The following is a 72,089-nucleotide window of genomic DNA, read 5'->3' as shown; positions in this document are numbered from 1 at the left end:
AGGGATTGGTATTCCTTCCCGATATAACTGATGGGGGCGACCGTGTCCTTGATGCTCTTTCTAATTCCTCCGTAGTAAGCCTCTCCTCCTCTTCTTTCTCTTTGGGAGAAGTTACACTTAGTTGTTCCTTTATCTCTTCCAGATATACATTTCCATCTTCTACTAAAGTTTTTACTCTGCCTCTCTCAGATGTTAGACATTCCTTAATGAGCTGCCACATGGGAAAAGTACCTCTAGGTAACGGGGATTGTTTTTCTGCTTTAATAAGATCCTCTTTATGATGTTCCCATTGTGGAATATTTAGGATTCCCTCTTCCAAAAACCAAGGACTAACATTGGCCAGTGTAGTTACATATGCTGTTACAGTAGATCGTTTTACAGCAGTTCCATTAGCCTTAAGTACATCTTGTATGATTCCTATCATATGATTTCTAGACAATTGTGACCCCATCCTGGAGCTATGAGACCTCCCTTATGGGGCTATGTAGACTCCCTTCACTGGGGTTATGTGGTCTCCCTTTACCGGGGTTATGCTGCAGTTTTCCTATAGCTTACCTAAAGTTACTTAGTTTTCCTATAGCTTACCTAAAGTTACTTAGTTTTCCTATAGCTTACCTTAAGTTACTTACATGGGAGGACGCAGAAAGAGGAAGAAGTTCCCCGTCCGGGCCACCACTTGTTCCATCCAGCGGAACCGGCGCGGAGAAAGGAGACACCACCAATCTTTAGTTGACCAGATTTATTGCATCCTCCCTGTTTCTCTGCCTCCCTTGTTCTGCTACTATCTCCCTTCTTCTTCCCTCTCCCTCTCTCCTCCCCCAGGCTCCTAGCTTATCAACCAATTATAGCAAAGCTTTCTCTCATGCAGGAGAGCATGCAGAGAAATGTCAGCATAGCACTATATGAATCATGAGCTGTCCACGCGCGGCATGATATTAGATAGCCAATCCTTGAGCATGGCGTCAACACGTCATAAGTCTCCAAGGAACTAGTAGGCAAGCAACCTTTATGGGTACTTCCTTATTTTGGTACCCAGTGCCCTTTGGCTCATTGCCAGTCGCCATCTTGTCCAAGACGGCCCTCAACAGGAATGCACTCCCTGCAATGAATTTTCCTCTTAGTACTGCTTTCATAGTGTCCCAGAGATTTTGATATGTTGTATCATCATTCTCATTGACCTCTAAGAATTTTTTTTCTCCTCCCTGATGTTTTTTGTTATCCATGTTTCATTCAATAGCATATTATTTAGTCTCCAGGTGTTGGAGTAATTTCTGTTTTTTATTTTGTCATTGCTTTCTACTCTGAGTCCATTATGATCAAAAAGAACACAAGGCAGTATCTTTATTTTTTGCTTTTCCTAAGGACTGCTTTGTGGCATAACATATGGTCTATTTTTGAGAAAGTTCCATGTGCTGCTGAGAAGAAAGTGAATTCGCTAGTTGATGGATGGAATATTGTATATATGTCTATTAAGTCTAGGTTATTGATTGTGTTGTTGAGTTCTATGGTTTCTTTTTTTGGTTTTTGTTTGGAAGATTCATGTAGTGGTGACAGCTGCGTGTTAAAGTCACCCAGAATTTTTGTGTTGTGGTCTATTTGATTACTGAAATTGAGAAGGATTGGTTTTATGTACAGGGATGCACTGTTGTTTGGGGCATAAATATTTACTATCATTATGTCTTCCTGATTTATGGTTCCCTTAAGCAGTATGAAATGTCCTTCTTCATCCCTTCTGACTAAATTTAGCTTGAAGTCCACTTTATCTGATATAAGGATGGAAACCCCCACTTTTTAACTGAGTCGATGTGCATGGTAAGTTTTTTCCCATACTTTCACCTTTAGTCTATGGATGTCTTTTTCTATGTGATGAGTCTCTTGCAGGCAGCATATTGTTGGGTCTTTCTTTTTAATCCAGTCTGCCAGTCTATGTCTTTTGATTGATGAGTTTATGCCATTATTGTTCAGGGTTATTATTGAGATATGATTTGTATTCCCAGTCATTTGGCTTATTTTTGGTTTTTAAGTTGGCTTGGTTTCTTCTTTGAGTGGTTTTTCTCTAATGTACTTCCTCCCTTTGCTGATCTCCATAGTTGTTTTTCATTTCCTCCTCATTGAATATTTTGTTGAGAACATTCTGTAGTGCAGGCTTTCCATTTGTAAATTGTTTTAACTTTTGTTTATCATGGAAGGATTTTATTTCATCCTCAAATCTGAAGGTTAGTTTTGCTGGGTATAGGATTCTTGGTTGGCAACCATGTTCTTTCAGAGCTTGAAATATGTTTTTCCATGCCCTTATTGCTTTTATGTCTGGGTTGAGAAGTCAGCTGCCATCCATATTGGTCTCCCCCTATATGTAATCTGATGCTTTTCTCTCACGGCGTTCAAAATCCTCTTTATTTTGAATGTTAGGCATTTTCATTATAATGTGTCTTATTGTGGATCTGCTGTGATTTTTACATTTGGTGTTCTGTAAGCCCCTTGTGTTTGATTTTCCATTTCATTCTTCAGGTTTGGGAAATTTTCTGATAATATTTCATTGAATAGATTGTTCATTCCTTTGGTTTGTATCTATGTGCCTTCCTCAATCCCAATAATTCTTAAATTTGTTCTTTTCATGATGTCCCATAGTTCTTGGTGATTCTGTTCATGATTTCTTACCCATCTTCTCTGTTTCAGTGAATTTATTTTCAAGATTAAATATTTTGTCTTCATTGTCTGAGTTTCTGTCTTCCAAGTGGTCTAGTCTTTTGGTGATGCTTTCCATTGTTGTTGTTGTTGTTTTTTGAGAATCTCTATCTCTTTGTTGAAATGATCTTTTGCTTCCTGCAGATGCTCTTTCATCTTATTGGTATTATCATTCATTGCCTGCATTTTCTCTCTTTTCTCATCCTTTGTTTCATGAATCATCTTAATCATGTATAATCTGAAGTCCTTTTCTGACATTTTTTTAAAATACTGTCATTGGATTCTATTAATATAGAATCTAGATTTGTTTGGATCATTTTCTTCCCATGTTTTTTTATGTTGTTCATGTGTCCTCCCCTCTAGCCGTGCAGATCTGAGGTATTGCAGATTTCCCCCTATAGGCTTATAGTGGACCTATATGTTTCCAAAACCCTTTCTTTATGGGGAGATCAATATTAGCAGTGCCCAATTCAGACACTATGCAATCCTAGACCAAATAGCCCCTATGAGGACAATAACAAAATTCTCATAATAAACAGAATGAGTTCAATTATGATCTTCAGTAAAACAAACAGATTTACAATAAGATCTGCAGTTTCAAATGGAGGACAAAGAGGATGCAGAGGGATGTAGAATGTGGCTGTTAATGGGATAAGAAAAGAATATACAGAAGTTCTAGATAATAGAAAGGGTGAGAGTATAATCAAAAGAAATTGGATGTTACCATGCAAAAAGGGAGAAAGAGACTCTAAGGGAACAGGTAAACAAAAGACAAAGAGAACAAGAAAAGTAAAGAAATAAAAACTTATTTTTTTTCAATAAGAAGAAAAAAGAAAATCTACAGTATAACTGTCATATAGTAATGAAACCTCCCAGAGTTCAGTAGCCTGATGCATGAGAGGTACCTGACAATGAGCTTCAAGCCTCCAGCAGGCATCTCACGATGGGTTTTGCCCCACCTAAAGATCAGAGCTATGGCTTCAAGGATTATCCAAGATGGCTGCTCTGGTTTTAAAATGTATTGTCAAATGGGGAACTGCAGCTCAGGGTGTGGCTGTGGTCAGCAGGAGGTCCAGGAGGTGGGATGCGGTTGGTCAGGCAGGGGTCCTGGAGGTCTGGTGTGTTTGGTGTGGTTGTGGAATCCTGGAGGCCCATTGCAATTAGTCGGTCTGGGGTCCTGGTGATAGAGCACAGTCATTTGGTCTAGGGGTCCTGGTGACAGGGAGCAGTCAGTCAATGTGAGGGCACCAGAGGCAGGGAGTGATCATTGGCTGAGGCATTCTGGAGATGGGGCTCAGTCAGTCCAGTCAGGGGTTCTACTGGGCCTGGCTGTTGTCTCAAAATGGCGACAGCCACGTGAAATCAAACCTGCAGGTCCTGTTACAGTGAACTTTCAGGCAACAGCAGGCAGCTGGTGCTCCACTGGGGGTGGGCGATCAGTTTCCTGACTGTTGTTGGATGATCAGGGGGTGAACCTCGTGTGTTGGGTGATGGATATGTGTAAGGCAGGTGATGGACAGGCAAGAGGCAGGCAAATGGTGGATGACAGGCACCTGACAGTGAGCATCGATATGCTGGCAGACTGCAGGTGATCACAGCAGACAAATGGTGTAAACAGAAGGGGATCGATAAGCAGAAAAAACTGCCTTACCAAGAAACAGATGTTTTCTGCTTGAAACCGGAGTTTCAGAGTGACAAGGAATGCAGCCTCCCTCTAGTCTGCCATTTTGGATCTGACAAAATATCTTTATTTTTTTATTTTTTGTGGTGCTGAGGATTGAACCCAGTGCCTCATACATGCAATTCAAGAGCTCTACCACTGAGATACAGCTCCAGGACCCATATTTTTTCTTTATTTCTGTTTATAACAAGCTTTACAACTTGATAAGCTTTATAACTGATTTGTTATTATTATGCATTTTTTCTACTTCACTATTTTATTATTTTTTCTACAATTCAATTTGATGTTTCTTTGCATTCTTTCATGTTTGATATAACTTGTATTGAATTACTGCTTTACTCCACTATTGAATCTGACATAAGATGTGATCATTTAAACCAATTCTACATTTTAATTTGTATTTGACCCATAGTCATTTAATCATTAAAAACATATCCAACTGCAAAAAATATGTTGTTTTTCAAATCAATTTCTAATATTACTGCACAGTGAATAGAGCAAGTTTCCATGAATGCTGTCTTGGAATTTATTGAAGTTTTATTTGTGCCTTAATATGTGGTCAGTTTTTATAAATGTTCTATGTGTGCATGAAAAGATGGCCTCTATTATTAGAGTATAAATCCCGGGGCCATAGCCATAAGATGTTGAGGGCTTTCATATAATTTAATTACTTTCTAAGCTTAGAGTGGTGTGGTAAAAAGGTACTAATATGTTACTATTTCTTCTTGCATTCCATTTAACTTCTGCTTTTATAAGTTTGCTGCTGAATTCTTTGGCACACAGATACTCAAATATTATATCTTCATTGAGAATAATAGATTTTGCATTTAAGTCACTTTATTTTACATTTAACCTATTTGTTCACATAAAATAACAGCAGTTATTCTACTGGTTACTTATGGTAGTATCCTATTCATGAAACAGGTACTTTTATAAAACAAAGTTGTTGTACTTTTTCAATAGATGCAATGGTACTTGAGATAATTAGTAATGATTGCATAAAAAATTTTGCCAGGCCTAGAAAAACTTCTATTCCTTGAATGAATGTGAAAACATTTGATTTTATTTCTCACATTTAAATTTTTAGTCTGATTTTTCATACCCTTGTTTAACAGTTGTCTTTCTAACAGGTAAGTGGGGTTTTTCATAAAATTCACACTTTTAATTTGCGGGACTAAAATGCTTTTCTTAAAATACGTATTTTACCTATCCCACTGTGTGCATGTGTGTGTGTGTGTGTGTGTGTGTGTGTGTGTGTGTGTGTTTATAAAATAAAGCAAACTTAAATATGTTCATCAATCATAACAGGTCTGCATAAATTTTGTCTAATAATAACAATAAGTAACAATAAGGTAAGATTATGGGTTATGTGTGGGTGGGTGTGCATGTGTATGTGTGTTTTTTTCTCTTCCTAGGTTGATTTGTCAGTTGTGTGTAAAATTAAGGAGCAGAAAGCTAAAAGCAGAGACAGGTAGAAGGCAGTTGAATAACTGCTTCGTCCTGTTTCAAGGTTGATGGTGGTTGAAGATCACCCCACAGATCCAGGTAAATGCAGTTCAGGGCACCCATGCAAAATTAAATCATGAGTGCTCCCCCATAAAAGATGAGCCCTGTGGATGTATAGTGTTCTATCCTGGCTGCGGTGTGTGAAGGAGTGATGAAAACAATGCTGCCCTGGCTTTGGTCCAAAAATGACAGCCCATTCGGTGTTTCCCTGTGTGGTTGGAAGTTGTTTGGGGAGTTTGACCCCCTTCCCAAGCAGTCAATGCAATTGCTCTGGGTTTGATTTTGCTGCTGCTCAGTGCTGATGTGAGCTGCTGGTGATGGTGAACTGTTGTCACACATGGCTTGGGTGACAGGTGGTGTCTGAGGGTAATGATGGTCACTTGCTATTCATATATACCTCACCAGATGGGTGCCCCTTAGTGGAGATCACACTGGTACTGATGGGCATATTGGATGTGCTAGGTGGTAGGGAAAGGAGGTCTGATACTGGACATACTGGACATGGTACCCATGCACCTTGACCTGCATTAGATCATTTGTGTACCCCACATAATGGCCAGGAAGAGTTATGGGTGGTAGAGAACTGGCAAATGTGAATGGGTATAACCAGGGCCCAGGGTGGTGGGCCTGGGCAGGGCTTTTCAATTCTGCCAAACAAGGACTCTAGGAAGAAGGATGATTAGACATGATTTAGAGTGATTAACATGGATACTCATCTATTGATGTAGCTCTCCATCACATGCAAGAATTTGTAATGATGTATTCCCCCAAATAAAAGTCATAAAAATCAAAATTTCAAACACTAGCCAGGTGTGGTGGTGAGTTTCTATAATACCAGTGACTTGGGAGACTGAGGATTCCAAGTTTGAGGTCAGCCTGCACAACTTAGTTAGGCCACCTCATAGAAATGAGGTGCTTATGTGTGTATCTCAGTGGTTATATGCCCTTCCTTGGGTGCAATCCCCCCTACTGAAAAGTAAGAAATATTTTAATGAATATACATCATAAGAAATTTTATGCAAACTTTCACCCAATATTTATCTCCATTCACAGGTGGAGAATGTGGAGCAGGGTAATCTCGACTCAGGTTCTCACCTTTTCTCATGCCACCATGTAGGACAGGTGGGGGATTTGGACATTGGTAAAAGTGAGGTTGGGAGCAGGAAGGAGATGCCCTCATTTCTGTGCAGCAGTTTCAGCCCATGTGACATTTCTGCTGTAATTCTAATGAGCATGTTTTCCTGCAGCCTCCCTGAGGTCTGAGGTCTCAATGATTGAGTGGAAGTATCTTGGACTTCCACTGTGTGTAAGAGAGGGGTGGAGGAGAACGGATGTACCTGCAGAAGAAAAAAAGGTACTGCTTCAGTTTTGAACTAAACACTCCTTGGGAACTCTCCATTCAGCTGAGGGCAAGAAAATACACACAAAGAAAAAAGTGAAAGTTAAGGTTAAGATGTAGACAGTACTGGACAGAAGTCTGGAGGACAAATGATGTCTCATGAAACCCACTGGCTCTTCTTGTCTTTCCAGATGCTCCTCCTCTCACAGCTAACTAAGCAGTTTCATGCCATTCTCAGACATAACCATCCAAACTCCACACCAGACTGATGGCGATGACAGAGTCTGGAAGTCAAGAGTAGAGAAAAATATCCAACAGGGAGAGCACAGGATGAGTGAGTATGAATTCCAGCACATTCCTGCTGAAGAGCAGTGGCAGCCCGAGCTGTAAATAACCATATTTAGGAATCACAGGGACAGGTGTTAGTTGGAAAAAAAAAAAACCAGAAAATACAGAACCACTGCCCTCTGCTGGATAAAAAGAGACACTGCAAGGCATGAATACTTGCAAGCTGAGAAGTTGGTGCAACTGAGACTGGCACAGGTAGGGAGGGCTGCACTTGTGTGTGTGCAGGCGAACAAGGAAAAGGAAAAATGGGATGAGAACAGAAAAATGACAGGGATTGGGGGAGCTGATATAGGATAGCCAACTCGGCAGAAGTGCTTTCTACTTAGTATTCCATGACTTTCTACTGATTCTGCTCAGTGGTAGTGTTCTCATATCCCTTCCCAGAATATGCAACACCAGAAATGAGTCACAGACACCAGGTTTGGGTGCTTCTTGTCTGTTACTGCTGCAGCTGCCACACTGAAGAGCAGGTGCTAGTGTCAAGTCTGACTGTTTCTTTATGCCAAGAATGAGGGGTGGAAAGCAGGGCTCAGAACAAGAGCTGGCAACAGTGCAATGGCCAGTTAGTGGGATTTTTGATAAAGTAAAAACAAAAGTATTTAAGCCAGACTAAACTGCATACCTCTTCCCTTACACCTGTAGTCTGTGAAGATAGCCATGAATCTGAGGAATGAATATAAAGGATCCTGATGTCCCAAGCTCCTGCATTCTCATCCCTGATTTGGTGTTCAGACTGGTTATAACTGAAAACTGACAGGGAGAGGGTAGTAGTAACTTATTTGTAACTATCACAAAATGCTCTGTCATAATCACAATTTGCACAGAGACCACCACAACTTTATACAAAAAGTGCTTCTACAAGGATCTGCTGAACCATTTTCTGGGCAGTCTCAGATTGATGTCACTATTGATTTTAATGATGGTGGCCAAAGTTTAGTCTTTAAATAGCTATTGTAATCCTCATTATTTTGCCTTTAAATTTCTGTTCTTGCCTCAACCTCTTTGCCCACAGTTTACAACAAGAGGCATATTCCCACTACAGCACTCAGGTACTATTATTTTTGGGATGCCAGTTGGGGCTCAAGTCCTTGATGTCCTAAAAAAAAGAACAAAGCAAGATGTATAGAAGTAATAGGCAAAGTACAGAATTAATGAAGGTGAAGGTGCAGGCAGCACTCCTTAGGGTGGAGTGGAGTGGGTTGAGTGAGAGAGTGGTACAAGGTCCACAAATATAGAAAGTCTAGAAATCAGTGTCATATGCCTACCTGCAAAGCATTTGTTTCCCTATTTAGAACTGATTGCTACCATTGATTTCCTCCGATTGGTTATCTTGTAATAATTGATTAAAATAGTGTCTAAATTTTCACCTGTTGTTTACCTAATTAGACTACTAAACCTCATTAGACTACTGTTCACTTCAGTCCCACTGGTTGTTTAAGAATGCTATACCTGAGGCAGGAGTTGCCATGGTGATGTCTTTAGTGGCGGAAGTTGTCATGGCAATGGAATTTACAGAGATGTGATAGCTCAATTCCCTCTCCTATACTGCATTGGCATTTTTCTTGTAACCTGCCTCTGCCATCTTGGAGTACCTGAACTCCTACCTAAAAATACCATCATTCCCAAATAATTTTCTGCCATTCCCAAATAATTATCATTATTCTTTAGATAATTTTTTTCTTTTTCTTGAGACCAATAATTCCTATTGCGTATTCCTCCCAGTCCTATCCCTTCTCAGTTTTCTGAGTGGCTTCTCTTGTACTTATTTTTTAACTTGGTGTATTCTGATCACAGAAAGATGTCAAGTATATTTGCTAGTTGGGGTGTGCAGTTGGGTTCCAGGTTTTTGGTTTTGAAGGTGAAGGTAAAAGCAGCACTCTGTGGGGTACAGTGGAGTGGGTCACGAAAGAGAAGCTAAAGACTCCCCAGTCTGCAAATGTGTCTTACTAATTTACTTACTTGTGAGGCATTAACTTCCTTACACAGATCTGATTGAAGGTGTCACCCCCTCTGCTCTTGTTAGTTATCTAGTAACTGATTAGAATAGTGTCCAATATTCTCCCATTGGTTATTTAGAATGCCAAATTTGAATACTGTGCAGTTCTTCCTCCTAGCTCATTTTATATTGCCAAACCTGAGGCAGGAGTTGCCATGGCGATAAGTCCTTAGTGGCGGGAGTTGTCATGGCAAAGGAACTTATGCTAAATCAGGATGACATGACTCATTTACCTGGTTTGTCATCCAGTGGCATTGTGCTGGTAACCTGCCTCTCCCTCCTGGAGTACCTGAACTCTAACATCTGTGAACTAGGAAGCAAAACAAAGTGATTCCCATAATTACATTTACATATTACATTTTTAAAAATGGAATATTCCTCATACTGTGAGTTCTTTACAAAACCCACAAGGGATGAAAAAGAAAACAAAAAAAATAATGACAATGGGGGCCCCTTGGCCATGCTCTGATTGTTTGGGACCTGAGATGGGCTGAGTTTTACCCACATACTGCTGGTATTTCACAGAACCACCCTCCCGCCTGCCTATGCTGTCCTGGGCCCAGCAGGCACAGCGAAGCCCTGCCCCGCTACCCCGAGAATGCCTCCTACCTCTGGGGAGGCAGGGTGCACACACGCATTGTGCTGGGGCAGTGGTGCGAGCAGGGGGTGCTCCTGGCAACCGTCCACATAGCAACCCTTGGGTGGTGATGGCGCCTTCTATGACCTGTGGATTCCGCTTGAGTAGCAGCAGACTTTCAGCTTTCACGTGGACAGAGCCATTGTGTTGCTTTTCAGCATGAGAGACCTGCTGCAGGGCAGCCAAACGTGCGCCAAGAGCTCATCCTGGACAGGATGAAGAAGGTACTATAAAATCCAGGCCAGTTTTGCTCTCTGTGACCTTTTGCCCACAGGCCATGCTGGGGTCGAGCTTTGTCACTGTTCCAAGACCTTCTGGACAATCACACCTAAGTGGGCTGGGACAGTTAAACTCTACATTCCCCCATCTCCACTGAGCCTGATGAATGAAAACTACACTATCCCAGGGGAGGAGCACTGGGAAACATGGTTTATACAGTGTTGCAACCATTTCTTATCAGGTGAACTTGGAAAAGCACAGGGATGGTGATTGTAAGCTCATGGCCCACAGATGATGGACACAGGAGATGGGGCGCTAACATCAATCAGCAAACTTTCCTTTATTTTGCAGCAAGGTCAATGGATCAGGCACTGTTAGGACCCATTTTCTGGGTATGGAGATGACCTGCGGGTTACAGAAGGAATCTGGGTTTTATACTTTCTTTGTAGACTATGGACATGTAGTTTGCACAGTCAGGGACTCAATTGTGCAGGTTAAAATTTTATTTTAGGAAGGTAGCTGTAAAAAGATTGAAACTCATTGTTATCTGGGGAGATAGGAGCCCACTACCAAAGAATGAGTCCTCAACACATCTTCTCCATTATTTTTTTTTTCACTGAGATCTACTGTTTCCCAGAGTTTTACTATTTGCTGTGCCTCCATTTTGGACTTTTTCAATGGGGGAAAGTCAAGCCCAGAACCCAGCATTCAGTATCTGCCCCTTTCCTTATTATTTCCATTGTTATTAGGAATGGATTTACTGAGAGGTTAATGCTTTGCTAGTTTCCACTCCCTTTTCCAAGCTGAACATCTCTCTGCTTTTCTTCAGGGGCTGTCTTGTAGGAATATTATTTTCCATAACCCTACACTCACAAAGCTAAAGAAAATGTTACCTGCCTATTATGGGTGAAAAATGGAGGTACTGAGAAATTGAGTGATTTGCCAATGGCATTGCAATTAGTTTGTATGTTTGTGTTTGTTTGTTTTTTGGTAACAGGGATTGAACTGGGAGGTGCTTAACAACTAAGACACATCCCCAGCCCATTTTTATATTTTATTGAGATAGGGTGTCACTGAGTTGCTTAAGCCTTCACTAAGTTGATGAGAGTGGCTTTGAGTTCTTAATTCTCCTGTCTTAGCCTCCCAATCTGCTGGGATTACAGGTGTGTGCCACCATGCCTGGCAGCCTTGCAATTAGTATGTAGCAAATCAAGGGTAAAACTCAGGCTTATGTAGTCATGGACCCCTTTATGAGACAATCCTCATCATTTTTTATGGATAGGAAGCTGATCCAAATCAAGAATAAACCTGTTTGGGAAAGGAGATGGATGTGGGAAGTCAAGTCTTTTACCTAATTCCTGTAGCTAAAGCACCCTGTGAGATTTGCTTTCCAATTTTTTCAGTGGGTCTTGTCCTTCTTTTATTCCCCTTTCACTTATTTGCTGTGATGGAACTTTTTGCTTAAAATGTCATTTTTGTAATTGTTCATTATTTTTTCTAATTTCCAGAACATAGCAAAGATGAGCTTAATGAAATGAATTCATCTGTGAGACCCAGGGAAAATTTGTTCACTGAAGAGAGTTTGCATGGTTCAGTTTGCCATTGTGGATTCTCATTGTAAGTGTGAATGCATTGATATTTATATTAGAAATAGCATATAGAGGAAGGCAGCCCTTTTCATTGTTGGTAATGGAGTAGAATTAATTTCTACTCATAACATTTCCCTTTAGGGGTCATACCAATTGCTATATATTTAAAGATATGTTGTTCAGTATTCTCCCTGGTTCCATGGCAAAGGAAAATATTTAAACAATCCCAAACTGTTGTAGAACAATATTCATAAAAACACAATGAAAATAAATACACAGAAAAATGGGACAAAAACATCAAAGACACAATGCAAATAATATGTTGGTTTGTGGCACTGTAAGATGCTGTACAAGTTTCTAAAGGTTAAGTCTCAATATATTTATTGAGCTTTTTATGACCCAGACATGTTCTATATAGCCACACCTGCAGTCAACATGTGGAAGGACATCCCTCCAGAATATGGAGACCCTCCCATAGGGTGTCTGACCAGACCTTAACAGGGGAGTTTTTCCTTCCAAAGTGCCTGCCTGAGTGGTTTTGATGGTAAATTAATAGCTATTCCCCAACACTGAAAATTCAAAAAGCTTCATTTAATCTATCAATATTTGTCCTTTTGGGAATTAAAACTGGAATTTAAAAAACACTACATTCACTTAAAATACTGTGAACATATTACATGTTAGCACACATAGTATTTTTAGTAAAATATATATTGATCAACAAAAAATCAGTGGAAATAGTGGCATTGTAAAGTTTTACAAATCTTACCATTTGGCTAATTAGAATACAGCTGGATTCTCCTCTTTCTATATTTTATGTTTGACTTGTATCATGTTACCTGTGGTAAATTCAATTATATTCTCTTGGGTGTACTAGAACAAAAAGCAAATATAATTTGGTGCAATAAAACAACTTTGAACCTGTGGTATCCTAGAAACAACTCTGGTGTTCCACGATCTGCCTTGACAATACTGCTCTACATTATTACATTTTGACATGTTTTATTGCTCACAGTGACTTGTTTTTATATAAACATCTTTTGTTATTTAGAAATATATTTTGTTCTTGTGGTTATCTTCCTATGCATGCCTTTAGTTTCTTGGTCCCCTTTTTATAAATTTAAATTTGTAATATATAACTTGTTGAGTTTTTCAAAATACTTTACTGAGGTATAATTGATTTATAATAAATTTCATGCATTTAGGTTGTGCCCTAAGGAAACTTCAGCCCTCCCAGGATGATAATTGTATCCACTTCCCCCAGAGGTTTCTTGCTCCTCCTTTTTTAACTCCTTGTTTGCAAGAAACTGCTACTGTGTTCTTTTCTCACTATAAAATTTTAATACATTATATAATCATACATTTTTCATATTCTTGTCTATCTTCTGGCATAATTTTGACTTTCACATCTTGTGTGTATTAATTTCTTTCTTTTTAGTATTGATTATTTTATTGTGCATATTTAAATCTGTTCATCCATTCACTTATTCACCTCTGCTATACATGCAGAATATACATGCAGAACTGTACTTGAATTTCTCTTGGTTGATGCCGAGGAGTGGAATATGTTGACCATGATGTAGGTGTACACTTTAAGAATCTGCCAAGCTCTTTGCTAAAGAGATGACAACATAAATATTCTCACCAGTGTGTACAAAGTGACAGCTGTTCCACATTGTCACCAGTCCATGTGTATAGTTAATCCTTTCATTTATTGTTAATGTCTTTTTCTTGAAGAGAGAATTGAGCCCAGGACCTTAAGTGTGATAGGCAAGTGCTGTACCACTGAGGTACATCCAGTCCTCTTTTTCTTTCATAACTCATGCTGTTTGTATTTTATATAGAAGTCAGTCAAAGCCAAGGTCATTATTTTTATCTCTTGTTTTAGAAGAGTTTTAACACATATTTAGATCAATGGTCATTCCCACTTAATTGAGCATAATATGTGAGGCAAAACTTGAGACCAAATGTTTTTTCATATGATTACAAAGTTTTTCCTACACCATTTGTGTGATTCTCCTTTTCCCATTGACATAAATGTTTGTCAAAATTGCTTGACTACTTAGGTGTGAGTCTGCTTGTGTCCTCTGCTACTTCACTTGGTCTCATTGTATTACACACTGTGATGTTTTCTGAGCTTTGCAATAAGCTTGGAACTGGATAGTGCTGTTCCTCCAAATTCTTTTCTGCTGTTTTAATTCTTCTATTCTCTTCCTTCTTTTACTCCATTCTAGATTCAGCTTTTCAGAAGGCTTGCTGGGGTTATGTTTACAGTTACAATAAATTTAGAACAATATTAAATCTTTTCATCTATGACCATGACATATCTTTCATTTATTTAGGCCTTTAAATTTCTCTTAGCATTGTTTTATGTGCATAGTTTTCAGGTTATAGGTCTTGAATAAATTTTTAATAACTTTGTTTTATTTGTGCTGTATAGTTTATATTCCATCAATATGTAAGTGATTCAATTTATCTGCCTTGTCACCAGAATTTTTCTTTATTTCACTGATTTTATTTCACTCTGATGGATGTGGATGAGTTTCTCTCTGAGATTTTTATTCCTTTTCTTGAAGTGGCTAATGAACACTTTTAATGTCTTTACTTTCCCTCCTGCTTTCTTGAATAAATACAGTTGATCTTCCTTTAGATCTTGTATTCCATGATTACATAAAAGTGATTTATTTCTTGTAGGATCTTTTTAGGAGAATATTCTACATAGAGAGTTGTGTTGATTCTGGACAAAGCTTTCTTTTTCTTCAGAATCTCATTTTATTTAATTTATTGAACTTGATAAATCTTCCAGAAATTTTCTTTTAATTTCAGAGTGATGAGTTTTCATCATGAGTGGTATCAAACTGTCCAATGCTTTGTTTTGCATCTACTAGATGCAAAATGATAAATGATTATCTATCTTTATGATTACATATCAACAAATTAGAAGAAGAAAATTATTTATTTTAAAAGGCTGACTGAACCTAATATCCCTAGGATAATTCTCACTTTGTCATGATGTATTGTACATATTTATATTGCCATAATAAGTTCATTAAAATTTTAGAGTTTTTGCACATGTCTTCTTGAAATATGTTGGTCTATAATTTAGTACAACTGGGCATATTTGGCACATCAATAATCTCAGGTACTCTGGAGGCTAAGAATAAGAGAATTGAAAGTTCAAGGCCAGACTCAGCAATTTAGTGAGAACTCTCAAAGTAAAAAACCACTAGGGATGAAGTTACTTGACTTCATTTTAGGATGCAGTATTTGACTACCCTGTGTCATGCACTGGGTTTAATTTGCACTACAATAAAAAAAAAAGTTTGTTAAGTTCACCAGTAAACCCACTTAAGCCTAGATTTAATGAAATATTTCAGCCAATTCACAGATACAGATACAGGTCTGTTCAGGTTATGTTCTCATGTAAGCTTTATATTCTTGTCTTTTAGGAATTGTATCCATTTCATCAAAGTTGATGAATTTGTAGGCCTAAAGTTGCTTGTAATCTTTTCTTATTTCTGTATTTTTTAAAGTTCATAGGATCTCTAGTGACATTCTTGTTGCACTTTCTAATGTATTCTCTGTAATTAGAGAATATAGTTTGTATAATTAGAATCCTCTTAATTTTTTTGAGATTTTTTGTGGTTTAGACAAAGGTTTTGTTGTGAAAGTTGTTCTTCCTTATATCCTGGAAACCAATAATTGTCCTGCTGTTTTGGTGGAATGTTCCAAAAATTAAATTAGGACAAGTTTGTAAATGTTAAAATTTGTATCCTTAAAAATGTTCTGGGGCTGGGAATATAGCTCAGTTGGTAGAGTGCTTGCCTTGCAAGCACAAGGCACTGGGTTCAATCCCCAGCACTACAAAAAAAAAAAAAAAAAAAAAAAAAAAAGAATCCTGCTTACTTTTTAATTGAGAGGAATCAAAAAACAATTGCATATTTTTTCTTTCCTTTTTTTTTTTTTTGCACTGGGATTTGAACTGGGCCACATCCGTAGCCTAATTTTGTATTTTGTTTAGAGATGGGATCTCACTGAGTTTCTTAGCACCTTGCCATTGCTGAGAATGGCTTTGAACTCACAAGGCTGGCTTTGAACTCATGATCCTACTGCCTCAGCATCCCAAGCTACTGAGATTACAGGTTTTCTCTTTATTTTTTATCATGTTTTCCTTCATTTATTTGGCAGTCTTTAGGAGAGCAATGTTTAAGATCCTTTGGTGCTCATATGAATTGAAACCTTTTTTCCTAAATGACCTTCTTTATTCTTGATATAATGGTATATACCTAGAAGTCTACTTTGCCTCATAATAAGGTATCAAGAGTAGCATCCCTAGTAATAGGACTGAGGGTTATTGTTATATAACTCCTGACATAACACATGAGAAGGTACCTATTAAATAGGCACTTAGTGCATGGGACAGCTCTGTTCTTTAGCACCTTCTCTATACTTAGGGATGGTTCAGTACCCTCATATCTTCACATCCTATCTTCTAGACCACTCTGCCAGTGGTGGTGTTTCCCAGTTTATAGATGATGAAATATTCAGGTGGGACATATCTTGCCCAGGGGAGGACCCCTGATGGAGATCCCAGAGTCTGACTTCAAAGATCTGTTGGGCACATTGATCTGTTCATAGTTTACTGCCTGAGGTGGTGAGCTATGGGCTCATGATGTCTTTCCTTGGCTGAAATAAATATTTTATTCAGAAGGGGAAGTCTCACAACCATGTCTTATGGTTGCTTCTCAACTGAAATTAATCTGTGTAAATCTTGTTGGGATTCATTTGGTCAGAAGTGAGGAGCAGAGACCAATTAATTGCCTCAAATAGTGGTCTGCTTGATCTTTGCATTCAGGAGCCAGCCAACTGTGCCCTTCTGCATAAACACCATCTGCAGTGTCCTTGGAGTTTTCCCATGTTTGCTAGATAAGGCACTGTTTCTGTGGAGTGGCTGAGCTACCTTTCTTCCTATCAAGTCAACGATACACCTTGTCAATGCTCTATCATGACTTCTCTGTCACCGTAGGCTTACACAGTGGTTTATAAAATTGCCAGCACCTATAATGTCAGTTTTAATGGTTCACAGCACCATTCAAACATGTGGGCTGGGTGGCATGTCCCCATGCATAGATGAGGGACTGAGCATCAGTGGGTGTGTATCCAGTCCAAGATCACTCAGCTAGGAATAACAGGACCAGAGTAGGACCCAGGCATTCTGAGTCCACATCCATTACTTGGACCATGATCACTTCTGCTTCACTTGGGATCATAGAATAGTCATCCTTCCCTGGATGCCCTGCATCAATCCTTTTGGAGGACCTGCTGACTCCTAAGCATCTTCTATGTTTATTTTATTTTTTATCAAATAGTCTTAAAAATTCATGAAAACATGGTGAGATACATTTCCATGTACCTGGTCCCTGCTATAGTAGAAATCACTACTTCTGGATTGCATGTTTGAGACTTTCAACATGTAGTTTTAAAGTATACCAATGCTTTTTTTAGTAATGCTCACTGGGGATTGCAGGTTGGCTGGATGGACAGAAAGGGAGCAAAAGGAGCATTTCACCTACTATGGTACTTTTCTGTTTAACCAGTTGCTTGAATTAAAATCCAGATAAATGCTACACATTGTAGCTTGTTGAGCAGTATCTTTGTTCATCCTTCTTCCCTTCTTATTTATTTACTGATGCCAGGGATTGACCTTAGGGGTGCTTAACCACTGAGCCACACCTGCAGCATGTTTTATTTTTTGAAACTTGTCTTTCTAATTTTCTCAGGGCCTTACTAAGTTTCTATCACTCACTTTCTTTCTTATTAATATTTTAAAGAAAAAATACTGGGTGTTATCATCCTTACCATTCTTCTAAAACTACTGATACTGTTCTGAACTCCTCCTGGAGATCTGTCTCAACTTTTTGGACACAGAGAGGTGCAACAGAAGCTTCCTAATAGTAGTAGCATTAACAGTATTGACAACTAACATTTATTGGCACAAGATTGTTCTAGGGTGTGCATAAACAGCTATTTGTCATGGATACAAAGTTCTTGGGATAAATCTGACTTTGAAATTGCAATTAATAAAAAAGAAGAAATTGTAATCTTCCTGCCTCAGCCTTCTATGTTGAGCTACTGAGATTACACCTGTTTTTAAATTTATTTTTAAATAAATTATATAAATACAAACTGTGTGTATATAATTTACAGTATATATGTGGTTTTGAGATGTGTATACATACATACATATACATGCATGTAATCTTCTGAAATGATTCTTTCTGGAAGAATCTCTTTTCTGGTAGCAGAGCCTGAGCCAAGAGTACCACTGGGAAACTTTTCCACCCCCTACCCTTGCCCTGACCACATGTCTTTTAGGACATCTTGTGGATTGAGGATTCTTCTGTTCATGCAGTCTTGCCCACTGAGAAATCAAGGACTTTTCTTGTCTGGCCTGTAGTTTGATGGAGGTTTGGTGCTTGATGGTCAATAATGGAGCTGAGAGTATCTTCAAAGATACTCTATTTTCTATACTCATCTATACTCAAAGATGCTTTATTTTCTCAAGTATGTATTAGCAACAGAGGACCAGAAAGTATATTTACTCTCTTTACAAAGAATGAGGTTGCTGATTCTGACAACTTGATAAAAGAAAAAAATCACAGCATTCAAGATAGAACAGAACTTGAAGGAGTTACTTCATGGAAACCCAAAGATATATTGAATATTCAATAGTAAGTTGTGTGTGTGTGTGTGTGTGTGTGCACATGCAACTGAGTCTGAGGGAGAGAAGCAAACCAACATTTCACCACACCCAAATAATAAGACATGTGACTTAAATACTGTGGGCTTCAATTATGCATTTAGCAACATCAGATTAAGGCGGCCACAAAAGTCTTCCATGGTGAAATGAGCTCCTTGAAACTAACTCATACATTCAGCAGATATCAGTTTCATACCTCCTTGTGTATTCAGTTTTGTTGATTTAAGGGGGAATGAGGAGAGTGGAGTTCAGCCTTCATGTGAGGTTACAGTCATAGAAGCCATAAAGAGCAGAAAATTTGGTGTTCTGGATAAACATGATATGGCAGGCCAGATCACCTTTCTTCTTGGAATCTTTCTCCTTTGGCTCCATTTCTGCCCATCCACTAAACCTATCATCCTCTGAGCATGCAGCTCTCTTGAGACTGCATTCTTCTAAGTTGTCTTTGCCTGTCCAGTGCTGCTATGGGGTCCTCAGTGATTTTTCTCATGTGTCTGTCAGTTCTGGTCTCAGACTCTTCATCTGAATTCTTCCCCCCTCATCTGCATTCCACTCTGTCATCTCCAGTCATTTTCATCTTTGGGGACCTTGTGTTTTGAATGATACTTGCCATAGTGCTTGGGCTATGAGTTGAGGGGTTCCTAAGCTCTATCCTGAGCCCCACCACTTGGGAGTTGTACAAGCTAATTTCCTTTTCTTGCTGTATTTTTGTCAATAAGAGGAAATAGGTGATGATGGGACCTGCCTTGTGGAGGTTATGTGTTGGCAGCATACCGTATGGAGATGCACAGTGTGTGCAAAAGCTTGACAACACTGCTCTCTGCTGTAACCATGACAGCTAAGTTCACTATTTATTGGGAACCCAGCATGCTAGCATTAGTGGTAACAGATCTGAGGCCTTGGGTTAGTGAAGAGTGTGACATGTGGAAGGAGAGAGCCATGTGGGCAGTGACCCCCTCTACAGGGGCTTATTGTATACCAAAGTCTGGTAAGTGGTGTCCACTAGCATTTACAGGGACCCCATATGAGGGCAGAAGGGACAAGCTGAAGGTCAGAGGTAAAGGTAAAACTTAGCCACATGCAATAGTCTCCGGCAGAAGGGCCTTGTCCTACTCCCATGTACTATAAGATTTTTCTTTCCAGTTGATCACAAAAGACCATTTTTTTAATTATTGTTTTTATAAATCAAGGGGGGAAATACCTCTCTTCACAAGATCAATAGCTTCAATAGGTATACTTCATAGGGACAGAAGTGGAATATAATGAGTATCAGTATCAAATACTGTTACTGCCTATCACAATATAAACACCTTTGAAAGAAGAATCACTCACTTCTTTTCAAAGTTTTTCAATTTTTTTCATGTATTGTTTTAGATGTTGATGGAGTACTGGGGAGATAGCTCAGTTGGTAGAGTGCTTGCCTCTCAAGCACAAGGCCCTGGGTTCAATCCCCAGCACCACCAAAAAAAGAAAAAATGATGTAGATGGTAATAATACTTTTATTTATGTGGTGCTGAGAATTGAACACAGTTAGGCGAGCTCTTTTACCACTGAGCCACCACCCCAGCCCTGAAACATTCACTTTATTTGAAGGAGCTGCATTTTCTTCTTTATACCCAACCCCCATCTGCCTTGAAACACTGATCCAAAAATCAAACCACAAATTCAGCTTATCCAAGAATCAGACCTTCAATTCAATTAGTCCAAGCACTGAGGCAGGTAGGAATGGTAGTCACATAGCACTACTAAACTCACCCTAATGTCAAAGAGCTAGTTAGACTGTTTCAGACTATTGAAACATTCTGATTAAAAATCTTTCTTGACACTAATTATTCTAGAATTCTCCTCCCTACAACTTCTGTCCATTTGTCTCATCTCTGCCCTCTGAAGGAAGAATCAATGAACTCTGTTCTTGTATACAACTTGGGAACTACTCTTATCTGTGGGCCAAGAAAATGTTGAAGTACATGTCAAAAACCAACAAAATCTATCATTAAACATCAAGTGGAAATAGTGCCTATGTGTTTCATAATCCTATGAAACACAACCTTTACTTAAATTTGCTGTGCATGAATCAGAACACTGTCTCTCCATTACAAAGGGGAGAAAGGCAATTTTACCAGATGTTACACCAATTACACTGTCAGACACATTGGAACCTCAGTGTCATCACACATGCTTCCCAAACATTCCATAAAACATAGTCACTTCAGTACTCATTCTTCACAGAACACCATAAATTACAAAATAACTCCAAAAATGCTATGTCTCCTGATGTCAGAAAATTGGTGCAGCACAAAACCTTATGTATGACAGAGACCAAATATACTAGAAGTAATGGTTTATATACTCGAGTGCACTAGATATATTTTCTAACTATTCAGGTAACTATAAAAAGAATAGAAAGTAATGAAAAAAGCATGAAAAGTTTTAAAGGCAGAGATAAATTTTATACTTTATAATATAGCTAAAATTAAAATAACTACTAATAACTTAAGATTTCTTCATATTATACCAGAACAAGAATTTTTTTTTGACTTGAAGTTTCTCAGAAAAGTAAGGATATATTGCTACCAAAGCTCTCCTAAAGAACTTATAAACTTCTAAGTTGTACATACAATAATTAATGAACATGTTTTCTACTATTAATTACAGTAATGAGTTAACTTATTTCCTCTTCAGTCTGTACCTAAATAATTATATAATTTATATTGATAGCACATGTTGATATCTGCCACAATACTATCAAAGTGGCAGTATTCTGATTTGACTTGTATTAATCATCTTCCACTGGAAATACATTTTCAGTGGTCATATTTTCTGATGAAAAGTCATGTTTCCTGATATACATATTCACTCCTAACCCTAACCCTAACACAACTACAAATCTAATTCTAACATGAAATTTGCTCCTATACCTAATCTTCAACTTACATAAGTGCATATATTGAAATAAGAATAGTTACGTGTGTTTTGACTTATACCTTCAATTAACAAAGATATATTTGCATACATATAATTAGTATATTCACAAATATATTATACATGCATTCCCAAGGCTAAAACATATCTATTTATTTCTCACATTAAATGATTCCTTAATTCAAAACATATATACATTTTATACTTATTTTCAATGGAAATGTTATGAATATTCATGTTTCATTATATATATATCTATATATATATATATATATATATATATATATATATATTTAGTCAATCCCTAACCATATGCAAAAAACAATAAAAAATGTAATACTGGGCTGGGGAGATATTTCAGTTGGTAGAATGCTTGGCTTGCAAGCATAAAGCCCTGTATTCAATCCCCAGCACCACAAAAAAAAAAAAAAAACACATTATTTCAGTTCATGTGTATTTTTCTTGTTTCTTGCATATATGATATTATGCCTTCAATTATATCCATGTAGACTCAACTGAAAAAAGTGTGTGTAATTCTTATGATTGTTTGTTTCCTCATATACATAATCATTCCCTAACTCTAATCCTACCCCAACTCAACAATTAATATTAATCTTTTTATCCCTATAACTAAACAATTTTATATGTGTCTTTTGATATATATTCAATTATCAGAATTATATTTGCAAATGTGCCCATTCTATATTCATATGATATTTTTCATGCATCCCATAATAAAAAATGTGGAAATGCATGGCTCATCTTATTCTCTTTCCTTTTTCATAACATATGTTTATATGTGTATTGTTTCTACTTTTTATTCAAACTTTCTCATGACTATTCCTATTTCTGATATACATATTCATTCTCTAAACCTAATTTTTAACCCAACTTAAAATTTAATGCTACACTGAACATTATCCCTATAGCAAGACCTAATTTTACAAATAGCATATATAGTCATATGCTTATTTATCTAAATTTTAACATATACTCAATTATTCATGGTACATTTGCATATATATGTATATATTTATTAATATGATATATCCATGTATCCACAAAGAAAGTAAAAGTATGTTCATATGACTCACAATATACCCTTCCCTGTCCAGAATCTATAGTTTGTAAGTTTCATACCTTTGTTCTCAGGTATATCCTTATGAAAAATTTTATTTCCTGATATAAATATTCAGTCCCTCACCCTAACCTTAAAACAACCCAGTACATAATACTAAACTTAAATTTAACCTGATACCTAAGCCTGATTTTACATACAAGCATATGTTGTGATATATGTACTGGTCTGTATTTTGATTTATATATTGAATTGTCAATGGTGTGTTTGCATATATATTAGGACATATTCATTGATATGCTCTATCCATGCATCCAAAGTTAAAAAATATGTGCTTATTTTATATCATACCCTTCCCCTTTTTCAGATTATATGTATGGTCATACATTTTCATACATATTTTCATGCCCACATTCTTATGAATATTCATGTTTCCAAATACTCATATTAATAAATTAACCCTAACTCTAACCCTGACTATAAGTAACTCTAAACTTACTCCATAGCTAACTATAATTTACACAAAATCTTGTCGGTTAGTATGCATATTTATGTGTACTTTGCCTTATATTTTTAATTATCAATGGTATATTTGCATATATAACAGTATATATTCATTTATTCAATATATCCACACATTTCAATTTTAAAATAGTGTCTACATGACTCACATTATACTCTTTCCTATTTCAGAACATATTTTTATGTTTTCATTCATATTTTCACAGGATTTTATCTACAATAATATTACTCTTTATTTACATTTAAATCTCATCACACTTTACTTTACTTATCACACATTTATTTACACATTTTACACAAATGAGTACAACTTTTGTTTCTCTAGTTGTATATGAAGTAGTCACATTTGCATAATCATACATGTACATAGGGTAATGATGTTTGCTTCATTCTATTCATTTTTTTCTTTCCCCCACCTGTTTCTCACCTTTCATTTTCCTCTATACTATCCATCCTTCCTTTTTTCTTGCCTCCCCTCCATACTGCATTATGTATCACCATTCACTTATCAGAGAAATCATTCAGGGTTTGGTTTTTGGGGATTGGCTTTTTTCCCTTAGCATGATATTCTTCAACCCCATCCATTTACCTGCAAATGCCATAATTTTATTTGTCTTTATGCCTGAATGATATTCCCTTGTGTATATATACCATAGATTTTTATCCATTCATTTATTGAAGAACATCTAGGTTGGTTCCACAATCTAGCTATTATGAATTGAGCTTCTATAAACATTGATGTAGCTACATGACTGTAGTTTGCTTATTTTAAGTTCTTTGGGTATAGACCAAGGAGTGGGATAGCTGGGTAAAATGGTGGTTCTATTCCAAGTTTTCTAAGAAATCTCCATACTGTTTTCCAAAGTGTGCACCAATTTGCAACCCCATCAGCAATGTATGAGTGTACCTTTTTCCCCGCATCCTTGCCAACACCTGTTGTTGCTTGTATTCTTGATAATAGTCATTCTAATTGGGGTGAGGTGGAATCATAGAATAGTTTTGATTTGCATTTCTCTTATTACTAGAGATGTTGAACTTTTTTTTATATAAATCTTTTGATTGCTTGAAGATCCTCTTCTGTGAAGTGTCTGCTCATTTCATTAGTCCATTTATTGATTGGTTTATTTGTATTCTTGGTGTAAAGTTTTTTGAGTTCTTTGTAGATTCTGGAGATTAGTACTTTATCTAAAATGTGTGTACCAAACATTTTCTCCCACTCTGTAGGCTTTCTTGACATTGTTGACTGTTTCCTTTGCTGAGAAAAAAAATTTAGTTTGAATCTATTCCAATTATTTATTCCTGTTTTTATTTCTTGTGCTTTGGGAGTCATGTTAAGGAAGTCTGGTACTAAATTGACATGAAGATTGGACCTACTTTTCTTCTAGTAGGTGTAGGGTCTCTGGTCTAATTTCTAGGTCTTTGATTCATTTTGAGTTGAGTTTTGTGCAGGGTGAGAGAGAGAGAGACGGGTTTAGTCTTATTTTGCTGCATATGGATTTCCAATTTTCCCAGCAGGATTTGTTGAAGAGGCTTTTTTTTCTCCACTGTATGTTTTTGGCACTTTTATCTAGTATGGGATAACTGTATTTATGTGAGCTTTTCTCTGTGTCCTCTATTCTGAACCATTGGTCTGCCTATCTATTTTTTTTTTTTTTTGCCAATGCCATTTTTGTTACTATTGTTCTTTACTGTAGTTCAAGGTTTGGTATTTTGATACCACCTGCTTCGCAATTCCTGTTAAGGATTGCTGTAGCTCTTCTGGGTCTCTTTTTCTTCCAAATAAATTTCATGATGCTTTATCTATTTCTCTGAGGTACATTACTGGGAATTTTAATTGGATGGCATTGAATTTGTATAGCACTTTTGGTAGTATGGCCATTTTGACAATATTAATTCTGCCTATCCAAGAACATGGGAGATCTTTCCCCTTTTAAGATTTTCCTTTAACTTCTTTCTTTAGTGTTCTGTAGTTCTCATTGTAGAGGTCATTCACCTCTTTTGTTAGATTGATTACCAAGTATTTGATTTTTTGAAGCAATTGTAAATTGGGTAGTTTTCCTAATTTCTCTGTCAGAGGATTCATCACTTATGAATAAAAATGCATTACATTTGATATTATATTAGTGTTGATATATCCTGCCACTTACTGAATTGATATATGATATCTAGAAGTTTTCTGGTGGAATTTTTGGGCTCTAAATATAGAATAATGTCGTTGGTGAATGGTGATAGTTTGAGTTCTTCTTTTTCTCTTCATATCCCTTTAATTTATTTTCTCTGTATAATTTTTCTGGCTGGAGTTTCAAGAACAGTGTTGAATAGAAGTTGTGAAAGGGAGTATCCCTTTCTTCTTCCAGTTTTAAGGGGTAATGCTTTCAGTTTTTCTCCATAACTAGGCATACTACACTTGAAAAAAAAGTATATATATATATATATATATATATATATATATATATATATATGACTCTCAGTATACACTTCAGTTTCAGAACATGTAAGTTTATATATTGTTTTACACATATTTTCACCTGTACATTTTTATGAATATTTATTTTACTCTATGTACATATTTATTCTGTATACAACAAAAAATTTAACCCCAATTACTTTTGTTTGCTTTTTTCACACTGTGGATCAAACTCAGGGGCTCTCAACCACCGATCCATATCCCCAGAACTATTTTATATTTTATTTAGAAACAGAGTCTCACTGAGTTGCTTAGTGCATCATTGTTGCTGAAGCTGTCTTTGGATTTCTTGATGATCCTGCCTCAGCCTCTCAAGCTGCTGGGATTACAGATGTGTGCCACTTAACACATCATCAAAAGTTAACACTCACTGTAATGTTAACACTATAAGTAAACCTAATTTTACATAGAAGTGTGTATGCTAATGTGAGTGTTTACAGGTATTTTGACTTAAATGTCAAATTATCGATGCCATATTTGCATATACATTCTTACATTTTCAGTTTCATATTATATTCATGTAGCCCCAACTTAAAAATGTACATTATTATTAAACAATTTGAGATTGTTATATTTCATGTTTTTCAGCACTTTTGCTTTGTGCTAATTCATCCAAATTCAAATCAGACTGTTCTCGCTGACAAGAGAGTGGGAGCATACAGGTTGGAGATGCTTGCTGAAACTGCTCCTGTTAAGCACTTAATAAGTGTTTTTGGTCAGTACATTCAAAAATCATTTCAGGAACAATTTCTCAATGTCTACTCAAAACGCACTGGTGAGACTTTTTCAGAAAACACAATTTAACAGAATAACCAGTTGCCAATATCAAAAAATGATTTGAAATGAAACTATTGCTTCTGCTGTTTGAAAGCACATTTGTTTGTAAAATTTATCCAAATTCAAAGTACAGTGTTCCCATTCCAACCAGAGTGAGGGCATACAGTTTGCAGCTTCTTGCTGAAACTACACTGTTAAGCACACCTATGGTGTTCCAGCACATTCAAAATATAGTGTAGGTAAAATATTCAAGCGGGACTCATAAGAGTGGTCTTGCTTCTATTACAACCAACTTCTTGGAGCAGAGTAAAACTCTGAAGAGGATCAGTTTCTCAAGTCTCAAAGAAATCTATTGGTGAAACACTTTCAGAAAACTCAGTTTAACAACATGTATGTTTTACCAATGCTACAAATGCTTTGAAATAAAATAATTTCTTCTGGTGTTTGAAAGTGCTCTTGCTTTGATCTACCACATTCACTTTTATACCACCATTTTCTCAATGCAAACAAAGTGAGTGCACACAGAATGAAGCTTCTTACTGAAACTTCTCCTCTTAGACACTTCTAAGCTGTAGTGAAACAATGCATTCCAGGATATTTCAGGAGCAAAGTAGGAACAAAGGTAACAAGATATCCCTTGTACCCAGGAGCATTGTCTTCTGAGACCATGGTGGTGCTACAGAGAACATCAATTGTCCAGTTTATTAAAATCCACTTGTGAAACTTTTCTGAACTGTCACTTCATATGCAGTTGCTGCTTCAAATTAAGTGTCTCCTTCAATGTTACAAACAATTTGAAATTGTTATACATTGTGTTTTTGCACACTTTTCCTTTGTGTTATTCATCCAAATTCAAACCACACTGTTCTCACTGACAACAGAGTGGGAGCATACAGGTTGGAGCTGCTTACTGAAACTGCTCCTGTTAAGCACTTATTAAGTGTTTTTGGCCAATACATTCAAAAATCACTTCAAGCGCAAAATACACACTGGGTTCACAAGAGAGCTCTTGCTTCTATTAGGATCGATTTCTTAAAGCAGAGTGCACCTTTGTAAAGGAACAATTTCTAAAAGTCTCATTGAAATCCACAGGTTAAACATTTTTAAAAAACACAATTTAACAGCATATACCAGTGGCAATGGAACAAATGCTATGAAATTAAACCATTAGTTCTGATGCTTGAAAGTGCTCTCCCTTAGTGCTACCTCATCCAAATTCAAACTAGAGTAGTGTTCTCATCCAGATTAGCACACAGGTTGAAGCTTCTTTCTGAAACTTCTCCTGTTTGGAAATACTGTGCTGTTTTCAAACAGCACAAAGCATGTTTCAAACCCAATGTAAGAACAGAGGTAGCAAGCGGTTCCTTGTACCTGGGAGAACCATTTTGAGGGAACATGGTGGGAACTACAGAGAACGTCAATTTCGCAGGGATTCATTGAAGTCCATTTGTGACACTTTTTCAGAAAACTCATTTCAAGTGCCATTCCCCTTCAAATGAACTGCCTGTTTCAATGTTACAAACTCTTTGAATTGAAAGCAGGAAACCTAGTGTTCAAAAGCACATTTGCTTTGTGCTTATTGATCCAAATTCAATTGACAGTGTTCTGAGTGAGAACATACAGGTTGAAGCTGCTTCCTGAAACTATGCTGGTAAGCACATCTGTGGTGTTTTCAGCTAACAAATTCAAAAAAGATTTCTAGCAAAATATACAAATGAGACTCATAAGAGTTCTTCTTCTATTAGAACCAACATCTTGAAGAACAGTGAAACTTTAAAGAGGATCACTTTTTGAAAGTGAAATCCATTGGTAAACATTTCCAGAAAATTCAATCTAACAGCATATACCAGAACCAATGGTACAAATGCTTTGAAATGAAAACATTTTTCTGCTTCTTGAAAGTATTCTTAGATTGTGCTACCAACTCCAAATTCAAACCAAAATGTTCTCATTGCAAACACAGTGACTGCATAGTGAATGAAGCTTCTTGATGAAACTTCTGCTCTTGTGCATTTCTAAACCTGTAATCAAAGAGCACAGTCCATGATAATTTAGGCCCAATGTAGACAAAAGTAAGAAGATATTCCTGTACTCAGGAGCAAAATTTTCTGGAACCATGGTTTGAGTTAAGAGAACAGTGGTAACCTAATATAAGTCAAAAGTTTACTGAGATCTGTCTCTGTTCCAAATTCTGAGGGACACAAGTAAAAAAGAATTCAATATTGTGTCCTCATCTGGACTGTTCATGACATCATTGGCCAAGAGCTTTGTATTTCACTGGCTTAGAGTAATACAAATTCCTGGCTTCTGATTTCTTCCATAAAATGTTCCATAAAAGTTATTGTGAGCCACTATATGCAAACCTGTACAACTCTAGGCATCAGAAAAAGAACAGATTCTAAGACTGTTGTTAGTCAGGTGGAGCTATTTTATTAAAAACTTACAGCATGCTTCCACAACCTGTGAAAGCTAAAGAAGGCAAGATGCAGATTACAGAAATTCAGTATTCTTTTTGATTCAGTGTGGCCTGTATATGCATATTGAATCAAGGACAAAAATGAGTTTGATTCTACACCTTCCATTTTTATTTCTTTTTTTCTGGCTTATGACATCATTAGTAAGCATGACAGCAAAATAATCTGAGAGACAAGAGAGCATCAATCTTTGTGATCAGCAGCAACTAAAATTATATCACATAACCTTTTAATGTCTTGAATAAGTTCCCATTTTTAAATGTTTGCTCATCCTGATTAAGGGCTTGAAGAAAATCCTGTGATAAACATGGTTCCATTGAATGACAGAATGATAATGTATGACTAATACTAGAAATCTGTGACTGTCTCTAGAGGCAGCCTGGGGTCATGGTGTGATCAGCTTGTCAAGACTGAGGAGGAGGGCAAGAGGGATAGAGGAATTCTCAGTCCCTCACACACTCCTGGGCTGTTCCCAGCATCTTAACCTGAAACCCTGGGCCAAAAGTCACAGTCTTGTAGAATATGTAAGTAAACTGAGAATAACACCTCCAATACAGTATAATTAGTACTCCATCAGGTATTGGGGCAGTGCTAGAGAGCACAGCCCAGAAGCAGTTAACTATTGAGAAGTGTGAAGGAAGAAAAGGAGTTGAAAATCTCAGTTTGATCACAAGGAATGTATTTCCTATCTTCATGCACAAAAAAATTGATAACAGAACTCCCTATTACACATTCCTAAGCACTATCTCCTTTATAAGAGAGTAGGAAAGAAAGGTCCATTAATTTAAAAGCAGCACTCCAGCTCTTTAAAAGTTTATTAATCACAACATCATTTCCTTGACTGATTGCTTAGTTTTATTCTATAGCAACTTTTCTACTACCCAGTGGTCTTGGGACACATCTTTATCAACATAATATTGTACAGTTATTGAAGACACCAGAAGCCAAAATCATGCAGCAATGTACTACATCCACTTTTTTAATGGTGTAAATCATTCAGAGGGAGAAAGCATTAAATTCTATACATTGTGGTTTATTAATCAATGTTTTGTGTAATTTAGGCAGTGAAAAATTGATTTTAAAAAGATAAAATTATGATATGCTTACAAATAATGTTAAACTTGAAAGATGATAAAAACATATTACTTAAATCATTAATTAATAAAAGAACAAGTATGATGTTATAAACAGTTCAATGATCTCCAAAGTTCCAAAACTTACAAAAGTTGGATTGGAAATGCTGAAATGAATTCAGAGAGAGATATAAATCTGGCCTTTCCTACTAGGGTAGAAATGCAGATTGATCTACCAGACACAATTTAGATCTATGGACAGGTATTAGGTATATGTTATCTTTTACCTTCAGCTTATAAACTTGAAAAACAGCTCAAAGGTTAGAGTCCTTTTACAATGAGATAAGCATGAAGCATAACAAAATGCTTACTTCTCTGTGGGGGTCCTCTCTGCCACATCCCATGTGGATGAGAGAAGTGTGAACTGCCAGAGTTGGATGTTGGCTGTACATTACTCAATTACCCCAAAAACTTATCTACTTAATGAACACACAAGAGCCAATATTCTTTTTAAATGAGAGGGGTCATGATGGGTCTAACCATACCAGCTCTTGGCTCTTACAACAACTCACCCAACTCTCCTTTACTTATAATATACAGGTAAAGGGGACAAGGACTGAAGAAGCCTCTGTAATGAACAGAATAGAGTGGAGTTGGGGGAGCCATTCTCTTAAGGGGGAATATTCCAGAAGGAGACAGAACCACCCTATGCAAAACTGCATGCTTCCTGACAGTTCCTAGAAGCCAGGCATCTGTGTCCCATGGCTCAACCTAGCCTGATTCTGCTAAATAGTGATGACTTCTCACATCTCCCCCTTTTTAATATTTTAAAATTCAAATTATGGGCAGTTACGTTGAGGCTCCAGATCTTGATTCTGAGAGTTGCTTTGAGGTCCTGGCTCTTGGTTCTGAGAATTGTTCTGAGGTCCTGACTCTTGTTTCTGAAAGTATGGCAACCTGTTGTCATGATAAAAAAGAATCAATAGCAAACATATCATTTTAATATTAAACCATTTAATTTAGTAAATATCTGATCAACCAGAAATGCAGAGTCCATGAGATCAATTCTTTTGAATATCCTTAATGTAGTGATTTGATTTTACAAAATCCAGGCTATTATTACTGTTATGTCAAATGTCCATTAGATTATATTTAATTATTTCTCAGTCCCATCGGGAAGTATGATATTTAGTTGTAACAACATACGTGCTTACAGTCATTATGAAATTTAAGACTTTGTTTAAATTTGAGAGCAAAAGGCTCATTACTGATATTTGTAATAGTAGCTGCTAAAGCATTTAATTTAATCTCAATCATTTTATTAATACTTAACTTTCAGAGGTCATAGTATTTTAACAGAAAAAATCATACCCCTAGATATAGTGAATATGGGAACAGATAGGAACCTAAAAGATTATATTAAAATATATATGAACGAAATTATCATAAAAGAAATAACTGTTAGAATATAAATGTGAATTATTCATCTTTCTAGTGTAATACCAATGAGTTTGTTGGATTCTAATTTGGTGTAAATTAAATGGTTAACAGCAGTGAAAAGTAATATCCAAATAATAGAGAATAGTCCAAATTACATTGAGTTTCAAAAATCACAATGTTTGTACATTCAATCTTTTTTTATATACTGAAAATATTTTAAAGGGTTCAATTAGTTGCCTAGTTTCTTAGATCTTTTATAGCATTAAAGATTTAGACTAAATATGGTTTTTTGCAAATTCTTTTTAGAATTAAAAGTGACACATTTAGTGGCAATGTTGCCAAGTAAGGCCTTTCTGGCTTTGAATCTTCTAAAGATATTTTGATATAACTGTCTTTCATCAATTTTTGAAGGTCAATCTAAAAACACCCATCACCTTTTAAATATGTAACATTGTCAAGACATTTGTCTATTTTATCCATTTAGCAAAGACAGCAGATTATATTGCAGAACAATTAAGGGAGTAAGATATTGGTGGATATTTCATAAAAATGACTGACTGTATATGAGAAAGTCCCATTCTAATAATTGTTTGAACATAATCCAAAGTTCCAAGGACAAGTGTAATTGGTTGTCCTAGGTACTCCTTATGCTGTCTTTTTCTTATAGGCTACATCTACATAACCAGAGTGTATCATGAAACCAGCATATATTGTTCCATTACAGCCAGTGGAGTCAAATCCATTCACATGGATGGGTGTAATGTAGTTTCTACAAGACCTTCCATCATTTGAATATCATCAGTAAATATTGGGATTGATTCTCCAGTCCACATTGTTGGAGGTATTAAAGATGGATCTGAAAAAATGGGCCCAATATATTTCCCACAAATTTCACTTACCTGAGAGCTCAATAAAGCTAACATATAAATATTGTGGTTAGAGATTTAAAATCTTATTGTAAAATCTGGTGCATTCTATTGCTCCATGTATCACTCAGCAGCAGTGAAATTCCTAATATAATTTTTAGAAAATATTTTCTGAAATTAAGTAGGTTTACATAGTGATCTGTTTCCCCCTTTATATTTTTATTTTTCTTAAATTAAATTGTAGAAAAAAATTACTCTAAACTGGAGTATTACTAACTTTAAATTGTAGACAATGGCCTAGCATTGCACACATAATTAAACTATAAGAAGTTACCTGGGCTGGGGATATAGTTCAATTGGTAGAGCGCCTGCTCTCATGCACAAGGCCCTGGGTTCAATTCCCAGCACCCCCCAAAAAAGAAAAAAAAAGTAGTGAGTTAGTAAATATTTCTATTTGAACAGAAATATTAATAAAGTTACATATTGTTAAAGTCAATGTTGTTAAGTTGAAAAGGGCATTACAAGAAGAGAAGGTCCAGTTTTCACCAAATATAGGAATTGATTTTGTCTGTAATTGTGGACTGAGTTAAAAGTCTATAAATTGTAGTCAGTAGAGACATTGAAAATTAGTCTCATGACCTATTTGTTTTAGAGGTAATGGTCTTATTTTTCTAAATTAACTTCAGGATAGCATTTTAGTACATTATTTAAAAATCTTAAAAATTTATATTGTCCCGGCCCGTGAGTCATCAACGAGGATGGCGAACCTAAGAGAGAAGGAAAGAAGGGACAAGAGACACAGGGAGTGACAGCAAGACAGGAATTCTGATCAAGCTGCAAATTTTTATTGTTCTCACTAGTATTTATGCTGAGGGAATGAGGAGTATGACGAGTTGCAGGCTGGTTGGCTGTGTTCTTCTATTGGGCTCCTGATAGGCTGCAAGTTCGCCCCGACGGGAAGGTGAGGTTCGCGCCGGCGGGAAGGTGAAGTCCCAGAAGAGAAGCAGGCACGGCGCCATAGGCGCCATACTGTCAGAATTATCTGCAGGAGTGGGGGAGGGGTGCTGCTGCTTATTGTAAAGGTCAGAATGGTCTCAGAATGAGAACTTCTTAGTCCCTGACATTTCCCCCTTTCTTACATAAAATTATTGACCATTTTTCAATAGTCATATTTTAAGGGGGTGATAGAGGCTATGTGGTGAGGCGGGGGTGCAGCTTGCCTGAACAGGTACAGAGCTGGAGTGACAATCCCTCGGGAACTGCGCCTGTCTTAGGTTGTCCGTGGCAGAGCAACATCCTTACCCGTCATTGGATAATGAGGCTCTAGCCCTCATTTCCTGTCTTAGGTTGGTATGAGCTCTCATGAATCTTACCCGTCCTTGGCTGTCCAGTTCAGCTCACAGGGGTGATGGTCTTTTAAGATCACCATCATGATCCATCATCTCCAGTCGATGGTAATGAACCTGAATATGTTTCGCCTGTATAGCCTCAATTTCAGCTCTAAGAAAAGCCATGATCTTGTTGAATATCAAAGGACCTATAGATATGATAAGCAGCAAGCAGAGGAGGGGACCTAGGAAGGGAAGGAGATAGGGAAGGAGTCCACTGAATCTAGTCCATAGTGGATTATCAGCCAGTGCTCGTCGGCATTTTTCTAAGTCTTCCTGCAGCTGTTTGATCTTGTCCTTAACAATTCCTGACTTGTTGGCATAGAAACAGCATTTTTCCTGCAAAGCCAGACAAATGCCTCCCTGTTCGGCAGTTAGAAGGTCTAAACCTCTCCTATTTTGTAGGACCACTTCTGCTAAGTAATCCACCTGATCTTGAAGATCTTGTATGGTGATTGAGAGTATCTGTACATCAGAAATCAATTGTCTGGATATGATAGAAGCTACCTGAGTAGGATAGACAGCAATAACTTTAGAGGATGTGGCAGGCAAATGAACCCAAAGCAAGGGGCAACCTTTATTTTTAATATATGGATCCTGCTGCCAGAATGGTCCCTTGGGTGTATGAGGGTTGTGTAATATAACCAAAACCAAAGGAAGGTTATAAGATATTTGTGTAACAAATTGTTGAGCGATGGCTTCTGTGACTTGAATTAATGCTTGCCTGTGCCTCGGGAGTAAGCTCTCGAGGAGAAGAAGGGTCAGAATCTCCCCTTAAAATATCATTAAGAGGCAAAAGCACATAGGTGGGTAGTTTTAAATATGGTCTTAGCCATTGGATATCCCCTAGTAATTTTTGGAAATCGTTAAGAGTGTGGAGATGGTCCACACGCAATTGTATATTAGGGATTTGAATTTGATTAGTTTTAAGTTTGAGGCCCAAGTAGATGTAGGGGTCCTGTGTCTGAACCTTATCAGGGGCTATCTGAAGTCCCAAGGCAGTAAGGGCTTTATAGAGATCCAAATAACAATTGTTAAGATCATAGGTATTAGGTGCAGGGATTAACAAATCATCCATATAATGTAACATATAAACTTGTGGCCACCGCTCTCTCACAGGATCTACTGCTTGAGCAACATATTTTTGGCAAAGACTAGGGCTGTTAGCCATACCCTGGGAAAGGACCTTCCATTGAAATCTTTGCATAGGGCCCTGAAAATTGATGCGGGGAAGGCTGAAAGCAAAATAGGGTCTGTCCTCAGGATGTAAAGGAATAGTAAAAAAGCAATCTTTTAAGTCGATGACCATTTTATAATAGTCCCTAGGAATAGCTACCGGTGTAGGGATGCCTGGCTGTAGTACCCGCATTGGGCGCATAACCTTATTGATAGTGTGCAAATCCTGTAAAAGGCGCCATTTGCCTGATTTCTTCTTAATAACAAAAAGAGGAGTGTTCCAGGGTGAGGTTGAGGGTTCCACATGGCCGGCTGTCAACTGTTCCTGTACTAACATGGAGGCAGCCTCTAATTTTTCTTGGGTAAGGAGCCACTGATCCACCCACACAGGAGTTTGAGTTTCCCAAATAATTTTGTCTGCATGGGGTACAGGAGGGTCAGGGACCGACACTAAAAATCCAATACCCAAGTCCAAATTTGTCTGTTTTTTGTATGGGCTGTACAGGCTCAATCTGTCCTTGTCCTAGCCTCCCAAGGCCTGTACCAGGGATAAAGTCCATACGGAGCATTTGATGAGTGACTAAAGAGTCGGGACTAGCAAGAATAACTTTCATTTGGCTTAGAATGTCTCATCCCCAAAGGTTGACAGGGAGATCAGGAACAACAAAGGGGGTAACAGTTCCTTTATTTCCTGTGTTATCTTTTGTGTCAGTCCAATTAAGCACCCTGGAGCTAACTAAGGGATTTTTTGATTGCCCTGTTCCTTTAAGGTCAGTTAGTGATGAGGTGAGGGGCCATTCTGATGGCCAATATTTTTGAGAAATAACTGTGGCGTCCGCACCAGTATCTAGGATCCCTTGGAATTTCTTTCCTTCAATAAATAAGGTAAGAGTGGGTCTTTTGTGGGAGATAGGTTGGACCCAATACACATCAGAGGAACCTAAAGAGGCTGTGTTTCATGGTGAATTTTGGGTGGCAGGAGTGTTTCCTGAATTGAGGGGAAGGAGTATTAATTGTGCAATTCTTGTTCCTGCAGGGATGGCCGCTACTTCGTTAATAGCTGTGGCCAGTATTTTAATTTCTCCAGTGTAATCATTATCAATGATGCCAGGGAAGACCTGAACACCTTGTAAGGTGGTAGAAGCTCTCCCAAGAATAAGAGCACACATATGAGGTGGAGGGGGGCCTACAACCCCAGTGGGTATTATTTAGGGTCCTTGCATAGAGTCTAATATTTTATCAGTGGAGGCACAGAGGTACAATCCTGCGCTGCCTGGGGTAGCGCGCTGGAGGAAGGTGATTGTGCAGAAGGACAGGGGGCTTGGATTGGGTTGGGAGTCTGAGAGGGAACAAACCTTATTGCCCCTGGGTTTGTTCTGGGGGCGGTTGGGGCCAGGGGCTGGCCCCAAGAGGAGTTTCCTGAGAAGTTAGAGGGAATAAGCTGTCCAAGGGCATTGGTCTTGGATCTACACTCCTTGACCCAGTGGTGACCTTTACCACATTTAGGGCAAAGGGTGAGCGGAGGTGGTTTAGCCCCTGTTTGAGGAGATATGTGTCCTTGACCCAGTGTCCCTGTTGGGCAGTCTCACGCAAAATGGCCAGGTTGTTTGCAAGTAAAGCAAATACGTGGGCCAGGGTTGTGAAAGGCCTTGGTGAAGGCAGCGCCAATGGCGAGACCCATGGCATGGGCCGTCCTACCCTGGCACACAGCCTAATGAAGTCAGAAAGGTCCTCTTTATCTTTGTGGGGCCGAAGAACATCTTGACACATTGGGGTGGAATTTTCAAAGGCAAGATATTTTACAAAGGAGCTCTCATTTTCACTTGGTCCAAGTAAGCGCTCCGCAGCTAGATTAAGCCAGGCAACAAAGTCACTGTAAGGCTCATCAGGACCCTGACGAATTTTTGCTAGGGAAGTGGTGGCCGAGACCTTTTGAGGGAGCCACCTCCAAGCGTGCAAACCAGCAGTTTGAACCTGTGCTAGGAGCCCAGTAGGAAAGCACGCCTGTTTAGGGTTAGTATCAAATGGCACATTACCCACTAGTTTAACATAGGTCCAGGATTTAGAGGAAGCCTTGGTTGAATATTTTTGGGCAGTTTCCTGACAGTATTCCCTAAAGTCTGCATTCCACAACAGAAAGTCACCCGCACTGAGGGTGGCTCAGGCCAAAAATTTCCAATCATTAGGGGTGAGCCATTGTGTACTATGGTTCTCTAGCAAGGCCAGTGTATAAGGTGCAGTGGGGCCATACTGCACACAAGCCTTTTTAAGTCTTTCAAGAAAGCGGAGGCTCAGCCTTTTATAAAAACCAAGGGCTCCAGTCTGTCCAGAGGTGGGCTCCTCCTCATCCCCTGATTCCTGGTCCTCCTCTTGTTCTCTCTCTGGTTCTACCTCTTGATCCTTCCCTGATTCCTCTTCCTGACTTCCTTTTAAATTCTCTGCCTCAGTTTGTGCGGGCTGATCTGCTTGACTGTGAGTGACTGGAAAGGCAAGAACAGGGTGACCACGTGGCTTCACCTTATGAGTATTAAGGAGTTTGGGGCCAGTTTGTGTTAACTCCATGCCCAAGGCCAGTGAGCGAAGCTCGGCATCAAGGGCTTTTAGTTCTTTTAAAAACCGGATAAACCTTAGGAGGATTTTTAGGGGACTCCTTTGGTAAGGTGGGGTCTGGGAGGTTCCCAGGGTCTGGGAGGGTCCCAGGGTCCTGAGAAGACTGAGTAGGGGGCATTTGAATACTAACTGAAGGGCATGCCAAGGGGGGGCGAGAGGTGGATTGCATTGCCTGCTCCCCAATTTTTACAAGTTTTAAAGTACCACTGTCAAAGGGTGAACTTTTAAGAATCTCATTAATTAAATTCCAATAAGAAAAGGCAGTGACGGGCACCTTTTGAGGACCAAAAGTCTCATAATAATCTTTGAGGCAGTCTCCTACTCTGAGCCACCTTTTACCATCAATTGACCCTTCGAGGGGAAACCAAGGACACAAATTCTCTATGTTTGAAAAGAATGATCTTAAATCCTTTTTCTTAACACGCACTCCCCGAGTCTTGAGGGCCTCCTTGAGACCCGTAAGAAACAAATCATGTGACAAAACTGCTTGTCCCATGGTGTGTCACTCACCTTGTGCCGGCCTCACTCTCCTCCTGGATCTGACTCCCGGTCGCATTTACCTAGGCGATCCCGAATCCCGCTTGGCCAAGGCTTCCCCGGAGGGTGGCATTTGCTTCTCAGACAAAGGCTTGAGTCAACCACGTTGGGCGCCAACTGTCCCAGCCCACGGGACATCAACAAGGATGGCGAACCTAAGAGAGAAGGAATGAAGGGACAAGAGACACAGGGAGTGATAGCAAGACAGGAATTCTGATCAAGCTGCAAATTTTTATTATTCTCACGGGTATTTATGCTGAGGGAATGAGGGGTATGACGAGGTGCAGGCTGGTTGACTGTGTTCTTCTATTGGGCTCCTGATAGTCTGCAAGTTTGCACCGGCGGGAAGGTGAAGTCCCAGAAGAGAAGCAGGCAAGGCACCATAGGCGCCATACTGTCAGAATTATCTGCCAGGAGTGGGGGAGGGGCACTGCTGCTTATTGTAAAGGTCAGAATGTTCTCAGAATGAGAACTTCTTGGTCCCTGACATTATATCATTGATCCAGCAATTGTATTTTAAGGGTTCTATGGAAAGATAATCTTTATGTATAAAGACATTGTTGTATGAATATGTTAAATAACCTTGTTTTAAAGTAGTAAAAATAGTCCAAATGTCCAACATAAAGTTTTGCATAAATAAAATACAAGAAAAAAACCTGGAATGAAAAGTATTGCTGTAAAAGCATACTATAGTAGTATGCAATCTAATACAATGTTATAAGCTTTAAAATGAACAATATAATTGTGTATGTGCAAAATATGTATATCTCTGAACTTATTTATAGAAAGCAGTTTAGAAAATTTAATAAATGTTAATAATAATTGCTGGAACCTCCAAAACAATTTTTTATGTGTACTAAATTTTTTCTAAGTGGGTCTCTTGACAAAATATAGGGAAGATACCATAATTCTGAAGCCATCTTTAGCCTCTTTATCTGCTTATTATTTTATTGTATATTAATCTTTGAATTAATGTAAATTAAGTAGCACAATCTAATATCACGTCTGAAACATGAAACAGACATGCCAAGCGCTTCCATCCCCTCTGGGGAATGTAAGGTATAGAGCCACATTTCTCTCCTGTTACAGGAATTTCCCACTTCCCCACCACCTGTCAATCTGCGTTCTGCCCACCTCTTCCACTACAGGAATTTACAGCCTCCCCAACAACTGTCAGTCTGCATTCTGCCCGCCTCTTACATTACAGGAATTTCCAGCTTATGCTGCCGCCATCTTGCTGCCTCCCATGTTACATTCTATCATTTATTGATCCATCAGTCAGTCTGCGAGAATTCTCCTCCACAATTGGTTCCTCCCAGCCCATGAAATTCCAATATCTGGGAGAAGCCATGTGCCATGTTCTTCTTCCTTTTTCTTTTTCCACTCTGAGCAGACCTTATCCGTCCCCATAAAATAAAGTCTTTTGCATGAGTTCTCGTGTCTGCGGAGCATTTTTCTGGGAGCTACCATCAAGCCACAACTAAGCCAGCAACCCCTAACAGGGGAAGGTGTCAAAATACTTCCCATATGGTTAGACTTAAATAAGCCAGTATCTTTTGAACATTCTCTGAAAACATAGTTAAGTTTACTTTCTAATGTAGAGAGTAATACAAAAACTGTAAACATATTTATTTAATTTTAAAATATTAAATGATATAATTCATTTTTTAATTAAATTGCTATTATTATATAAGTTTTTAAGAGACCATTATTGAGAAGATTTTAGTTTGGGGAACATCAGCTTAATAACATATCGCTGTAAATCTAATATTTTAAAAACTTCTTTATCTGGAAAACAAGAATAAAATTAACATAATAAGTCAGTACTAATTACTATGGTTAATTAAAATATAGTCATTGATGTTTTCATATTAATCAAATTTGGCTTTTAAAGAGAAATTTAAAATTTGGAATGGAAGGTTGTATTTTAAAATATGTTACTGTTAAACCAAATTGTATAAACCATAATACATGTGAAATTAACGTTTTTTAAAAATAGTAGAAATTCAATAAGCATAAGAAATTATTTTATTAGGATGAGAAATTAATATTTTAAGCATTTTCTTTTTCTTCTCTCTTTCAGTAAGAAGGTCCAATGAATAGGGGTTTGTGAAAAACTCTTGTCTATATTTGTAACCATCCTTTATAATAGAAACAGTAGAATTTAAAGAATAAAAACTTTCATTCTTTTATTTTTTAGCTGATTGTGTTAATTGTATATAGCCAATTTAATTTTATGTAGCCAATTTAAATATATATAGCCAATTTTATATAGCCATTTTAATTACATATAAATATTTCAAAAATTATTTTGCACAAATGTTGTTTTAATTTATTCAACATGCTATAGTCTTCTATTTTTATCAGGTTAAAAAAAAGTTTTAGGCACTTACATATTATACCTGATACTTTAAGTGCTAGTATGTGGTTCTCAATGAGAAAAGAGAGAATAAAGCAATTTTAGACCTTTTATTAACGAAATTACAAATATGTCTAATGTTCATATATATTTTAGTTAGGAATATCTGATGTTTTTACACTTAGTAGATGATGTTCCAATCAATGATCTTTTAGCATCCCATCCTTGTAAATCGATTAAGTATCTCCTGTAATAAAAGCATAATTAATTTTATTCTCCTCAAATTAAATTTACTTATTCTTAATTGCAAAAGTCAAGATATCAAAAGTGTAAATAATAATATTAGTAATTTATTTCCTGTTTAAATAAAACATTAGAAACAAGGAATATATATCTTAAATATTATAGAATAAAACAATTAATTATTTATTTGACCACCTGGAAAAATGTGAATTAAAAGGTTTTTTACCTGGAAATGTGAGAAAATAAATATAAAGAAGCCTTTTATTTTTATTTTTAGATATTTACCCAATATGAATTAAATTTCATTAATTCACATGAATTAAGGTTTTATAAATCATTTTTATTTTAATTTTAAAGTGTGAGCATGTTCCTTAAACTGTAAGTAAATTTTGAAATCATGTAAATGTAGTCATAGTGTGTACACATTTGTAGATCAGTCAAAAAGAAAATTTTTATAATTAATTTTAAGTGAAGATACATAGCAGTGAACATGCATTAAAGATTGATTTAATTTGTGTAAGAATTTAAGATATAAAAAGAAAATTTTCAAAATAATTCAGATCGCTGACTTTTGTCCTGATAATTGTTATTCATCTTTAAAATCATTCCTAAAAAACAAAAGATTAATCTGCCAAAATCACAATCAGAAGATCTTTTATGAACTTTTGATAATCTTTTGTTTCCCTTTTTAAAATTTTTTTCTTGGACCTGAGTTGTCTCTTAGTGAGTCTGCAGGTTTCTCCATTTACATTTCAACTTAAGTCTTCATTGAGACCAGTAAAGAACTAAAAGAAAGACTATTGGTTCCAGCAAAATTTTGATGAGAAGCGCATTTTAACCCTTTGTTTTTAGGACAGGTTTGGATGACATAATTATGAGACCTTATTTCCTATTACTTTTGAGAATGAAGTTACTATGCTAATAAAGCCAGAATTAAGGACAGGTAGTTAGTGTAGAAATAGGAAATCGGGTCAATTCGAGGAAATGAAGCCATGAAGCCATCTGCCTTTGGAAGTTGGAGACTGCCCCTGGAAGAATGGAATGTCAAGGATCTCCGGAGCCCATTGATTACTAAATTTACCTGCCTTTATCAAGGACTGCAAGCAAGGAGCTGCTAATTAATGCCCCCTGGGCCCTTGTCTGCCTGAATCACCTTGGCCCTCCCCCTGCCCATGGCTTCTCACTTAATGCAAAACCAGGCCTAGTCACATAGGCAGGAAGGAGGAGAGATAAGGTGGGAGAGAACTGGAGAACAAAAGGGACTTTAATCTATAAAAGATGTAGGGTGCATTCACTTCTTGGGACTAAGAACATCAGCCATGGACCCCTTCTTCCTGCTGGGAGAAGTCTGTATTATTACCTTTAAATAAAACCTGCTTCATATGTTTGCCTTGGCATGCTTCTCTAGTGTTCAATCTTCAACATTAGAAGTAGCAGAACTCATTACCGGTAAACAGCGGTATCACTAATCTCCTTACTGAGATATGCCATTGACTATTGGCCTGATTTCTCCATGCCTGTCTATCCAGTACTTTTGAGTGAATGTTTAGGGTTTTTTCTCTCAGTGACAAACAGGTTATATCTTCTTCCTTAGGTAAGCTTAGAACAGGGGCTGGAAGTAAAGCCCCTTTTTGAAATTTTAAAAACCTTCAGTATGTATTCATTCTCCCATCAGGGCAGTTGTTCCTTGGTATAGAGTTTTGTAAAGAGGCTTAGCTAATTTCCTATACCCAGGAATCCAAGGTGTGCAGTAGTATCCAGTTATCCCTAGAAGCTTCTGTAATGGCCTTGATATATGTCTTGTGTGGTAGCACATAAAAAATGTCATCTTCAAATTGGAGAACAATTACAAATGTTTTATCTATGAATTTTGTTAAGTTCTTAGCTAGGGGTTTTTCTACAGGTGAGGACTATCTCCAAATTCTTGTGGCAACACTATCTAGGTTTGTTGTTACAAAGTTTAAATTTTCTTTTCTCTGGCCCCTGCTGAATTTGTCTGGGGTCTAGAGTTTTTCTCTCTGGGCAGGTAATTTTCTCTATGTTCTTTGTGCATATTCACTTATTTGAGCATAAGTTTGTAAATAATAAGTCAATTATTGTCCCAAATCAGCAAATTGTCCTGGTAGGCATGTCCAAGGTAGTCTGAACTCCATTCAATTTATCTTCCCTAGGAGCAAGATGACATGATGGAGCAGGACTTTTCAAATGTAAATTACAGAGGTCACATGCTAACTCATCTTCCTCTACATCTGAATGCCTTCCAGTCCTCTGAATAGAAACTTTGCTCCCACTATCAGGTGTTTACAGAAACATGCATGGGGCTAGTTTCTGAAACTTTTTCTTTTTTATCAACTAACAATTCCCCAGAACACAAAGATGTTTTGGAGGATTAATATTTCTGAATTTTAGATTTAAGTTATTAATAGCCTTTCTAAGACCAGTGATTAAATTCTCCCAAAGTCCATAAATCAACATCTCCATCCAAATAAAAGTAACTTTCTATTACAATCCAAACTAAATTTCCATAGCCTGTCATTGTGCTTCCAATGCCCATGCTATTTTTCCTCTCTTCAAGAGACTTGGTCCTGAGGGACTCTGCCTGAGTAGGGTGCTGCTTGCCACCAACCAGTGGGACAAATGACACGTACACTTCAAAGTTCATGAAGCAGCTTCCACTGTATTTGGATAACACCCTCAATATATAAGCAGTCTCATGCATAAGGCAATTTTAATCATATATGTCCATCCAAACCTATTAAAGGTCAAGTGATCACGAGCTCAAACATACATGTAAGATATACTGTCCACGTGCTAGGCGGCTGAACTAATTATCATACAGCCAATGGTAAATGTTTCCTGTTTTTCTCAAGGTGCATTCAGCACGCCCTTTGGCTCTCTGCCAGTTGCCATCTTGGATGCATGTGGCATAACCCTGGGCCCCAGGTCTCGCCTGCCACAGTAGGGAGCAGCCATTTTCTGTAGGCTTCCATCCTTCCCGCAGACAGCAGAAACCATTCTATTTCTGGAGGGCTGGAAGCCATGGCAGGAACACACATATTTAAACTAGGAAACTCACAGAGTAATTTCTCCTTAAGTCAGAAATTTTTCCCTGAATTTATAATTAGGATCTTTGCTTCTCAGGATTCTAAACTTTTACACCTATTTAAGCCAAGTTAGGTCTCGGTCTCACACAGTCAGAGAGATGCAGGCAGACCTGCCTGATCAAGACTGCCTGATTATTTAAAGCAACCAGGTCTCCATTTACATTTCCAGGACTGTAGGAGTTGCATTCTTTCCACTGAGTTTTCACTTTGACTAAGTATTGGATATAGCTGAATAGATCTACTTTTATTTCTATCTCTGTAGAAAGCTAATTCTCCAGTCTTAACATCATACAATTGATTTCCATTTCCTTTCTTACTACTAAACTTATTCACATGCATGCACTTCCCATGGAAAGGGGTCAACACCTTACTTTTTTTCTTTCTTCTAAAATCCTCTTGAACAGCCCCAGTTCAGGTTTCAAATGTGGGGCCCTCTCTGCAACGTCCCATGTGGATAACAAAAGGATGAACTGCCAGAGGAGGATATTGGCTGTACATCACTCAATTACCCAGAAAACTTATCTACTCAATAAATACACAAGAGCCAATACTCTTTTTAAATGAGAAGGGTCATGACAAGTCTGACCATACCAACTCTTGGCTCTCACAACAACTCGTCCAACTCTCATTTATTTATAATATACAGGTAAAGAGGGCAAGGACTGGGAGGAGATTCTTCTGTGATAGATAGGATAGGGTGGAGTTAGGGGTGCCATTCTCTTAAGGGAAAATATACTAGAAAGAGACAGGGAACCACTCTCATGCAGCACCACATGCTTCCTGGCAGTTCCTAGAAGCCGGGCATCTGTGTCCCATGGCTCAACCTAGTCTGATTCTGCTAAATAAGGATGGCTTCCCAGGCTTTCCTACTGAGTACACCCAATAATCTTTTGTTATTTTTCAGTCTTTTGTGACTTAACCTTGTCAATTATGCTCACTGTGACTCCACTGTACTGAAGGAAGGCCTCTGCTCTTTGTTAAAAAAGCATTGGAATACCTTATTTCTGCAAGCATGACACTTTTAAAAGAGTGAAATCAATAGTTAAGGATATCCGTATATGCACAAATACACACTTTTCACATATCTGTATATTTGATAATTTCTGGATCCTATTAAAATGGCTTTTGATGAATGATCACTTTACAGTTGTTTATCAATTATAAAGTGTGTTAGGTATAAAGCAACCTTCCTTTCCCATTAACCCAGCCTCCCAACCCACCTGTAAATCTGCCGTTAAGCCCGCCTTTCCCGTTACAGGAATTTCTGGCTTATGTCACCGTAACCTTCCTGCCCCCCCACATTACGTTCCAATATGTCATTGGTCCATCAGTCAGTCTGTAATAATTCTCCTCCGCGATTGGTTCCTCCCAGTCTGTGAAATTCCAATACAAGGAACCCTTCACCATTTTTCTTCTTTCCCTTTCCCCTTTCCCCCGAGCGGACACGTTTTGTCTGTTTAGAATAAAAGTTCCTCATGTGAGACCTGTATCTGCGGAGCATTTTTTCTGGGAGTTATCAATGAACCAAAACTGCCTCCCTTACATCTAACTAACAAAGTGGAAACAGCATATAATATAAAACCACCAGCTTGCCATATATGTGAAAGGAGTACCAATGAAACACATTTGGAATGGAATTGACCTGAGAATGTGGTGGGGAGCACAGCACAGCACACTTTCCAGGAACAGATCTGGAAGTCTTAAATACTAAGGTTGGGTTCTCCAAGTGAGAGTCTTTATACTGGAAAATAAAGATGCACTATAATTTTATCAGAAATATTGTTAAGAGACCTGGTTTAGAATATTGTGAAATGCTGCAGAATCCATCTATGCTAAATACATTGTATTTTTTCAGGAAAGAATTTCAGACAACTTATATTTTCTGTATTTTTTTTTTTTAGATTTTCATTGAGTGATGGAGAAAATGAATGAAAAATAATAATTTCCCATGTTGACTTTTACCTGTTTCTGAGTCCTCAATCTGCAAGGTAGCACATGGACTGCAACTCTAGCCTATGTGATCTGTATTCTTAGTTTAACCTCTTTTTTTCATGTTTTCCTATGTACAATGAGGATTACCTGTATTTGAAAATTTGTAATGAACAGTCTTGCTTAAGGAGCACCCCTTTCTTTTCTGAGGCTATTAGAAAAACTGCCAAGAACCAATGTCATTGTTTAAGTCATCTCTTTGGAGTTCTAAAAAATCACAAAATATTCCTCCATCAATAAATTTGCATCTTATAATTTTGCCACGTGTATTTCACCAAGCACATTTTGTCCTAATACATCCTTCAGTTCAGAAATGGAAGTTCAATTTACAGAAAAGGTAATGATGTTTTTCATTTTCATAACCTGAGAAATGGAATATTTTGACACTGCAAATCATGGTATTCTGGAAGACAATGTTTTAGATCAATGTAGTGTAAAATTATACTGAAATTTGAGTCATAACTTTGAGTTTATTAAATAAGATGTGTTCTATCCTATTTGGTAGAATATATGAAAAGGATGTGAAAAAGAAAAATGTCATTAGTTGTTTCAAAACTTTTTTTTTTCCTTTGAGGACACTAACCAGTGTGAGTGCCTCAAACCAAGGAGTGATATAAAGTAATTGTTTAAAATAAATCCTAAGAAATTTGGAGTCAGATAAGACAAAGTTGAATTCCCAAACCTACCTCAGCCTCTATCCAGATGTACAGGATTTGCATTTAAAATTGGAGGTGGAAATGATATGTATTACTTGAATGCACACCCACAACACATTAAGAATATAATTCCCTTTGTGGGTAAAATTTCTCATGTCCCTTGGCCTCAGTTCGTAAGTCAAGAGAATCAGAAGATACCAGTATATTTCATGTAGGCACAAATCTTCCTAATAAACACTTTCCATGACCCAAAAATACTTCCAGTTATTGAAGTGTAATGGAAGTTAATGTATGTATAGACTAGTCAGGACAAACACATTTTCTTTCTAGATGTGTCTTCATAGTACACACAGGACAGTCTTCTCAAATTTATGACACAGTGCACAATGGAGTTCTGCACAGTCATAAAGAAGCATGAAATTTCCTTTTTAGTTTGTAATTGAGTGGAGGTGGAGAACACCATGCTACGTTAAATAAGACTGCCTCAAGATAGAGGTTAAATGTTCTTTCATATTTTGATGTTGGAAAGGAAAGAAAAAATGGTGGTGACCTTCATGAAAATATTAGGGAGATCAATAGAGTAGAGAAAAGGTGTAGAGAGGAACAGATCATGGGATGAAGTGAGGCAGTACTAGGGAATGAAGTCTAAAAAATAATGTTGTGTTCATATGAATGAGATAAATCTTGCTCATATTTATATAACAATTCTTGATAGATAATTTTCTTCAATGTACTGAACAGAAACATTTCACTTAAAATTAGTGACTATTAGAGTTCTTGAAATGATGACAAAATAATGATTACAGTGAGTTAGTAATTTAAAATGCTTACTATCTTCTGGGCATTGTGTAAAGCATGCCATATGCATAATCTCATATTATTATCTCTTTGCTGGTGGTGTCAATCTTGAATAATACAGAATGTTTATAGTGATCTTTGTAATTTAAAGACAAATGTTTCTATGAAATATTGCAATATATTCTAAAGCTAAGTCATAGAATATAGAAAGTTATCATACATCAATATTGCATAGTGCAATATTGATGGAATTTCATGATTTTCTTTTGATCACATTTTTTAAAAAATGAATAAGTGACTATGAAGTATGTCATTAAAATAAAAAATAAATCTACTAATAAAACATTAATATGAAGTATATATGTAAAAGTAGGTTGATAGTAACTACTTACAGAAGTTTCAACCTTCATTACAAGCTCTTATTGAATACCCTGGGACATGTCTTAACTACCTTGATAAATAAATTTTGTGTACTGCTGCTCTAAATGCCTTTTTTTTTCAACCCTAAAAAGGACTGTAATATGTAAATATTTGGAACATTTGTATTACATGCCTTTACCATGTGGAATGGAAGAGTAAGCGTTCATGAAGTGACATTCAGGTTTAAGACTAGAAGATAAATAGAAGATAATTGAATCTGTATACCTAAAAATTGCCAGGATTAAAATACAAAAGGACTGTAAAAGAGGATGCAATTGCTTGAAGAATAAGAGAACAAAAGTCACACCAGGGGAAGATCTCCAGGGCTTAGCATTTCTAGTCTGTAAATTAATTTTTGCACCTATTTGTGTGTTTTCATTCCTCTTCACTCTTCCTTCTGATTATTGCCTGTGGACATAAACTTCAGAGAGGAAGGCATAAATCAAGCATACCAGTCCCAGTGCTCTTGAGTCACTCCTTTTACATAATTAGTAAAACCATAAGATATCTTTTTCATATGAACATGCTAGATAATAGTAAGAGTGATGCAGCATATATATAGTGCTTCTCCCTAATGTGTAAATGATATTAGCTGCTAAGTTCTATGTATTTTCTCTTTACAATTCCTCTTTATAGGTAGGGTAAATTCTTTAAATTATAAGTTGAGTCCAGCAGAGAACAAGGATTTCAAAAAGTTAAAAGAATATTTTTGGCTTTGTGTAAAGTTAGAATACTTTTAAATGTTTCAGATGAAAACTAGAGTCAACTATAAAGCAAATTGATGTGCAAAATAATTCCAAAAAAACCAGATTTGTAAATATTTCTTTATCTTCTCCACTTTCCCAACTACCCACAAAAATATGCTTTATGCAATTGTCTCCAACTGTAAAAGTGAACCTGGGGGTAATTCAGGCATCAAAATATTCTTTACAGTCAAAGTCCCAGGGGAAAACTGCAATCCATTTTATCTTGTAACAAAAATGATCATGCCAATTTGCAGCCTGATATCTATGTATAGTTTTTTCTCTTTTTAGGGCCTGGATATCCCCAGGGAAGAGAAATGAGCCATCTTCAAGGCACTGCACTGTTCACACAGTGATGAAAGGACTGTGCTAAACTTCCAACCTGCTAGACCCTTTTCTCATGGAATATGTATCTCAAAATATGCAGAACAAGATCATCCTGAAACCAAACCACCTTGCTGCGTCCCAGAAAAAAAAAAATGATTAGTTTGCTTTTCCTCTTTCAGGGAACATTCTTTCAGCAAAATTTTCATTTCATGAGCATAAATTTCATACAAACACAAAGATCCAAAGTTCCTGGCAAATGAAGTGTTTTTTTCTTTCAAAGTTTTCAGTAAGTTTTTTTTTTTTTAATTTAGAGTTTTAGTAGAATGTTTTACACATCAGCAATAGGCATGGCTTCTCTATCACCAGCAGCTACTAGCAATACAGTAGCCATACTCTTCCTTCTTGCTTCAGCTCCTACCCCCTTTTACATCTTGTGTAGAGCAGGTCAAAGGCACAGGCAGTGCTGTAGGTTCTTCAGTGCTGTCCTGGTTCCTAATACACTCCACTGTGTGTTCCCTCACATGGATCCATTGGATAAAAGAGGTCAGCTCTGGGTTTCAGAAGGCTGTGATTGCCTGCCTGGATACTGATGCTGATTAGTATGTGAGAGCTAACATAATTTCTACAGATGTCTCTCCTTAGTCCCCTAGTCTGATATAAATGTGTGAAATTGTTCTCTCTTACTCAGCCTATAATGTAGTTTCTGCTGTATTAATACAAATGTTCAATGTAAGGTAACCGTAATTTACCATAATCCATGCTTGAGTTTCAATCTTTGAGTGCAAAAGGAAGATGATAGAAGAAAAACAAATGCAGAAGCATGAGTGTTAAAGCTGAATTTCTATTTCTTCCTTTGTCAGTCTGAACCAACTGTGGGATCCTGTGAAGAATGGCATTGCCTTTAACAAATGAGTAAACTTGGGCCTGAGCACTGAAGAAGAAAGAGAAAGCATAAATCTTCAGGGGTGATGGAGGACACTTCCCTTACATATATCAATGACTGACATTATCTGAATGCCAAAAGAAATTCAAAACTTTATGTGATTGAAAAATAATTCTTGTAACATTAATGAAAATGTATCTCATACTCTATTTAAATTCACTGCATAGCAACCTTACTTTATGGTAAAATTTGATGTATGTATCCAAGGGGAAAAGCTCTCAAATTATTGACACTGATTTTCATTAATGTTTTGCATGATTTTAAGTCTTAGTATCAAAAAATCTTCCTTTAAATAAATCTTTCACAATGCATACATAATTGTGATACTCATATCTTTATTTTCACAGAAAAAAACATTTTTTTCTGAAACAAATGCAATAATGGCAGACAATTTACTAAAGTATTCACCCCATTGATAAGTCTTCTAATTTTATTGGGAAAAGGGTTTTATCTGCCCTCTCTTCTCTATTTCCAGTCATGTTCTATTGAAAAATTCGGTGAAAATCATGGACCTTTTCTCATTAAGTTCTTCTTTGTAGAACCCCAGATTCCTTTAAATATAAAATACTGAGCTCTCACATTCTTTCCATTCTCTAATTTCCTCCAGTCTTTTTTTGCTCCTCCACATTCAACTTGAATTTCATGTTTATCAAGATAAGTTCCCATGTACAGGTGAATTCTGGTTACTTTTTAAAATTTTTATTAGCACATTAAAATTATAAATGCAAATAAAAATAAGATTTATTTTGACATAATTATAGAAGAACCAAATATAACTTTCTCCAATTCAATCCCTGGTTTTCCTTAATTAAATTTTCTCCTGTTCCCTTATTGGCTTTTATCTATTCTCTTGGTCTTTCTTGAATTTATTGATACATGCCATTTATTATTTTATCATTATTTACTTATTCATTCATTTATTGTTTTATTTTTTGCTATGGTAGTAAAATCTACTTTGATATAATTGTACAAGCATGGGATGTATCCTACTTTAATTAGGACCCCACTTTGTGGTTGTAACTGATGAAGCACTTCACTGTGATATTTATATATATACACACACATATTATATATATATAATATATTTATATTATATTCATATATATTATATATGAAACCTTTGGGTGTATACCAAGGAGTGGGAAAACAGAGTCAAATGGTGGATCCACTCTTAGTTTCTTAGGATATCCATACTTATTTTCAGGGCAGTTGCACCAGTTTGCAGTCCCACCAGCAATGCATGAGTGAACCTTTTTCCCCACATGGTCACAAACTTTATTGTTACTTGTATTCTTGAAAATTGCTATTATAAGTGATATGAAGTCTCAGTGTAGTATTAATTTGCATTATTCTGATTGCTAGAGATGTTGAAATTTTTTTTATTCATTTCCAATTTGTATTTTCTCTTCTATAAAGTTTCCTTTCAATTCCTTTGTCCATTTAATGATTTGGTTTCTTTTGGCATTAAGTTTTTACAATTATTATTTATCCTGGAAATTAACACCCTATCTGAGGAGCAGGTAGTAAAGATTTCTTCCCAATGTATAGTTTTTTGTTTTTTTTTTTTTAGGTAATTGTGAATGAGATAGTGTTCTTTATTTCTTTTTCAGTGGGTTTATTACTGATGTATAGAAATGAATTTGATTTCTGAATATTTATTTTATATTCTGCTTCTTTGCTGAATTTATTTAATCCTTCTATAAGATATTGGTAGAATTTTTTGAATCTTCCCAATATAGAATTATATCATTGTCAAAAAGTCATACTTTGAATTATTTTTTACATATATTTATATACATACATATATTCTTTTAATTTCTGTGTAATTGCTCTGGATGGAGTATCAAAGACAATGTTGAATAAAAGTGGTGAAAGAGGTCATCCTTGTCTTTTTTCAGTTTTTAGAGGGAAAGCTTTCAATTTTTCTCCACTTAGAATCATGTTGCTCTTTGTTTTAGCAATATGGCTTTTATGATATTGAGGTATGTTCCTACCATCCCTAGTTTTTCCAGTGTTTTGAACATAAAGGGGTGCTGTATTTTGTCAAATGCTTTTTCTGCATCTATTAAGATGATCCTATGTTTCTTGTTTTTAAGGCTATTGATCAGATAAATTATATTTATTAATTTGCATATATTGTACCAACCCTGCATCCCTGGAATAAACCCCACTTGATTGTGATGCGCTATCCTTTTAACACTTTTTTGTATGCAAGTGGCCAGAATTTTATTGAGAATTTTTGCATATATGTTCATCAGGGATATTGGTATGAAATTTGCTTTCCTTAATGTGTCTTTGTCTAGTTTTGGAATCAAGATGATATTAGTCTCATAGAACGAGTTTAGAAGGGTTACTTCTTCTCTATTTCATGGAGATATTGAGGATTAATGTTGTTAATTCTTCCTTGAAAGTCCTGTAGAACTCAGCTGAGAATCTGGTCTTGGGATTTTCTTAATTGGTAGGCTTTTAATGTTGTTTTCTATTTAATTACTTGAAATTGTTCAGTTTATATGATGTATGACCTCCTGATTCAGTTCAGGTAGGCCATATATCTCTGTAAATTTGTCAAGGTCTTCAATAATTTCTATTTTATTGGAGTATATATTTTTATTATAGTTTCTAGTTATCTTCTGTTTTTCAGTTGTGTCTGTTATGACATTTTGTCCCGACCTGCGGGACATCAACACGGGACCACAAACCTGAGAGAGAAGGAATGAAGGGACAAGAGATGCAGGGAGAGGCAGCAAGACAGGAATTCTGATCAAGCTGCAAATTTTTATTGTTCACACAGGGGTATTTATACTGAGGGAAGGAGGGGTGTGACAAGGTGCAGGCTGGTTGGCTGTGTTCTTCTGCTGGGTTCCTGATAGGGTGCAAATTCGCGCCGGCCGGGAGGTGAGGTTCGCGCCGCCGGGAAGGTGAAGTTTGCGCCGGCGGGAAGGGAGGGGCGCTGCTGCTTATTGTAAAGATCAGAATGTTCTCAGAATAAGAACTTCTTGGTCCCTGACATTTCCCCCTTTCTTATATAAAATTATTGACCATTTTTCGATAGCCATATTTTAAGGGGGTGATAGAGGCTATGCGCTGAGGCGGGGGTGCGGCTTGCCCGAACAGGTACAGAGCTGGAGTGACAATCCCTCGGGAACTGCGCCTGTCTTAGGTTGTCCGTGGCAGAGCAGCATCCTTACCCGTCATTGGATAATGAGGCTCTAGCCCTCATTTCCTGTCTTAGGTTGGTATGAGCTCTCACGAATCTTACCCGTCATTGGCTGTCCAGTTCAGCTCACAGGGGTGATGGTCTTTTAAGATCATCATCACGATCCATCATCTCCAGTCGATGGTAATGAACCTGAATAGGTTTCGCCTGTATAGCCTCAATTTGAGCTTTAAGAAAAGCCATGATCTTGTTGAATATCAAAGGACCTATAGATACAATAAGCAGCAAGCAAAGGAGGGGACCTAAGAAGGGAAGAAGATAGGGAAGGAGTCCACTGAATCCAGTCCATAGTGGATTATCAGCCAGTGCTTGTCGGCGTTTTTCTGAGTCTTCCTGCAGCTGTTTGATCTTGTCCTTAACAATTCCTGACTTGTTGGCATAGAAACAGCATTTTTCCTGCAAAGACAGACAAATGCCTCCCTGTTCGGCAGTTAGAAGGTCTAAACCTCTCCTATTTTGTAGGACCACTTCTGCTAAGGAATCCACCTGATCTTGAAGATCTTGTATGGTGCTTGAGAGTATCTGTACATCAGAAATCAATTGTCTGGATAATTTTGTATATTGAGTAAGAGAGACCCCCAAACCAGCAGTACCTGAGGCCACTGCTGTAGAGGTTGTGCAAGAACAGGGTCTGTCATTCAGGGGATTTTTCGCATAGATTGTTAGCTGCATCTATAAGAGAGGAAGATTCATCCTCAGGGGGAAGGTTTCCGTCCCTGGGTTGTGGTAAATCATTGACCTGTTTGACCAGGCGTTCTGGTAACCATCTTGGGGCTGCTTGTTCTTGATCTAAAATACAAGCTGAGCCTCGTCCCCAAATGAGGACGGGATCTGGGCCTTTCCATTTATTTGTTAAAGGATCGCGCCACATAACAGATGGGCGAGCAGAACTAGAAGAGGGATGCCAATGTCTGTCTGCGGTTGAATGTCCTTCATTGTCTAGGGTAAGAAAGTTAAGAGCAAATAATGCATGATTAAGGCGATCCCTGGGAGTGGTAAATGCAAGGGAAGAGGCCTTAAGGCGGGTAAGCCAGGTTTTTAAGGTGAGGTGTGCACGTTCCACAATGCCTTGACCTTGAGGGTTATATGGAATTCCAGTAGTATGAGAGATTTGAAGAGTGGCACAAAACTGTTTGAACTTGGTACTGGTATATGCAGGGCCATTATCTGTCTTAATATGTGCTGGCTTTCCCATTATGGAAAAGGCTGAGACAAGATGAGAAATGACATCCTTGGTAGCTTCTCCGCAATGCGGTGATGCAAAAATAAAGCCACTAAAGGTATCTATGGAAACATGTATGTACTTTGTTTTCCCAAATTCAGGAAAGTGAGTAACATCCATCTGCCAATCTGATTGGGCAGTAATCCTCGAGGGTTAACACCCAGATGTTGAATAGGAAGGGAGACAACGCAAGCAGGACACGCTTTTACAATTTCCCTTGCTTGTTGCCTGGTAATTTTACAAAGTAGCCGAAGGCTCTGAGAATTTAAGTGGTGAAGTTTGTGTAAATCTGTGGCCTCTCGGATGGATCCAATAAGAACTGGGAAAAGGGACCGAGTGGCTGCATCAGCCTGAGCATTACCCCGTGATAGGGGACCGGGAAGATCAGAATGTGCTCTAATGTGTCCTAAGAAAAATGGATGTTTTCTAGCCTGAATTAGTCGTTGAAGCTGGTTAAACAAAAAGGCTGCGTTGGAGGAAGCCTTAATGGCGGGTGAAATCTCCAATAGGGGCACAGAATGGGCAATGTAAGCACTGTCTGTATAAATATTAATAGGTTTATCAAAAAAATGTCATAAAGACTTGTGTTATAGCAAACAATTCTACAAGCTGTGCTGATGGATAGGCAGTGTCAAAGGTGGTGGGCTGATTATCAACAACAAAGGCTGCACGGCCATTGGTGGAGCCATCTGTAAAAACAGTAAGGGCTTGTGGAATAGGAGCCTTCCGAGTAACCCGAGGAAAAATAAATGGATGTAACTGAGCAAAATGCAAAAGGGGGTCATTGGGAAGGTGGTTATCGATTATTCCCAAAAAGCCTGATAGAGCAATACCCCATTCATCCCTCGTCTGTAGCAAAAATTGGGTTTGATCCTTAGTGTATGGAATCAGAATGCTATCAGGGTCTTTGCCAAAATGTTGTCGAGAAAGCAAGCGACCTTTAATAATGATAGAAGCTACCTGAGCAGGATAGACAGCAATAACTTTAGAGGATGTGGCGGGCAAATGAACCCAAAGCAAGGGGCAACCTTTATTTTTAAAATATGGATCCCGCTGCCAGAATAGTCCTGTGGGTGTATGAGGGGTGTGTAATATAACCAAAACCAAAGGAAGGTTATAAGATATTTGTGTAACAAATTGTTGAGCAATGGCTTCTGTGACTTGAATTAATGCTTGCTGTGCCTCGGGAGTAAGCTCTCGAGGAGAAGAAGGGTCAGAATCTCCCCTTAAAATATCATTAAGAGGCAAAAGCACATAGGTGGGCAGTTTTAAATATGGTCTTAGCCATTGGATATCCCCTAGTAGTTTTTGGAAATCGTTAAGAGTGTGGAGATGGTCCACACGCAATTGTATATTAGGGATTTGAATTTGATTAGTTTGAAGTTTGAGGCCCAAGTAGGTGTAGGGGTCCTGTGTCTGAACCTTATCAGGGGCTATCTGAAGCCCCAAGGCAGTAAGGGCTTTATAGAGATCCAAATAACAATTATTAAGATCATAGGTATTAGGTGCAGCAATTAACAAATCATCCATATAATGTAATATATAAACTTGTGGCCACCGCTCTCTCACAGGGTCTACTGCTTGAGCAACATATTTTTGGCAAAGACTAGGGCTGTTAGCCATACCCTGGGGAAGGACCTTCCATTGAAATCTTTGCATAGGGCCCTGAAAATTGATGCGGGGGAGGCTGAAAGCAAAATAGGGTCTGTCATCAGGATGTAAAGGAATAGTAAAAAAGCAATCTTTTAAGTCGATGACCATTTTATAATAGTCCCTAGGAATAGCTACCGGTGTAGGGATGCCTGGCTGTAGTGCCCCCATCGGGCACATAACCTTATTGATAGCGCGCAAATCCTGTAAAAGGCGCCATTTGCCTGATTTCTTCTTAATAACAAAAATAGGAGTATTCCAGGGTGAGGTTGAGGGTTCCACATGGCCGGCTGTCAACTGTTCCTGTACTAACATGGAGGCAGCCTCTAATTTTTCTTGGGTAAGGGGCCACTGATCCACCCACACAGGAGTTTGAGTTTCCCAAATAATTTTGTCTGCATGGGGTACAGGAGGGTCAGGGACCGACACTAAAAATCCACATACCCAAGTCCAAATTTGTCTGTTTTTTGTATGGGCTGTACAGGCTCAACCTGTCCTTGTCCTAGCCTCCCAAGGCCTGTACCAGGGATAAAGCCCATACGAAGCATTTGATGAGTGACTAAAGAGTTGGGACTAGCAAGAATAACTTTCATTTGGCTTAGAATGTCTCGTCCCCAAAGGTTGACAGGGAGATCAGGAACAACAAAGGGGGTAACGGTTCCTTTATTCCCTGTATTATCTTTTGTGTCAGTCCAATTAAGCACCCTGGAGCTAACTAAGGGGTTTCTTGATTGCCCTATTCCTTTAAGGTCAGTTAGTGATGAGGTGAGGGGCCATTCTGATGGCCAATATTTTTGAGAAATAACTGTGGCATCCGCACCAGTATCTAGGATCCCTCGGAATTTCTTTCCTTCAATAAATAAGGTAAGAGTGGGTCTTTTGTGGGAGATAGGTTGGACCCAATACACATCAGAGGAACCTAAGGAGGCTGTGTTTCCTGGTGAATTTCCTGAATTGAGGGAAGGAGTATTAATTGTGCAATTTTTGTTCCTGCAGGGATGGCAGCTACTCCGTTAACAGCTGTGGCCAGTATTTTAATTTCTCCAGTGTAATCATCATCAATGATGCCAGGGAAGACCTGAACACCTTGTAAGGTGGTAGGAGCTCTCCCAAGAATAAGAGCACACATATGAGGTGGAGGGGGGCCTACAACCCCAGTGGGTATTATTTGAGGTCCTTGCATAGAGTCTAATATTGTATCGGTGGAGGCACAGAGGTCCAATCCTGCGCTGCCTGGGGTAGCACGTTGGAGGGAGGTGATTGTGGAGAAGGACAGGGAGCCTGGATTGGGTTGGGAGTCTGAGAGGGAACAAACCTTATTGCCCCTGGGTTTGTTCTGGGGGTGGTCGGGGCCAGGGGCTGGCCCCGAGAGGAGTTTCCCGAGAAGTTAGAGGGAATAGGCTGTCCAAGGGCATTGGTCTTGGATCTACATTCCTTGGCCCAGTGGCGACCTTTACCACATTTAGGGCAAAGGGTGAGCGGAGGTGGTTTAGCCCCTGTTTGAGGAAATATGGGTCCTTGACCCAGTTTCCCTGTTGGGCAGTCTCGCGCAAAATGGCCAGGTTGTTTGCAAGTAAAGCAAGTACGTGGGCCAGGGTGGTGAAGGGCCTTGGTGAAGGCGGCACCAATGGCAAGACCCATGGCATGGGCTGTTCCTACCCCGGCACACAGCCTAATGAAGTCAGAAAGGTCCCCTTTATCTTTGTGGGGCCGAAGAACATCTTGACATATTGGGTTGGCATTTTCAAAGGCAAGATATTTTACAAAGGAGCTCTCGTTTTCACTTGGTCCAAGTAGGCGCTCCGCAGTTAGATTAAGCCGGGCAACAAAGTCACTATAAGGCTCGTCTGGACCCTGATGAATTTTTGCTAGGGAGGTGGTGGCCAAGCCCTTTTGAGGGAGCCGTCTCCAAGCATGCAAACCAGCAGTTTGAACCTGCGCTAGGAGCCCAGTAGGAAAGCGTGCCTGTTTAGGGTTAGTATCAAATGGCACATTACCCACTAGTTTAACAAAGGTCCAGGATTTAGAGGAAGCCTTGATTGAATTTTTTTGGGCAGTTTCCCGACAGTATTCCCTAAAGTCTGCGTTCCACAACAGGAAGTGACCTGCACTGAGGGTGGCTCGGGACAAAAATTTCCAATCATTAGGGGTGAGCCACTGTGTACTATGGTTCTCTAGCAAGGCCAGTGTATAAGGTGCAGTGGGGCCATACTGTGTACAAGCCTTTTTAAGTCTTTCAAGAAAGCGGAGGCTCAGCCTTTTATAAGAACCAAGGGTTCCACTCTGTCCAGAGGTGGGCTCCTCCTCATCCCCTGATTCCTGGTCCTCCTCTTGTTCCCTCTCTGGTTCTACCTCTTGTTCCTCCCCTGGTTCCTCTTCCTGACTTCCTTCTAAATTCTCTGCTTCAGTTTGGGGGGGCTGATCTGCTTGACTGCGAGTGACTGGAAAGGCAAGAACAGGCTGACCACGTGGCTTCACCTTACGAGTATTAAGGGGTTTTGGGCCAGTTTGTGTTAACTCCGTGCCCAAGGCCAGTGAGCGAAGCTCGGCATCAAGGGCTTTTAGTTCTTTTAAAAGTTGGATTTGTTCCCGCCTATGTTGGAGAGACTCGCGTAAAGGGGTTAGATTAGGCAAGGGAAGCGGGGAAAAAATGTCTGGGGGGGCAGTAGGTCCCTGAGGGGCCGGAGCACGAAAGGCAGGTGGTGTATAAGTGGGAAGTGGATTTGTAAGAGGTGGCAGGTCTGGAAAATGGTGTTGAGCCGCTGCCTCCTCCAGGGTAGCCTCCTCCTCTGGGGTCACGTCATCATAGGGATTTAAAACCGGATAAATCTTAGGGGGATTTTTAGGGGACTCCTTTGGTAAGGTGGGGTCTGGGAGGTTCCCAGGGTCTGGGAGGGTCCCAGGGTCCTGAGAAGCCTGAGCAGGGGGCATTTGAATACTAACCGAAGGGCATGCCGATGGGGGGCGAGAGGTAGATTGCATTGCCTGCTCCCCAATCTTTACAAGTTTTAAAGTACCACTGTCAAAGGGTGAACTTTTAAGAATCTCATTAATTAAATTCCAATAAGAAAAGACAGTGACGGGCACCTTTTGAGGACCAAAAGTCTCATAATAATCTTTGAGGCAGTCTCCTACTCTGAGCCACCTTTTACCATCAATCGATCCCTCGAGGGGAAACCAAGGACACAAATCCTCTATGTATGAAAAGAATAATCTTAAATCCTTTTTCTTAACACGCGCTCCCCGAGTCTTGAGGGCCTCCTCGAGACCCGTCAGAAACAAATCATGTGACGAGACTGCTTGTCCCATGGTACATCACTTACCTTGCGCTGACCTCACTCTCCTCCTGGATCTGACTCCCGGTTGCGTCTACCAGGGCGATCCCGAATCCTGCTTGGCCAAGTCTTCCCCGGAGGGCAGCGTTCCGCTTCTCAAAGTTTCCAATCGACCACGTTGGGCGCCAACTGTCCCGACCCGCGGGACATCAACACGGGACCGCAAACCTGAGAGAGAAGGAATGAAGGGACAAGAGATGCAGGGAGAGGCAGCAAGACAGGAATTCTGATCAAGCTGCAAATTTTTATTGTTCACACAGGGGTATTTATACTGAGGGAAGGAGGGGTGTGACAAGGTGCAGGCTGGTTGGCTGTGTTCTTCTGCTGGGTTCCTGATAGGGTGCAAATTCGCGCCGGCCGGGAGGTGAGGTTCGCGCCGCCGGGAAGGTGAAGTTTGCGCCGGCGGGAAGGGAGGGGCGCTGCTGCTTATTGTAAAGATCAGAATGTTCTCAGAATAAGAACTTCTTGGTCCCTGACAACATTTCCTTTTTCATCATGTATTTTTTAATTTGTGATTTCTCTTTTTCTCTTTGTTAGTGTGTCTAGGGGTTTATCAATTTTTTGATTTTTTTCAAAAACCAACTTTATGTTTTTTAAATTGTTTTTTTGTTTGTTTCAATTTCATTGATTTCAGTTTTATTTTAATTATTTTCTCACTTCTACTCTTTGTTGGTATTGGTGTGTTTTTCTTTCTCTGGGTTTTGAGATGTAATGTGAAGTCATTTATTTGTTGACTTTTTTTTATATTAAATGAACTGAATGCAATAAACTTTTCTCTGCCTTCATAGTGTCCCAGAGATTTTGGTATGTTGTATCAGTATTCTCATTTGACTCTAAGTATCTTTGCATTTCATTCTTGATTTCTTCTACTATTCATTCATCATTCAACAGTGTATTATTTAATAGACATTGTTTAGAGTGGCTTCCATTTTTTATCTTTGATTACCAATTTGAATCCATTATGATCTCATAGAATGCAAGGTATTATCTCCATTTTTTTTTTATTTACTAAGAATTGCTTTGTGGTGTAAGGTATGATCTATTTTAGAGAATTGATGTGCTTCCAAGAAAAAAGTGTATTCACTGATTGATGGATGAAAAATTCTATATATGTAGGTTTTGTCTAAATTATTGATTGTATTATTTAATTCTAAAGTTTCTTTAGTTTTTGTTTAGAACATCTGTCCAGTAGTTGAAAGAAATATGTTAAATTCACCCAGTATAATTGAATTTTGGTCTAGTTGATTTATGAAATTGAGAAGGATTTTGCAATGTATATGGGTGCTCCATTGCTTGGAGCATAAATATTTACAATCATTATGACTTGCTGCTGTGTAATTCCCTTCAGTTGAATGAAATAATCTTCTTTGTCCCTTCTGATTAACTTTGGTTTAAGGTACACTTTATCTGATATGAGGATGGAAACCTCTGGTTGTTTATGTAATCCATGTGAGTGATATTTTTTCCCTGTCCTTTTACTTTTAGTCTGTGGATGTTTTTGCCTATGTGTTGAGTCTTTTGTAGACAGCAAATTGTTGGGTCTTGTATTATAACTTTCAAATCTACATCCATTGACTTATGAGTTTAGTTCAATAATACTCAAGGTTATTAACAAAATTTGACTTGTTTTCCCAGTCATGTTGGTTTATTTCTGGCTTTTAATTTCATTTACTTTCTCCCTTTTTTAGATGAACATCTTACAATTTGTAATATACTCACATTTATACAAAAGTTTCTTTTTATATGAAACTGCTTCATCAGCTACATAAAACAGAGGTAATGCTGTTGTCCCTGCTCCCCATTTTTTATATATGGAAAAAAAATAATAAATGTTGTCCAACCTGGACTTCACTTGTAGAATTTGGTGACTACATGCAACCCAGCACAAGCCCAAATTTCTACAGAGCTGAACTGAGACTCCATTTTTGTTTCATGACAAAGCGGCCCAAAGAAAGTTATCCATTGTTGTCTGAATTTCATTACTGTTAAAGAAGAAACTCCCTGATGTTTCAAAACATGAACTCATGATCTGTGTTTCTGTACTGTTCAACTTAACTTTGCTCTCCAGAGCAGATTGTTTTTTAGCAGAGGACATAACCTCAGTTTGTGTCTCCACGTCTGATGAATCAGTATTCATGGAAAAACTCAAGTGTTTCAGGATGCTGCTGAGGGGCAGATGAGGGCTACTGTCTAAAAATAAGTTTAAATGTGTCTGTGTTAGCATGTCAAACACATGAAGACCAAAGAAAGTGAGAACTTTCCCTGCACCCCTAGCGCTGGACAGATATGTCTGCAAATAAGAAGTCACTTTGGGTCTCTATGTCCAATGATTCCAAGACTGGTAAACTGCAAAAAGAATGGCAATTATCAAGAATGCAAGCAGCACTAATTTTTGGTATGGACAAGGGGGAAAAGATACCCATATACATTACTAGTGGGATTGCAAAATCATGCAACAATTATGGAAAGCAGTGTGGAGATTCTTCAGAACACTTGGAATGGAACCACAATTTGACCTACTTATCTCATTCCTTGGTTTATACCCAAAGGACTTAAAATCAACATACTACAGGGATGCAGCTGTATCAATGTTTATAGCAGCTCAATTCACAATAGATAAACTATGAAACCAACTTAGATGCCCTTCAACCAATGAATGGATAACAAAAATGTGATATATATATATATATATATATATATATATATATACACACACACACACATATATACATACACAATGAACTATTACTTAGCTTTAAAGAAGAAAAATTCTGGCATTTTCTGGTAAATGGATGGAGTTAGAGAATATCATACTAAGCAAAATAAGCCAAACCCCAAAAAACCAAAGGATGAATGTTTCTCTGATATATGGAAGCTAATTCACAATAAAGGGAAGATAGGGAAAATAGTTACTTTATTTTAGGCAGAGGGGAGTGAAGGAGGAGGGGAAAGAATGATAGAGTAAAACAGACATTATTACCTTATGTAAATGTATGATTATGTGACAGATGTGATCATGCAATATGTATAATCAGAAAAATGAGAGATTATACTCTATGTACGATTTATCCATATATATAAATGTATTCCACTGTCATATACAACTAATTAGAAAAAAATTTAAAAAATTAAAAACAATTCTTGTTTGGCATCCATTGTCTTTCCAAGCTTGAATATGAAGTTCCATGACCTCCTAGTTTTGAGGATCAGGATTAAAAAATCAGTTGAGACCTGAATTTGCTTCCCTTATACATAATTTGCTTTCTTCCTCTCATGGACTTTAAGATTTCATTCTTATTCTGTATTTTAGTCATTTTCATTGCAATGTGTTTTGGTGTGGGTCTGCTGTAGTTTTGTATATTTGGGTTCTTGTAAGCCACCTGTATTGATTTCCATTTCATTCTTTAGGATTGGAAAATTATCTGATATCATGTAATTGAAATGATTGTGCATTCATTTGGATTTTATGTCTGCTCCTTCTTTTATCCTGATAACTCTTACATTTGGTCTTTTCATGTTATCCCATAATTCTTGGAAGTTTTCTTCATGGATTCTTATCATGTTCTCTGCATGGTTGACTAGGTTATCACTGTTTCTCATGATACAATGTAGGACAGGTAGAAGATTTGGACACTGAAAAGTGGAGTTGGGAGCAGGAAGGAGTTGCCCCCATTTCTGTGCAGCAGCTTTAGCAAATGTGACATTTCTATTCTAATTCTAATGAACAGGTTTTCTCTGCAGCCTCCATGATGTCTGAGGTCTCAGTGACAGTGTGGAAGTGTCTTTGAGCTGTGTGTAGAGAGGGGTGGAGGAGAAGGGATGTACCTGCAGAAGACACCAAGGTACTGCTGCAGTTTTGACCTAATCACTCCTTGACAGCTCTCTACTCAGCTGAGGACAAGAAAAAGCACACAGAGAAAAAGTAAAGATTAAGATTAAGATATAGACAATACTGGAGAAAAGGCTGAAGAACAAATAATGACTCTTAGAGTTGTCAGGGACCAAGAAGAAGTTCTCATTCTGAGAACATTCTGACCTTTACAATAAGCAGCAGCGCCCCTCCCCACTCCTGGCTGATAGTTCCTACAATATGGCGCCTATGATGCTGTCCCTGCTTCTCTTCCGGGACTTCACCTTCCCGCTGGTGTGTTCGCAGTGACGGCACCATAGGCGCCATATTGTAGGAAATATCAGCCAGGAGTGGAGAGGAGCGCTGCTGCTTATTGTAAAGGTCAGAATGTTCTCAGAATGAGAACTTCTTCTTGGTCCCTGACACTTAGAGTGACTAACTCTTCCTGTCTTTCCTGAGGCTCCTACTCCCATATATAACAAAGCAGTTTCATGCCATCCTGCCTGCAGACATAACCATCAAACTCCACAGAAAATTGATGGGACTGACAAAGCCTGGAAGCCAAGAGTGGAGGAAAACATCCAACAAAGAGAGTATAGATTGAGTGAGTGTGGATTCCAGCAACTTCCTGCCAAGAGCTGTGACAACCAGAGCTGTGACCTGCCCCCCAAGGGTTTAGAAAGTCAGGGATGATTAACCACATTTAGGAATCACAGGGACAGGTGTTAGTTGGAAGGAAAAAAGAACATGCAGAACCACTGCCATCTGCTGGATAGAAAGAGATATTACAAGGCATGAATGAACACTTGCAAACAGAGAAGTTGGTGCACCTGAGACAGGGAGAGGTAGGGAGGGCTGCACTTTTGTGTGTGAAGGAGAACAAAGAAAAAGAAAACAGATGAGAACAGATAAATGCCAGAAATTGGGGAGGCTGATATAGGACAACCCACTGGTCAGAAGTGTTTTCTACTTATTTTCCATGCTTTCTACTGATTCTGGTCAGTGGTAGTGTTCTCATGTCTCTTCCCAGAATATGCTACTTAGAGGTGAGTCACAGGCACCAGGCCCAGGTGATTCCTACCTGTCTGTTGCTGCTGCAGCTGCCACCCTGATGAGCAAGGGCCAGTGTCAAACCCACTACCTCTGTATGCCAGGTGTGAGGTGTGGAAAACAGGGCTCAGTATGAGAGGTGGTAACAGTGCAATGGCCAGTTAGTGAGCTTTATGATAAACAAACAAAAAAAAAGTATTTTTAAACCTGTCTAAACTGCATACCTTTTCTCTTACACCTGCAGTCCGTGAAGATAACCTTGAATCTGAGGAATGAGCATAAAGTGTCCTGATGTCCCAAGCTCTTGCATCCTCACCCCTGATTTTTAGTTCAGACTGGCTATAACTGAATACTGAGAAGACAGTATTTACTTGTTTGTGACTATCAAAATATACTGTTTTATAATCACAATTTGCATAGAGAGAGCACCACAACTTTATATAAAAAGTGCTTCTATAAGTATCTGTCAAACCATTGTCTGGGCACTCTTAGATTGATGTCACTCTTGGTTTTAACCATCATGAGCAAGATTTAGTGCTTAAATACCTAATGCAATCCATATTAGATTTGTCTTTAATTTTCTGTCCTTCTCTCAACCTCTTTGCCCACAGTTTACAACAAGAGGCATATTCTCACTGCAGTGTTAAGTTACCAATATTTTGGAGGTGCCAGTTAGGATTAAAATCCTTGATGTCATAAACAAAGAACTGAGTAAGACACTTAGAGGTAACAGGCAAGTATGGAATTAATGAAGGTGAAGGTGCAGGCAGCACTCCTTAGTTTGGAGTAGAGTGGATTGACTGAAAGACAGGTTCAAGGTCCACAAATCTAGAAAGCCCAGAAATCAGTGTCTTATATGCCTAGCTCTAAAGCATTTATTCTCCTATATAGACTTGATTGCTCCCATTGATTACCTCTCATTGGTTATCTTGTAATACTTGATTAGAATAGTGTCTAAATTTTCCCCATTGTTTAATTTAGAAAACCTAATTAGAATACTGTCCGCTTCATCCCCATTGGTTGCTTGAGAATGCCATACCTGAGGCGGGAGTTGCCATGGTGATAAGTCTTTAGTGGCGGGAGTTGTCATGGCGGTGAGACTTTCAGAGATTCCATCTTCTCCTCCATTGGCATTTTTCTTGTAACCTGTCTCCGCCATCTTGGTGTGCCTAAACTTCTACCTAACAGTATCAACATTGCGAAAGTCTGCCATTCTCAAATAATTATCATTAATCTTTGGAGAATTTTTTTCTTTCTTCTTTAGATCAACATTCCCTATTGAATATCCCATCCAGTCTTATCCCTTCTCAGTTCCCTGAGTGGCTCCTCTTCCACTTGCTTTTTAACATTTTTGTATCCTGACCAAAGAAAAGATGTCAAATACATGTGCTACTTGGGGTGCACACTTGGGAGTCCAGGTCCTTGATTACTGACAATGAAAGTGAAAACATCATTCTGTGGGGTAGAATAGAATGGGCTGAGCAAGAGAAGCTCAAGTCTCCACAGTCAGCAAATTTGTCTTATGTGCTGACTGTGAGGCATTCCCTTCCCTACACAGATCTGATTGGGGTCACTGCATTTGCTCCCATTGGTTTTCTAGTAACACATGGTTAGAATAATGTCCAAAATTCTCTCATTGGTTATTTTAAAATGCAAAATTAGAATACTGCCCACTTTGTCCTCATTGGTCATTTTATAATGCCAAATCTGAGGCGTGAATTGCCATGGCAATAAGTCCTTAGTGGCAGGAGTTGTTCACTGCAGTGGAACTTCTGGTAAATAAGGATGAGATGACTCATCTCCCTGTCTTGTCTTCCAGCGACATTGTACTGGTAACCTACCTCGCCATCATGGAGTACCTGAGTTCTAACACCTACGAGCTAGGAAGCAAAACAAAGTGATTTCCATTGTTACATTTTCCATTTAAAAATGGAACATTCATCTTACTCTGAGCTCCATGAATTTACCCCAACCAACCCCCCCAGCAGAGTTTATTCTATTTTACCAAGACCTTTGACCCCAAGGGACCAAAAAAAAAAAAAAAGTACACTGGGGGCCCCTGGACCACCATTCAATACTTTGGGATCCTGAGATTGGCTGGGTTTTACTCAGACACTGCTGGAATTTCACAAAAGCACACTCCCACCTGGGCTGTCTTGGGTTCAGCAGTCACAACAAGGGCCCCACTTTTGATCCCCAGAGTCCCAGTGATTTCCTGGGAGGCAGGATAGGCATGTGCACTATGCTGGGGCAGTGACTCTACCCGGTGGTGTTGCCAGGGGGCACTGCCAGCATGGGTCTGAGTGGCGCTGGGTGGGTGGTGATGGCTCCTTCTGTGACTTCAGCGCTGCTTGAGTGGATGAAGGCTTTCTGCGTTCACGTGGACAGAGCGATTTTGCTGGGTTTCAGGGCGAGAGGTCTGCTGTAGGGCAGCTGAACTTGCACCAAAGAGCTCTTCCTGGACAGGATCGAGAAGGTACTGTGCACTTCAGGCCACCCTTGCTCTCTGTGATCTTTCGCTCTCAGGCCATGCTGTGGTTGAGATTGTCAATGTCCCCAGACCTTATGGACAAGAAGAACTGAGTGGGGTAGGGCATGCTAAAACTCTATTTTTCTGGATCTACATTGAGCCTGATGAATGAAAGCTACACCAAAGCTTTTACAGGGGAGAAACTCGGAAACGTGGGTTATACTGTGTTGCAGCCATTTCTTATCAAGTGAACTTGTGAAAGCACAGTAATGATAATTATAAGCTCATGGCCCACAAATGACAAACACAAGAGATGGGAGTCAAACCTCGGATCATCAAGCTTTCTCTATTTTTAAGTAAAGTCAATCAATCAGGCACAGGAGGGCCCATTTTCTGGGTATGGAGATGGCCTGCAGGTTGCAGAAGAAATCTGGGTTTTATACTTTTGGAGATTTTGGACATGAAGATTGCACAGTTGAGGAATTAATTTTGCTGGTTAAACTTTTAACTTAGGAAGGTAGTTGTAAAAAGGTTAAAATTCATTGTTATCTGGGGAGATAGGAGTTCAGATCCTGAGGGAAGAGTACTCAAATCTTGCCCATTGCTTTTCTTTCTCTGAGATCCATTGCTTCCCAGAGTTTTGATAATTTTCTTTGCCTCCATTTTGGACTATTTTGCACTGGGGGAAGGTCAAAGTGCAGAGCACTGCATTCAGTATCCGCCCCTTTCCTTCAGGGTGCATTGTTATTAAGAAAAGATTTACTGGGAGGTTAGTGCTTCACTAGTTTTCCATAGCTTCTACAAGGTGCAAGTCTCTGTGATTTTCTTTGGGAGCTATCTTGTAGAAGTATGATTTTTCATCACACTTTGTTGAGAAAACGACAAGATGGCACTCAGAAATTAGGAGAAACCAAAGTTTATTTTACGCCGGAGGTCCCAGAGAAGATTAGCACTCTAAAACTCTAAGCCCTGATCCACAGGTTCTCACAATAATTTAATGTTACTTGACGTCATCTTAGACCCATTCTATCATTGGAGCTTTTTCTTCTTTTTTAAAAAAAATTCCTAATCTATGTGACTGAAGGCCTCCTGCAGTGTCTCTAACATACAGTTTGCTCACAGAAGACAAAAGAAGAAACAGCTCCTCTCACAGACATCTATTACATTTCAGGAGGAACTAGTTAGATTCTTAAGACAGTTATTTATTGTTCATTTCAACTTCCTGGAGAAAGGCTAAGAGAGGGGAGGGAAATTGACCCCTTCCCCAGGCACTGGACTCCAACCATAACATTTTTGAAATTTTATTTCACAGCCAGGTCTGGTTTTGCCATCACTCCTTAACTCACAAAAGGTGAAGAAAATGTTACCTGCATATTATGGGTGAAAAAATGGAAGTACTGAGAAATTGAGCAATTTTCTGATGTTATTGCAATTAGTTCGTATGCATGTTTGTGCTTGTTTTTTGGTACCAGTGATTGAACTCCGAGGTGCTTAACAACAAAGCCACATCCCCAGCCCTTTTTTATATTCTACATAGACACCAGGTCTTGTTGAGTTTCTTAAGTCTTCATTAAGTTGCTGAGGCTGGCTATGAACTTTCCATCCTGCCTTAGCCTCTCAAGCTGCTGGGATTACAGGCTTGTGTCACCATGCCTGACAGTCTTGCAATTAATTAGCAGAAAATCAAGGATGAAACTCAGGACTTATGCTAGTCATGGGCCCCTTTATAGGATGAAAGCACCATGTGAGATTTGCTTTCCAGATCTTTCAGTGGGTCTTGTCCTTCTTTCCTTCCTCTTTGACTTATTTTGCTGTGATGAAACTTTTTGCTTAAAATATCATTTTTGTAAGTGTTCATCATTTTTTTCTAATTTCCAGAACATAGCAAAGATGAACTTAATGAAATCAATCCATCTGAAACCATGGAAAATTTCTTCACTAAAGAGAGTATGCATGGTTCTCTTTGCCATTGCCAATTCCCATTGTAAGTGTGATTGCATTGATATTTATATTAGAAATAGCATATAGAGGGAGACAGTTCTCTTTATTGTTGTTAATGAAGTAGAGATAATTTCTAGTCATAACAATTTGCTTTAGGTAACATACCAATTACTATTATTGAAAGATATGTACAATCCCCAGCACTGCAAAAAAAATAAATAAATAAATAAGGAAAAGAAAAAGAAAGATATGTAGTTCAGTGTTTCTCGATGGTTCCACAGTGAAGTTGTTGTGCCCAGCAGCTTGAGACCCCACAAAGACCACCAGAGACCACGATCAATGCAAGCGACACAGAGTCATTTATTAGCAAGCTTGAGCCTGGTCCTCCATGCACTCGGTAACCAGTGACGCTAAGAGGCCCCGAGCCCTTGTTTAGCAGGGTTTTTATAATGAAAGGCAAGCAGTTTTACAGTGTTCTTTTTAATTGGTTAACATATAAAATTGTAAAGCATGTTAGTTTAAGTTCTGGGTCTCCCTGACCTCCGAGAGAAGGGTCGTCATTATCTTTAAGTTTGCTTTTTGGGTCAGCCACTGGCCATTACAGATAAGATAAGAGACGAGATGTAAATTCTTTGCTGCTTTTATGAGGGGTTGAGGGCAGTTTGGGAAGAGCTTCGTATTTATGCAGGTGCGAGCTTTTTCTATCTTTTCAAAGCACAATTTTTAAACAATTTCAAACTGTTGTAGAATAATATTCATATAAAACACATTAGAAATGAACACATACAAAAATGAGATGAAAACATTCAAGATACAAACATTGCAAATCATGTTGGTTTGTAGAGCATTCATTGTAAGATGCTGTGCATGATTCTAAAGGTTGAGTCTGAATATCTGTACTGAACTTTTTATGGCCCAGACATGGTCTATAGCAGCCACACCAGCAGTCAACATGTGGAAGATGTTCCTTCCAGAATGTGGAGACCCACCGATAGGGTGTCTGGTCAGACATTAACAGGGCAGTTGTTCCCCTCAAGGGTACTGCCTGAGAGGTTTTCAATAATAAATAACTCTTCCCCAACACTAAAAAAATCAAATGAGTTTTCATTTATATTAGGTTATCTATCAATATTTGCCCTGTTGTGAATTAAAACTGAGAATTTAAGAAACACTACATTCACATAAAACATTTGTACATATTACATGTTAACATACATAGTATTTTTAGTAAAATATGTATTGATCACCAAAGAAATCAGTGGAAAGAATGGTATTGTTGCAAAGTTCTGCAAATCTTGAAATTAGAATACAACTGGGTTCCCCTCTTTCTATATTTTAATTTCATCTTTTGTCATGTAACCTGTGGGAAATTTAACTATACACTCTTGGGAGTACCAGAATGAAAAAGAGAAATAACATTTGGCTATTACAATAAAATAGCTTTGAACTTGTGATACTCTAGAAGAAACTCTGGTGTTCCAGGATCTGCCTTGACAAATGCTGCTCTATATTATTACATTTTAACATACTCTATTGCTCACAGTGGTTTGTTTGTATATAGATATCTTTTGATATTTAGAAATGTTTGTTTTGGGGCTGGGGATATGGCTCAGTTGGTAGAGTTCTTGCCTCACAAGCACAAAGCCCTGGGTTCAATTCCCATCACTGCAAAAAGAAAAAAAAAAAAAGAAATGTTTGTTTTGTTCTTGTGTTTATCTTCCTACTCAAGTCTTAATTTCTTGGCCCCATTTTTTTCTAAATTTAAACTTTTAATATATGACTTGTTGGATTTTTCCATATACTTTATTGTGGTATAATTAATTTATAAAACTTGCATGCATTTAGGTTGTGTCCTAAGGAATCTTCAGCATTTCCAGGATAATAAATATATCCATTTCCCCCACAAGTTTCTTGCTTTCCCTTTATTATTTCCTTTTTTCTAAGAAACTGCTGCTGTGCCTTTTCTCACTATAAAATTTTAATACATTATATAATCATACATTTTTTTGTGTTCTTGTCTATCTTCTATTATATTATGACTTTTATATCTTGTGTGTATTGTTTTCTTCCTTTTTGGTACTGATTTTTTTGTGTGTATATTCTAATTTGTTTATCCGTTCATTTATTCACCTTTGCAATACATGCAGAATATACACGCAGAACTGTACTTGAATTTCTCTTGGTTGATGCCCAGGAGTGAAATATGTTGACCATGATGAAGGTGTACACTTTAAAAATCTGCCAAACTCTTTCCAAAGAGATAAACATATTACATTGCCAACAGTGTGTACAAAGTTAGAACTCTTCCAAGTTTTCACCAGTCCATGTGCATGGTCAGTCCTTTCATTTATTGTTAATGTCTGTTTCTTGTACTGGGAATTGAGCTCAGGGCCTTAAGCATGCTAGATAAGTGTTGTACCTCTGAGGTACATCCAGTTCTCCTTTTCTTTAGTACTTTGTATTTACCTAAGAAGTCAGCCAAAACTAACGTCATGATGATTTTTACCTCTTGTTTCAGAAGATTATATGTTTTTAACATTTACATTTCTATGATCATTTGCCCTTAATTGCTTATAGTGTTTAAGGCAGAGCTTGAAATCATTATTTATTTATTTATTTATTTTTACATATAGTCACAAAGTTTTCCTACACCATTTGTGGAAAAGATTCTCCTTTTCCCACTGACATGGCATGTTTGTCAATGCTTGCTTGACCACTTAGGTGTGAGTTTGCTTGTGTCCTCTATCTTCACTTTGTCTCATTTTTCTTACACACTGTGATGTTTGCTGAGCTCTGAAATAAGCTTGGAAGTGGGTAGTGCTGTTCCTTAAACTTCTTTCTACTGGTTTGATTTTTCTATACTCTTCACTCTTTTACTCTATTTTAGATTCAGCTTTTCCACAAGACATGCACGGGTTATGTTTACAGATACAAAAAATTAATAAATCAGTGTAAGGAATAATTGAGATTTTAAAAAAATATTGAATCTTTTCATATATAACCATGACATATTACTCAATTTACTTAGGTCATTTCAATTTAACTTGGTATTGTTTTATGTGCACAGTTATCCAGGTATAGGTCTTGAATTAATTTTTAATACCTTTGTTTTATATATATATATATATATATATATATATATATATATATTTATTTTTTAATGTATATTGTGCTTGGGATCTAACCCAGTAACTCATACATGCTAACAAAGCTCTCCAAAACCCAGCCATTAATTAATTTTGGTCAAAAATGTTTTAATTTTTTTTTTTTTGCATTGAATAGTACAGGAAGATAGCAAGCAAACAGTATTTTTTTTTTTAACAATGGCAAAGGTAGTAAAGTAACAGATTCCTTTGAAGAGAAGACACCCCAGAGACAGAGCCTGGACTCCTATAGGAAAGTACTGACTTGGTCTTTTCAAAGGTTTTGGGCCCTCCTCCTTTTTCTATCTCCTCTGACTCCAGGCTCTCTTTTCCTTAGTGTTGCTGCCAATTCCCATGCCTACACATCTGTTTTAGTCTTTCTGTTGGGTCTCTGCTCATGTTCATGGGCACATTTGTCAGCTACATATTTGGCCTTATTGGCGGACACTCTTTGTTCTCTCACTGTCTGCCATGCCTTTGATTTCCTCCTTTGCCATCCTGTCCTTATTGCCCACACCATTCTAAATCTCCCTCAGGTT

The 72,089-nt window shown here is 38.1% G+C and overlaps 1 non-coding gene and 1 pseudogene across 1 annotated transcript; one reads left to right on the top strand and one right to left on the bottom strand.

The window, feature by feature from the left end:
- The first annotated feature begins 20,150 nt into the window (after nucleotides 1–20,150).
- On the top strand, nucleotides 20,151–20,223 carry Trnae-cuc (transfer RNA glutamic acid (anticodon CUC)). Its single transcript has one exon. It is a non-coding gene; the product is annotated as a tRNA-Glu (tRNA).
- Nucleotides 20,224–28,689: 8,466 nt separating this feature from the next.
- LOC124975179 (kelch-like protein 5) lies at nucleotides 28,690–65,155 on the bottom strand (annotated as a pseudogene).
- Between the last annotated feature and the right edge of the window lie 6,934 nt (nucleotides 65,156–72,089).

Source organism: Sciurus carolinensis, unplaced genomic scaffold (genome assembly GCF_902686445.1).
Source record: "Sciurus carolinensis unplaced genomic scaffold, mSciCar1.2, whole genome shotgun sequence".
NCBI classification, from domain to species: Eukaryota; Metazoa; Chordata; class Mammalia; order Rodentia; family Sciuridae; genus Sciurus; species Sciurus carolinensis.
The sequence above is the reverse complement of the archived record's forward strand: the minus strand, read 5'-3'. Positions and strand labels throughout refer to the sequence as shown.